At 40.7% G+C, this 72,089-nt stretch overlaps 1 protein-coding gene and 2 pseudogenes across 3 annotated transcripts; all 3 read left to right on the top strand.

The window, feature by feature from the left end:
* The first annotated feature begins 23,310 nt into the window (after positions 1–23,310).
* Positions 23,311–57,952, top strand: LOC105487833 (phosphatidylinositol 4-kinase type 2 beta). Of its 3 annotated transcripts, none has more exons than XM_071093782.1 (10): positions 23,311–23,746; positions 31,208–31,362; positions 33,974–34,174; positions 35,429–35,560; positions 38,254–38,392; positions 39,717–39,784; positions 43,196–43,295; positions 47,235–47,368; positions 47,936–47,995; positions 55,882–57,952. In XM_071093782.1, the coding sequence occupies exons 1-10, from the start codon at positions 23,479–23,481 to the stop codon at positions 56,053–56,055; spliced, it is 1,431 nt and encodes a 476-aa protein (XP_070949883.1). In that variant the 5' UTR covers positions 23,311–23,478; the 3' UTR covers positions 56,056–57,952. The 3 variants fall into 3 exon arrangements, with proteins under 3 accessions (XP_070949883.1, XP_070949882.1, XP_070949884.1); XM_071093781.1 differs by having other exon boundaries at positions 23,314–23,746; positions 38,239–38,392; XM_071093783.1 differs by lacking the exon at positions 23,311–23,746 and adding an exon at positions 23,877–24,001 and having other exon boundaries at positions 38,239–38,392.
* LOC112427762 (U2 spliceosomal RNA) lies at positions 29,447–29,541 on the top strand (annotated as a pseudogene).
* LOC105487832 (small ribosomal subunit protein eS19 pseudogene) lies at positions 57,415–71,091 on the top strand (annotated as a pseudogene).
* Positions 71,092–72,089: the final 998 nt, after the last annotated feature.

Here is a 72,089-nt window from a genome sequence, read left to right as displayed (position 1 = left end):
GACATAAGACCTCAATCACTACATGTAAGGTATACATTGGTTCAATTCAGAAAGGTGGGACAACTCCAGTGGGGGCTTACAGGTCACAAGTGGATTCAAAACTTTTCTGATTGACAATTAGTTGAAACAGTTAAGTTATTATCTAAAGACCTGTAATAAACAGAAGTGAGTGTCTGGGTTGTGGAGACCAAGGTTATTATGTAGCTGAAGTCTCATAAGTGGCTGCCCTTATTGCATCTTAGAGGCAATAGATGGCAAACATTTCCTACTCAGACCTTTGAAAGGTGCTACACTCCCAGCTAATCTCTTCAGGATCAGAAAAAGACCTGGAAAGGGAAGAGGATTCTCTACAGAATGTAAATTTCCCCCACAAGAGACAGCTTTGCAGGGCCCTTTCAAAATATGTCAAATAAATATATTTTGGAGGTTGTTGCAGTGACTCACACCTGTAATCCCAGCACTTTGGGAGGCTGAGCTCGGCAGATTGCTTGAGCCCAGGAGTTGGAGACCAGACTGGACAACATGGTGAGACCCTGTCTCTACAAAAAAATACAAAAAAATTAACCAGGCATGGTAGTGCGTATACCTACAGTCCCAGGTACTTGGGAAGCTGAGGTGGGAGGATCACATGAGCCCAGAAGTTAAGGCTGCTGTGAGCCATGATCTATGCCACTGCACTCCAGCCTGGGTGACAGAGTGAGACATTTCCTCAAAACAAAAAAAAAAAAAAAAAGAAAGAAAAGAAAAAGAGGCCAGGCGCGGTGGCTCATAATCCCAGCACTTTGGGAGGCTGAGGCAGGCAGTTTGCCTGAGGTCAGGAGTTCAAGACCAGCCTGGGCAACATGGTGAAACCCCATCTCTACTAAAAATACAAAAATTAGCTGGGCAGGGTGGTGGGTGCCTGTAATCCCAGCTACTTTGGAGGCTGAGGCAGGAGAATCACTTGAGCCTGGGAGGTGGAGGTTGCAGTAAGCTAAGATTGCGCCATTGCACTCTAGCCTGAGTGACAAGAGCGAAACTCCATCTCAAACCAAAAAGAAAGGAAAAAATATATATATATATTTTGAGGTAAAATACTTTAATTTCTTTCAAGGCCTGTCATCAATGATGTGATGCTATACTAGAGTCAGGTTGGAATTTGGTGCCTTATTGCTAAAAAGAGCCTGTTTTTTCAGTCTTAAGATCTCTGTTTTAATATTAATGCTGGTCAAATGGGCCTGAATTCCAAAGGGAGGAGAGTATAATAAGGCATATTCAACCCCTCTTCCCATCATGGCCTGAACTAGTTTTTCAGGTTTCTTTGGAATTCCCTTGACTAGGAGGAGGGGTCCATTCAGCTTGTTGGGGGTACTTAGAATTTTATTTTTGGTTTACAGGGCCAAAGTCCTTGGCCGCCTAAAGGTTAGCTGAAAAATCAACCGACCTGAGGCAGATTGATTAATAGCAGAAAAGGCATACAAATTTATTTAACACAAGAGGCTTCAGAATGAAGACTCAACCTCCCAATGAGGTACAGAAGCTTATGTACCATCTTGAGTTTACTGAAAGAATAGGGGCCTGGATCCTGGTGAAATGGATTATGGGATGGGGAGAAGGGGAATTTCATTGAGGGGCAATAAATGATTACTAGGGAGAATGACTGGATAGGAGAATAAAAATTAACTTGTAAATAGTTCTCCTTGGAATGTATATGACACCTTGAGACAGTCAATACCTTGAATAAGGTCTGCTCAGGTGTGGTTACATTCTTGGTCTTCTTTCCTGTAATGGATCATAAGATAACAAGGAGGGGAACAGGAGCAATTGTTTTTCTTGGCGGCCAGTCCTATCTTTATGTAAATAGGGGAAAGTTCCTTCCAGAGCTTGTTGATCTTTAAGGGTTTTTACCTTAAAATACTCATTATACCAGGGAGCTATATTTTCTGGTGAAATATTTTTATTTCCTTCATTAGTGTTATGTGTCAGTTTGTGTTTAGGATTGGACAAGCTTGCTCTACAGAAAACAAATTTGTGGCAAAGAATTAGTGACACCTTTAGTTGCTTGTCCAATATCTTTTCCTCCCTTAGCTCTTACAGGCAAAATTATAGTTTTGTTAAGGTGTCCATGTCTCCTCCAGGTAACTCAGGGAAATGGGATCATATTCCCAACTCTGGGGATAAATCCTGATTGATCCAAATCAATACAGATGGTCTTATTCATTCTCTTTGTTAGTAATTGATTGGTTTCATGGTGGGCATGTGAACCTGTTTTGGCCAGTGAGGTTTGAGGGGGATATCTTTTAAGGGGGATATCTTGCAAACCATTCTCATCCTCTACTCTTACACCAACACAACAACAATCAACTCAGAAGACTTCTGTGACCAAATGTGGGGAGTTTTACCCACACACCAAGCAGCAGACACCAGCTGGGAGTCCTCTAATTCAATTCCAGCACTATCCACCAAGAGACAGCATCAGATCCCAAGGGTGGGTGCTCAGTCCCCAAAACTGCCCCTTCCCCACCAGTAACAAGTCTGGGCCTGTGGAATGTCTGATGACTGGCTTCGACTTGAGATTACCACAACCCTCCTTTTGGGTTCAATTAGTTTGCTGGAAAAGCTCACAGAATTCAGGGAAACACATTTATCAGCTTATTATAAAGGATTTTTCAAAGGATACAGATGAAGAGACAAATAGGGTGAGGTATGGTCAAGGTGCATGGAGCTTCCGTGCCTTGGAACCCCCACCCTCCAGGAACCCTCATGTGTTTAGCTAACCAGAAGCTCTCCAAAACCAGTAACCAGTCCTCTTGGTTCATTATGGAAGCTACATGACGGCAGGATTCCTTCCTCCAGGTTACAGGGCCCAACAAAGTTGGGAGTATAGGCCAGAAGAAAGGAGGGGAATGATTAGAATCCTGCCTTGAGGCATGTGAAAGGAGGGCAGGAGAAGATCAGAGAGACAAATTCTGTTTTCTGAGGCCTAATCTGAGGCCTAACACACTAACACAACCAACATTATATCAAGGCTGTTACAATGGCTATGGGAGTTATAAACCAGGAACCATGGATAAAAACCTACATATATATACATTCTATACATATATATATATATAAAAAAAATAGTATCACACCTTGGTTAGTCTATAGTGTCCAGTCTAATCAAACACAAATCCAAGTGTTGCTGTGAAGGTATTTTGTAGATGTGGTTAGCATCTACAATTGGTTAATTTTAAGTAAAGGGTATTACCTTCCACAATGTAGGTGGGCCTCATCCAGTCTATTGAAAGGCCAAAAGAGCAAAAACAGGTTTCTCAGGGAAGGTATTCTGCCTCAAGACTGCAGCATCAACTCCTGCCTGAGTTTCCAGCTTGCCCTACAAATTTTGAACTTGCCCGCCCCCACAATCACATAAGCCAATTCCTTGAAATAAATCTTTTATAGGTTGGTATAAAAGTAATTGAGGCTTTTGCAATTACTTTTGCACCAATCTAATATATCCTATTGGTTCTGTTTCTGTACAGTCCAAGTTCAGGGATACACACAAGCCCTAAGATGGAGAGGAAGCCAGAAGGACTGGCTTATAATTAATGAGGAAAGCAGTGTGCAGAGTCCACAAGGCCTTGTAAACCCAAATAGGATATCAGGATTACATTCTATGTACCACAGGAAGCCATTGAAGCTTTTAGCAGAGGAAGAACATAATTGGAAATACAAGTTGAGAAAATTATTCTGGTTGCTCTGTAGCAGGGGTGTCCAATCTTTTGACTTCCCTGGGCCACATTGGAAGAATTGTCTTGGGCCACATATAAAACACATGAATGATAGCTAATGAGCTAAAAAAAAAATTTTTTAAAGTCACAAAAAAACCTCATAATGTTTTAAGAAAGTTTATGAATTTGTGTTGGGTTGCATTCAAAGCCATTCTCGGACATGTGCGGACTGCAGGTTGGACAAGCTTGCTCAACAGAAAAGAGATTTGTGGCAGAGGGTCTTGATGACACCTTTAGTTTCTTGTCCAATATCTTTTCCTCTCTTAGCTCTCACAGGCAAAATTATAGTTTTGTTAAGGTATCCATCTTTTCTCCAGATAACTCACAGAAATAGGATCATATTCCCAACACTGGGGATAAATCCTGATTGATCTAAGTTAGTAGAGATGGTCTCATTCTCTTTGTTAGTAATTGATTGGTTTAGTAGTAGGCATGTGAACCTGTTTTGACCAGTGAGCTTTGAGGGGAATATCTATTGTGGGAGACTTCTGGGAAAAGTATCCTCATTCATAGGAACGCACTAGGAGGCAGTCTCTTCCTGCATCTGAATGTGGCCATGTCTGGGTGTGAAGCTGCTGACAACAGCTGCAGCCATCTTTGACCCATGAGGGTAGCAGCCTGAGAGTAAAGATGACAAACTAAGCATAGATGAGTTAAAAGATAGAAAGAACCTGGGACTCTGGTGACAATGATGAATTGCTGAGTCGGCCAGCTCCCAAACTTGCCCTATTGCTGGCCTTCCTCCTATGTGAGATAATACATTTCCTTTAAACCAACTGGAATCAAGATATCTGCTTTTGCTGCCCATGGCTTCCTAACTATTTGCAGGACTAGAGTGGAAGTGAGATTCAGTTCAGAGACAGTTGTAGTGGTCAGGACAGATATGATGATGACTTGGACTATGGTGGTAGTGGTAGGGAGAAAGAAAAGCAGATGATTCAAAAGATATTTCAGAAGTTGAATCAACATGGTTAAGGGTTTAGGAATGTATGGATCCATATAGATGAAGTCATTAGGAAAGTTCTGTACATGTTGACAACTAATAGATTAAAATGCCATTTGAAAATTTCTTATCAAACAGGAATGATTATGACTGTACTTCTGATGTTCTTTTGCATCTAATCTAATCCATTGCCCAATAATACCAACTCTGAGATTAGAAGTTAAAAATAGTATCATCATGTAAGGTTAGTTTTTAACCTATGTCAGAGTCCAAAAGTCTAATTCAAGGAGCAGAAACTACTCTGCAGCCACTGTGGAGTGTTTCCTCAAAGCCAAGAGTGTCAGTTTGCATTGCCAGAGCTTCCCTGGACAAATTAAGTTTTCTTTTATCCTGAAGCCAGCTTGATAAGAAAGCTTAGCAGAAGAAAATTCTCACATTGTTAGCGTAGCTGGGGCATCTTCGTGGGTCTAGGATGTTTAGAAACGTGTACACCTTGTTCTCTCCCTATCCTGCCTTGGAGTAGGCCTGTCACACACCCAGTAGGGAAGGGACCCTGCTGATGAAGCTGAGCACATCCAAGATGTTCTGCAGAGTTCACGGAACTACATTCAGTATCCAGTAATTCATAGGCAGATTTTATGGAAGGTTTCTTTCAACAAAGAGCTTTTGTTCTCAGAATTTGGAATCATGATCTTTTCATCCATGAAACAGCATAAATCTGGTCACATTCAGGAAGTGTTTTTTCTTACGCTCACTGTCTTTGTTGTGACCACTTCTTAGGTTTGCTCAGTGGTTCTCTTTCTGTGATAGTCACAGATTCTAGGAAAGTTATACTAATGACACACTGAGGCTTTTGATGAGACTGTCTATCTGATAATAACAGGTAGTTACTGCAACACGTTTTTATAATGGGTTGAATAGCTTCCCCCTCACATTCATGTCCCCTGGAAACCCAAGAACTTGACTTTATTTGGAAATAGGGTCTGTGCAGATGTAATTACTTAAGATGAGGTCATACTGGACTAAGGTGGGAGCTAAATCCAATGACTGATTTCCTTATAAGAAGAGGAGAAGACACACAGAGATCCACAGAGAGGAGAAGACCATGTAACAACAGAGCAGAGATTAGAGGGATTATCTACAAGCCAGGGAACACCAAGGATTACTGGGAGCCACCAGAAGCTGGGAAGAGGCAATGTGTTAGGCCATTCTCATGCTGCTGTAAAGACACTACCTGAGAGTGGGTAATTATAAAGAAAGGAGGTTTAATTGACTCAGTTCTGCATGACTGGGAGGCCTCAGGAAACTTAGAATCATGATGTAAGGTGAAGGGGAATCAAGCACCTTCTTCACAGGGCAGCAGGAGGTAGGAGGGATCTGCCAAACACTTTCAAACCATCATATCTCATGAGAACTCATTCAGTATCATGAGAACAGCATGGGGGAAATGGTCCCCATAATCCAATCACCTTTTACCAGGTCTCTCCCTCAACATGTAGGGATAACAATTTGAGATGAGATTTGGGTGGGGACACGGAGGCAAACCATATCACTCTGCCCCTGGCTCCTCCCAAATCTCATGTCCTTCTCACATTTCAAAACATAATCATGCCTTCCCAACAGTCCCCCAAAGTCTTAACTCATTCCAGCATTAACCCAAAAGTCCAAGTCCACAGTCTAATTTGACACAAGGCAAGTCCCTTCCCCCAGCAGCCAGTAAAATCAAAAGCAAGTTGGCTACTTCCAAGATACAATGCAGGTACAGGCATTGGGTAAATGTTCCCATTCCAAATGGGAGAAATTGGCCAAAACAAAGGGGCCACAGGCTCCATACAAGTCCAAAACCTGGCCAGGCACTCATTAAATCTTAAAGCTCCAAAATAATCTGTTTTGACTCCATGTCTCACATCCAGAGCATGCTGATACAAGAGCTGGGCTCCCAAGGTCTTGGGCAGCTCTGCCCCTGTGGCTCTGCAGGGTACAGCTCCCAGGCTGGCATTGAGTGCCTGAAGCTTTTCCAGGTGCATGATATAAGCTGTCAGTGGATCTACCATTCCGGGGTCTGAAGGATGGTGGCCCTCTTCTCACAGGTCACTAGACAGTGCCCTAATGGGGACTCTGTGGGGGCTCCAACCTCACATTTTCCCTCTGCATTGCCCTAGGAGAGGCTCTCCATGAGAGTTCCATTTCTGCAGCAGACTTCTGCCTGGACATTCAGGCATTTCCATACATCCTCTGTAATCTAGGCAGAGGTTCTCAAACCTCAAATCTGGTCTTCTGTGCACCTGCAGGCCCAACATCATGTGGAAACTGCCAAAGCTTGAGACTTGGACCCTCTGAAGCCATGGCTTAAGCTGTACTTTGGCCCCTTTTAGCCACGGCTAGAGGTGAAATGGCTGGAACACAGGGCACCACGTCCTGAGGCTGCACAGAGCAGCAGGGCCCTGGGCTTGGCCTGTGAAACTATTTTTTCTTTCCTAGACCTCTGGGCCTGTGATGGGAGGGGCTGCTGCTAAGAGGTCTGAAATGCCCTGAAGACATTTTCCCCATTGTCTTGGAGATTAACATTTGCCTCCTCATTACTTATGCAAATTTATTCAGCCAGCTTGAATTCCTCCCCAGAAAATGAGTTTTTCTTTTCTTTTCTTTTTTTATTTTTTGAGACAGAGTTTCACTCTTGTTGCCCAGGCTGGAGTGCAATGGTGCAATCTTGGCTCACTGCAACCTCCAGCTCCCACGTTCAAGTGATTCTCCTGCCTCAGCCTCCCGAGTAGCTGGGATTACAGGCATCCGCCATCATGCCCAGCTAGTTTTGTATTTTTAATAGAGACGGGGTTTCTCCACGTTGGTCAGGCTGGTCTCGAACTCCCAACCTCAGGTGATCCATCCACACCCAGCCAAAAATGGGTTTTTCTTTCCTACCACAAGGTCAGGCTGCAAATTTTCCAAACCTTAATGCTCTGCTTCCCTTTTGAACTAAGTTCTAATTTCAAACCATCTCTTTGTGAACACATATGACTGTATGCTTTTAGAAAAAGCCAGGTTATCTCTTGAACGCTTTTGCTGTTTAGAAATTTCTTCCGCCAGATACCCTAAATAATCTCTCTCAAGTTTCAATTTCCACAGATCTCTAGTGAAGGGGGAAAATGCCACCAGTCTCTTTGCTAAAGTATAGCAAGAATGACCTTTACTTCAGTTCCCAAGAAGTTTCTCATCTCCATCTGAGACCACCTCAGCCTGGACTTCACTGTTCATATCACTGTCAGCATTTTGGTCAAAACCATTCAACAAATCTGTAGAAAGTTCCAAATATTCCCTCATCCTTCATCTTCCTGTCTTCTTCTGAGCCCTCCAAACTGTTCTAATCTCTGCTGGTTACCCAGTTCCAAAGCCACTTCCACATTTTTGGATTATCGTTATAGCAGCACCCCACTATCCTGGTGCCAATTTTCTGTATTAGTTTTGATCTCACACTGCTATAAAGATACACCCTGAGACTGGGTAATTTATAAAGAAAGGAGGCTTTTTTTTTTTTTTTTTTTTTGGAGATGGAGTCTTTTTCTATTGCCCAGGCTAGAGTGCAGTGGCGCAATCTCTGCTCACTGCAAACCTCGGTGTTCCAGGTTCAAGTGATTCTCCTGCCTCAGCCTCCCAAGTAGCTGGGGTTACAGGCACCCACCACCATGCCCAGCTAATTTGTTTTTGTATTTTTAGTAGTGACGATTTCACCATGTTGGCCTGACTGATCTTGAACTCCTGACCTCAAGTGATCTGCCCACCTTGGCCTCCCAAAGTGCTGGGATTATAGGCGTGAGCCACCATGCCTGGCCAAGAAAAGAGGTTTAATTGATTCACAATTCTGCATGGCTGGGGAGGCCTCAGGAAACTCATGATCATGGTGGAAGGGGAAGGGGAAGCAAGCACTTTCTTCACAGGTATCAGGAGAGAGAGAGTGAGGGAACTGTAAAACACTTTAAACCATCAGACCTCACTCACTGTCATGAGAACAGCGTAGAAGAAAACACCCCCACCGGGCGCGGTGGCTCAAGCCTGTAATCCCAGCACTTTGGGAGGCCGAGACGGGCGGATCATGAGGTCAGGAGATCGAGACCATACTGGCTAGCACGGTGAAACCCTGTCTCTACTAAAAATACAAAAAAAAAATAAAAAAGCTAGCTGGGCATGGTGGCGGGCGCCTGTAGTCCCAGCTACTTGGGAGGCTGGAGCAGGAAAATGGCGTGAACCCAGGAGGCGAAGCTTGCAGTGAGCTGAGATCCCGCCACTGCACTCCAGCCTGGGCGACAGAGCGAGACTCCATCTCAAAAAAAAAAAAAAAAAAAAAAATGAAGAAAATGCCCCCATGATCCAATCACCTCCCACCAGATCCCTCCCTCTACATGTGGGGATTACAATTCAGGATGAGATTTGGGTGGAGACACAGAGCAAACCACATCAAGCAAGGAAGGATTTTCCCCCAGAGCCTTCAGAGGGAGCATGGTCCTGCCAACACCTTGATTTCCAACTGTGAGGGCATAAATTTCTGATGCTTTAAGCCACTCAATTTGTGGTAATTTGTTATGGCAGCCCTAGGAAACTAACATAGGTTTCGAGGGTTGAGCCACAGGCCTCTCTGCAGGCCCAGATCTGTTCACTCCATTCTTTCTCTCTGCCACAGGTTTAGGGATTTGGCTTATTTTCCTTTTACTTCAGCAACTGCCATCACTCACTCTTTCCTCTCACCCAGTCCAGCAGCAGAGTGATACACGTTGTTTCTGAGAAAGGATCTCACTCTGTTGCCTAGGCTGGAGTGTGGTGGTACAATCACAGCTCACTGCAGCCTCAACCTCCCTAGGCTCAAGCCATCCTCCCACCTCAGCCCCTCGAGTAGCTAGGACTACAGGCATGCACCAGCACATCCAGCTAATTTTTTTTTTTTTTCTTTTTGTAGATACAGGGTTTCACCATGTTGCCCAGGCTGGTCTCAAACTCCTCAGCTCAAGTGATCCTCCCACCTCAGCCTCTGAAAGTGCTGGGATTATAGGCGTGAGCCACTGTGTCCAGCCTATATAACTTGTTAAACCTCAGTTCCTGCACTCTAGTTCCTGAATTTGTCCAGCATATGAAATTAAATTAGCCTTGGATATTTTAGTTTTCTGTTAAAATGAAAAACAAACAAAAATTGAATTATATACTTATATAGTTATAAAATTTAAAAACTTTCTTAAAAATAATATAAAACAGCACAAGCTGTATAATACCAATGCATTATAATTAAGTATATACATTTTTAATCACCACCATAGCCTCACATCCCATGAACCTGTTCTCATCACAGACCAGGATTTTGCCTGATAAAGTCCCTGATACACAATAGGTGGTAGATACATGTTTAGTTCAGTGGAAAGAAAATCCTCCGCTTTAGCATTTTGGTACCCTTTTTCACAGTGTGATTGATTAATAAGCCAATCAAACAGAGGACAGGTGAATTTTTTGTGCAGAGGTCAAATGGAAGGTGGAGAAAAGTCACATCGTTGAATATTGTCCAAGCAATGCAGCACCTGTGGGTATGTATGAAAATCAAAGTGCTCTGAGTTGATGGGATGTAACTATGTAAAAGCAAATTAATCATGAGCTCTGGAGGTATAAAGACACCTGGGTTCAAATCCCAATTCTTCTGTTTACTAGCTATGGGAAGATGAGTGAGTTATTTAGCTCCTCTGAATCTCAGCTTCCTCATCTGTAAAATAAAGATGATAATTACCTGTCGGGGTTGGGTAAAGATGGAGGCAATATAATAAAGTGTGTGTTTGTTGTGTTGTAGGGTCTCTGTAAATGCTTGGTGTTGTCGTTCATAATTTCTCTTCTTCCTGCAAATCATTTTTCATATCAGAAGAACACATTCACTTTGTTGTTGAAGGTCATTCCCAGATTGTAATGATGGTAGATTGGATATCAAATATCTGGAAGAAAACAGTCTAATTTCCCCATGACCATGGAGTACATTGAGTTGACTGGTATTACTGTTTCTTAGAAACTTCAGGTATAAATTAGCTAGGAGTGGTTGCAGGTTCCTGGAATCTCAGCTACTTGGGAGGCTGAGGCAGGAGAATCACTTGAACCTGGGGGGTGGAGGTTGCAGTGAGCCAAAATTGCACCATTGCACTCTAGCCTGGGCAACAAGACTGAAACTCTGTCTCAAAAAAAAAAAGAAACTTCAGGTATAAATTAACTTCAACTTTCACTAGCAAAGAATGTACAGTTGACCCTTGAACAAAGTGGGATTTAAGGGCGCCAGCCTTCCTCACAGTTGTAAATCTGAGTATAATTTTTGACTCTCCAAAAACTTAAATACTAACAGCCTACTGTTGACCAGAAGCCTTACTGATAACAGTCAATTAGCAAATATTTGGTATGTTATGTATCATATACTATATGTATATGTATTTTATATGTATTACTGTATTCAGTACATTCAATACTATATGTATTACTGTATTCTTACAATGCAGTAAACTAGAGAAAAGAAAGTGTTATTGAGAAGAATCATAAGGAAGAGAAAATATATTTACTACTCTTTTAAGTGTAAGTGGATCATCATAAAAACCTTCATCCTTCTTGTCTTCACACTGAGTTGGCTGAGAAGGAGGAGAAAGAGGAGGGGTTGATCTTGCTGTCTCAGGGGTGGCAGAGGTAGAAAAAAATCCACGTGTAAGTGAACCCATGCAGTTCAAACACATGTTGTTCAAAGGTCAACTGTACTTTCTGATTAAGATGTTTGATTTTTTTAAAAAATGTATATTTACTGAGAAAAGAACCTACCTACTTTCCCACATCTAACTGCATGAACTTTACTATTTCAGTGTCTTCACTGGTATAACTTTACTATTCTAGTAGACTCTTGTCTAGTCAAATCACTTAATGTTCATTATAGAAACTTTCTGAATGACCTACCAACTCTTCAATAAAAAGCATCAGAAGGCTAGGCACAGAGGCTCATACCTGCAAACTCAGCGCTTTGGGAGGCAAAGGCAGGAGGATTTATTGAGCCCAGGAGTTCAAGATCAGTCTGAGCAACATAGTGAGACTCTGTCTCTAAAAACAAACAAACAAACAAACAAAAAAACAAAACAAAAGAAAACAAACAAAAAAACAAAGATAGTTTGAGCCCTAAAATTCTTTGAATCCTTTGTCTCAAAAATCCTTGCCTTGCTGTTTCCATCAATCCTAATCTAGGCCTCACATTGAAAGACCTACCTGAACAAAACTCCCAATATCAATACAGAAGAAAGGACCTTGCCCTTTTTTCTCTGGGATGCTGCCAAGTTTTACCAAGATGGTGGTCTTCCTTACCATGGTAAGCAAAAACTCAGCTTGCCTTATTGATAGGTTGTGTTGCAAAGAAAAGTTAACACAGCAGACCTGAGACTGCTATCCTTAGAAAGGCCAGCTTGGAAGGGTTGTCCCTCGCTGCAGTTGTGAACTTGGATTTTAGGAGGGTTCCCACCATTCCTGATAAAAATGGCAACCTGTGCCTAAACTGTGCAGATCTTATGATTTATGCTAAACACTTGCTTTGCTTCTGGGGGTCTGGAATTTTGGTACCTGCTAGGTAAAGTGTGCCTACGTTACCATCCACAATAAAAACCCTGGGTACTGAGTCCCTGATGAACGTCCTTGGTAGACATCATTTCACATATGTCGCTACAAATTGTAGTTTGGGGAATTAAGAGTGTCCTGTGTGACTCAAATGAGAGAAGACAACTGGTTTCCTCTGGACTTAGCTTCATGTGCCTTTTCCCTTTGCTGCTTTTCTTTGTATTCTTTCATCATAGTAAGTCACAGATGTGAATATGACTATATCTGAGCCCTGTGAGTCCTTCTGGTGAACAACCTTGTGGTTGTCTTGGGCACCTCCAACATAGCTTGTCTTGGTGATATTTGGGCAGCAAATATCAACATTACCAAAGAAAAGTTGGAGGTGGATGCTTTCACAATAAAAGTTATTTACAGAACTCCTTTAAGTACAATTTTACTCATTATTCATTTGCTCATTCATTTAGTTATAAAACTTTTGTCAAACACACAATATGTTCTGGTTACTCCCCTAGGAACTGAAGGAAATGAGAGAGAAATACAGAGAGGAGAACATCAGATTCCTATTTACAAGGGGATCACAGTTTCAAGACACCTTCTGATAGGGAGATAATTAAACTTCAGTGGGAGAGTGTTTAATTAAAGGTCAGAACAAGAGTTTGCAGAGCACACAGGACAGAGACAAGATCTGCTTAGGAAACTGGAGACTGCATTCCAAAGACATTGACATTAAACTAGGATTTAAAGACTAGGTAGACGTTAGTCAAGTAGAGAAGAAGGTAAGGTATCCTGAGAGCAAGAACAAAGACACAGAGGCCTGAAATAACTCCTTCTGGAAATAGGGCATTTAGGGTGGCCTTAGTTGGAAATAAGTGAAACATAGGGTTATATTAGAGATTAGCATTTAGACTGTACATTTTTAGATTTTTGTTTTATTTGTTTGTTTTGTTTTGTTTTTTGGTGAGCAATGGAATAACATTAGAATAAGTTACTGACAGCGATCAGAGTTGTGATTGAAAAACAACCTTCCACTAGTTTCCTAAGTGAAGGGTATAGCTGCCTAATAGAATGGCTAAGAGAATGGAGCCAGACCACCTGTGTTTCAACGTTACCTTTGCCTCTTATATCAGGTTGATCAGGGACAAATTACTTAACTTTTACGTGCTTTAGTTTCTCTCTTTATATACCGGGGTGTATTAGTCCATTCTCACACTGTTTATAAAGATATACCCAAGACTGGGAAATTTATAAAGGAAAGAGGTTTAATTGACTCACAGCTCAGCATGGCTGGGGAGGCCTCAGGAAACTTACAATTATGGTGGAAGGGGAAGCAAACTTGTCCTTCTTCACAGGGTGGCAGCAAGGAGAAGTGCTGAGCAAAGGGGGAAAAGCCCCTTATAAAACCATCAGATCTCGTGAGAACTCACTCACGATCACAAGAACAGCATGAGGGTAACTGCCCCCTTGATTAAATTACCCCCCACCAGATCCCTCCACGTGGGGATTATGGGAACTACAATTCAAGATTAGATTTGGGTGGGGACACAAATAAATCATATCAAGGGGATAATAAGAACCCCTGTCTAAATGGGTTGTTGTCAGGGTGTACATGCTAGTAAACTTAAAGCACACAGAACAGAGTCTAGCTCTCAAGAAACTGTAGCCTTCATCATTACTACATGCAGCATTTGTTTCACAAGCATTTTGTTTGCACCTAAGGATACTGCTTAAAGCAAGATCCAGTATTAGTGCAAAATAAATTCTGGAAATGACAGAAAACCAGGTATTAAGTTTTTTCTAAATGTATGTATATTTAAATCACAACACATACATGTAAATATTAAAAATAGGGCAGATATAAAGGTTGGCAGGCTCATTCAGAGGACCTCTACAGTTTCTTCAAGGGCAAGGTAACAGTAGATTCCTATGATCAAAAGTCCACTGCAGCTAGCTGAACAAAGCCAATAAAGACATCATCCAAGGGGGTATTATCAGATTTACTCAAAGGCTAGTATTCTCTCTGCTCTCCCTGCTTACAAGTTGAATCACAGCCTTAAAAAATCAACCACATCTGTCCAGGTACAGTGGTGCATGCTTGTAATCCCAGCACTTTGGGAGGCTGAGGCAGGAAGATTGCTAGAGATCAGGAGTTTGAGACTGGCCTAGGCAACATAGCAACACCACCATCTCTTTAAAACAATTTTTTAAATTTTTTAAAAAAATTAGTCAGGTATGGTGATGCACACCAGTAGTCCCAGGTACTTGGGAGGCTGAGGTGGGAGGATAGCTTGAGCCCAGGAAAAATACCAACCACATTTAATTAACACTTTTGGCATAGTTAGGTAGTTCTTATTTCTTTTTATCCCTCCAATGCTATAAAAACCTTTTACTAATATTATTTTTAGGCTGGGCATGGTAGCTCACACCTGTAATCCCAGCACTTTAGGAGGCCAAGGCAGGAGGATTGCTTGAGCCCAAGAGTTTGAGACCAGCCTAGACAACATAGTGAGATCCCATACATAAAAAATAAAAAATTAGCCAGGCATGATGGTGCATGCCTGTAGTCCCAGCTACTCAGGAGGCTGAGGCAAGAAGCTCACTTGAGCCTGAGAAATTGAGATTGCAGTGAGCTGTGTCTGCTAGTGGACTCCAACCTAGGTGACAGAGTGAGACCCTGTCTCAAAAATAAATAAATAAATAATTTTGATGTGCTTTTTTTGTTTGTTTGTTAAAAAAATTAAGCACTGTGAAAATATATGCAGAAGTAGAACCTCCACCATTCCAATATAGAAGGGATTTAAAGGCAACAATGTGTGTGGAATGTTCTTCCCCCGTATAGCCTAATAGCCCACTTCTGTCCTTACGTCAAGACTCTCTTCAAGTGTTTGACTACAGTAATGAGTTTCCTGTGGCTGCAGGTGCTCTTTGGCTTCCCTGGCTTGTGGTCATATCACTCTAATCTGCACCGCATCTTCATATCCATCTCTGTGTGTGTCTTCTCCTCTTCTATGTGTCTCAAATCCCCCTCTACCTCTCTTTTATAAGGACACTTGTCATTGAATCTAGGGCATACCATGTTAACCCAAGATGATCTCGTCTCAAGATTCTAAACCTAATAACATCTGCAGAGATCCTTTTTCCAGATAACATTAATAGGCTCCAGGGATTTTACATGAACATATATGGATCTAAAATTAAGTTAAAATTGGCCAGGCATGGTGGCTTATGCCTATAATCCCACCACTTTGGCAGGCTGAAACAGAAGGATTGTTTGAGCTCAGGAGTTCAAGACCAGCCTGGGCAACATAGGGAGACATAGTCTCTACCAAAATAAATAAATAAATAAACAAACAAATTAATTAATTAATTTAAAAAAGCACGGCATGGTGGCACATGCCAGGAATCCCAGCTACTGTTGCAGGAATAAAGGAGGACTAGAGAGACCATGGGGTGAGATAGGAGGATTTATTGAGTGCATCCAGAACCAGCAGATTAACAGCCGAAAACTGGGCCCAGAACAAAGACAGCACTTGACTTTTACACACACTTCTAAAAGGTGGTGGGCTAGCTTGAAACAAGCTTACAGGGACACAAAGCAGCACAAAAGCAAGGATACAGAGGCAGAACAAAGGCAGTTAATCAAATTGTGACAGTTGACTGTTGCTATGCAGCCCAGATGGCTGTTATCTAGGCTTGCTCAAAAGAGCCTTGCAATGGCTTATCGCATAACCTTTGCTATGGCACCCAGACGGCTGCAGCCCAGGCCTGCTCAGGCATGTCTTATAACCTTCACTGTGCTGCTTAGATAAAACAGAATACTTAAAGTTACTAGCTACAGAAAACAGGAATCTATAAACTCATAACACTTGCAAAGCAAGGTACAATCACATGGAAGGGGGTGGGATTCAAGGGGGAACTTCACTTTTTCTTATCCTTATGTTGAGGGAGTGCTGCGAGAGTCTCCAGAGCACATCTCTTTGAGCCCTGGCTTCTTTGAGAATGTTACTGAGACTTCGTCTGGATTTAGGCTTTGCCTGTTACTGCCTTTGGGATGAGTCAGCCTAATATAGAAAGCTCGTTTTTCTCTTCTTAATTTTATGTTTGTTTAATTTCCTGCCTCACTACAAAGGTGGCTGAGGTGGGAGGATCCCTTGAGCCCAGGAATTTAAGGTAGCAAGAAACTATGATTGTGCCACTGCACTCCAGATTGAGCAACAAAGTGAGACCCTGTTTCAAACAAACAAACAACAACAACAAAAAGTCCCACTGAATTTCCAGTTAAATCCAAACGTTGTTGACTCATATGTTCCAGCTCTGTAAATCCCCAAGATCTCTAACATCATCATTTTGTGCTATTTTTCACCCTATAGGTTCTAGCTAGTGGGTAGAGGGGTGGTCAGGATCTTTAGCCAAAAGGCTGAAAATCTTGACACAAGAACTATATTAAAGATGTGAAAACAAGTAATAGAAAATTTAAACTGTTGGAGCCTTAATTTATTTTGAGCCTTAAAAGAATGTGATTATGGGAACTGGGTCACATTACAGGCACTTATAACCTAGGCAGCTGTAACTTTTGTTTCTCTGATTGTGGATTAGCCTTCTTCCTTACCTACATTGTGTTGTAAAATGTAAATTACTAAAGGGTGCCAGGGAAGACCCCTTCCATATTTACTGTTGTATTGGTCCATTTTCACACTGCTGATAAAGACATACCTGAGCCTGGGTAATTTAGAAAGGAAAGAGGTTTAATTGACTCACAGTTTCATATGGCTGGGGAGGCCTCACAATCATGGCAGAAGGCAAGGAGGAGCAAAGTCATGTCTTACATGGATGGTGGCAGGCAAAGAGAGGGAGAACTTGTGCAGGAGAACTCTTCTTTATAAAACTGTCAGATCTCATGAGACTTATTCACTATCACAGAACAGCATGGGAAAGACCTGCCCCCATGATTCAATTACCTCCCACTGGGTCCCTCCCAGGACATGTGGGAATTGTGGGAGCTACAGTTCAAGATGAAATTTGGGTGGGGATACAGCCAAACTATATCAACTGTTAATCTTCATTATAGATTAACTTCCCATTTTTTCCCTCACATAAAAACTTCATGACTATTAGGTTGTCTTAAGATAGAAGATTAAATATTCTCTTTTAAATTAGAAAGGAAATGAAAACAAGCCATAAGAAAAAGAAAACAAACTGTAACTAATTAAATTGTTGTAGCTCATAAACATGCCTTTTATAGAAAGTATTATAATCCTACTAAATGTCTTTGTTTCCTGCCTATATAAGTAAGACCTTAACTTTTAACTTGAAAGCACTGACCCCATTCTCTTGGAGTGTGTGTTACCTGAATGACTACTCTCAGGTTTGCATTTGAATAACCTCTTCAAAACTGGATTCTAGGCTGTGCGCAGTAGCTCACACCTATAATCCCAGCACTTTAGGAGGCCAAAGCAGACAGATCACTTGAGGCCAGGAGTTCAAGACAAGCCTGGCCAACATGGTGAAACCCCATCTCTACTAAATATACAAAAATTAGCCTGGCTTGGTGGCTCGTGCCTGTAATCCCAGCTGCTTGGGAGGCTGAGGCAAGAGAATCGCTTGAACCTGGGAGGTGGAGGTTGCAGTGAGCCTAGATTGTGCCACTGCACTCCAGCCTGGGCGACAGAGAGAGATTTTGTCTCAAAAAACAAAAACAAAAACAAAACTGGATTTTAATCCTCTGGATTATTTCAGGTTGAGAAAGAAAACACAGTGAGGCCCTGGACCACCTCTTGAAGCTTATGCTTCCCGCTCTGGTCACCAGAGAGCTCCAGGGAGCACTCTTCAGAGCCTTTGGTCGTCTCTGCCAGGAGCACTCTTCCTTCTTTTTTTTCTCTTTTCTTCTCCTTTTTTTTTTTTTTTTGTATAAACTGCTCTTTCTCATCCTTTCAGTCTCTACTTACATGTCATCTGCCCCTTGAAGCCTACCCTGACCATTTATTTGACCAGCAAAAAGAAACAACTGAATTTCTGAAAGAAATGACCAAAATCTCAGGTGGAGTTTGACTTCAGTCAAGTCCTTCCCCTACCTTTGTTTCATCTTTATTAACTCTCTTTCCTGATCCTCCCAAATATTGGTCCATCTTCTATGCCCTCTTGGCAGCCCGTACTTCCTCTACAGAGCATTTATCTTACTGTATTGGAATCATCTGTTCATTGGTCTGTAAATCCCATCTCATCGAAATCTTCATGAAGGCAAGAACCTTGAGATCTTTACTGCATTCTGTGAGTCATTCTACCAAATTGTCAAATCTGAGGGGGTCAGGCTTGACGCCTGAATTTGTATCTAGTTGTTCATAAGGGGAGGTGGCCAGGGGACCCCAGAAACATGGCTGGCATCTGAAATGAGGACAAACTTGTGGAGAACTAAATGCTTAACTTGTGGGTTCTGTACTAACTCTGGGTAGTTAGTGCCAGAATTGAATAGCAGGGCATGAGTTGGTGTCAGAACACCTGTTCTGAATCTTCCAATGGCTTTTTGCCCCAAGGTGTAAACAAACCCGAGGCTCCCAACAAAGGCTGGATTTGAAATACAGGTGTGTCGGCAAAGCCTCTTTAACAAAGGTTCCCTAAAGTAGCAGCAGTGTTTTCTTTCTTTTTTGTTAAATAAATATTCCTTTGTCTGTAATCCCAGCACTTCGGGAGGCCGAGGTGGGTCAAGAGATTGAGGAGGTCAAGAGATTGAGACCATCCTGGCCAACATGGTGAAACCCCATCTCTACTAAAAATACAAAAATTAGCTGGGCGTGGTGGCCTGTAGTCCCAGCTACTCAGGAGGCTGAGGCAGAAGAATCACTTGAACCCTGGAGATGGAGGTTGCTGTGAGCTGAGATCACGCCACTGCACTCCAGGTTGGTGACAGGGCAAGACTCTGTTTCCAAAAAAATTCCTTTAAAGGTGACAGTGGCATTGGACACGGTGCATTTAGGCCTATGTTAGGATGTTCTGAATACTAATATGTATTGTAGAGAGAGACTGAAACCACCTTTGCAAAATTATGACAGTGAGAGATATCTGATATAGCTAATTCCATCTTGCTTCTGACCTCCAAGCTGTCCTTGGTCATTCCTGGGGGTAGGCAAAACTAACTTTGGGAGGAAGTTGCTGTACAGTTTAACTTAAAAGCAAGGTAATAGTCCCTCCCTAAAACTAACTCCTTCCTTGCTCAGGGACCAAAACCATTTCAATAAGACTAATGAATGGCCACAAGAATAGGATTATGGGAGGGCCCTGAACTCTGCTAATATGAAGTTTCTACATTCCCTTACTGCTCAGGAGTCACGTAAAATCCCTTTCTGCTTAGGACATCACAAGATGTGTGACTTTCCCAATTGCGCCTCTAGATAACATTACTATTGAAGAAACTAATATTGTTTTCTTGAAATATCTTTCAGACTGACCCCACCAGGACTCATGACTCATGACTCAACTGATCCGGTGGCCCCACCCAGAGGTGGACTCAGTGCATGAGGACTGGTTTCCACGCCCCTGTGAGTTTATTTTCAACCAATCAGCAATACCAGTTTCCTAGGCCCACCAATTTGTCCATAAAAACCCTAAGTTCTGAGCTTTCAGGGAGACTGGTTTGAATGATAACTCCAGTTCTTCTACATGGGTCAACCTTGTGTCAATTAAATTCTTTCTCTACTGCAAGGCTGTGGTCTCAGTGGATTGATTTTGTCTGTGCAGTAGGCAGTAAGAAACCATCAGGTGATTACAAGGTTGTAGAAGTGATGACAAGTTTCATTTAAAGAGCTTGCCTCTTCTAAATCCTGACTATTATCAAAGATTGCACTCCTAGCAGAGTACCCCATGAGAACCAAGTGAAGAAAGTATCAGTAAGGCATACTGAAGGTGGTAGATCCTTAGAATTTAAAACCGAGATGTTGATACAATAATATATTTTAACATGTTTATGTGAATTGGAAAAAGTCTTCTTTGGCTGATGGATTTGATAATGAAACTTGGCTTTTCCAATTAACCTTTTTTTTTTCTTCTAGAGACAGGGTCTCACTCTTGCCCAGGCTGGAGTGCAGTGGCATGATCATAGTTAACTGTAACCTCTAACTCCTGGGCTCAAGCCTCCCACCTCAGTCTCTCCATAAGCTAGGACTACAGGTATGTGACACCATGCCCAGCTAATTTTTAAATTTTGGGTTTTTTTGTAGAGATGGGGTCTCACTATGTTGCCCAGGCTGGTCTTTAAAACTCTTGGCTTCCAGCAATCCTCTGGCCTTGGCCTCCCAAAGGGCTGGGATTATAGTGGGAATTGAAGATGAGATTTGGGTGGAGACATAGCCAAGCCATATTAACTAGCAAATCTGCATTACAAGAATTTGTTTTTAATTCTTCAGAGGAAAGGGAAATGATACTAGATAGAAACTCTGATCTACAAAAGGGAAGGAAGAATACCGGAAGTTGTAACTATGTGGGTAATTTCTCTAAAAAAGCAATTAAGGCAAAAATTATTCACTGTATTTAAATATATAGGCTTAGTATACATGACAGCAATAACATAAAGGATGGGGCATAAATGGGATGACACTTTTGCTAAGTTCTTACCGCTTATGTCAAATAGTACAATATCGGCTCTTAGTACATTGAGATATTTTAAGGATGCATATTGAAAACCCCAGTGTAAGCACTGAAAATTAATGTAAAGAAGTATAACAGAGGCTGGGCGTGGTGGCTCATGCTTGTAATCCTAGAACTTTGGGAGGCCAAGGCCAGTGGATCACAAGGTCAGGAGATCAAGAACATCTTGGCCAACATGGTGAAACCCTGTCTCTACTAAAAATACAAAAATCAGCCGGGCATGGTGGCACATGCCTGTAGTCCCAGTTACTCAGAAGGCTGAGGCAAGGAGAATAGCTTGCACCCAGGAGGCGGAGGTTGCAGTGAGTCAAGATCTCGCCACTGCACTCCAACCTGGGCTACAAGAGTGAAACTCCATCTCAAAAAACGAAAAAAAAAAAAAAAAAAAAAAAAAGAAGTATAACAGAAAGCCAATGATGGAATGAAAATGAAATAATCAGAATTTAATCCAAATGAAAGCAGGAAAGGAGGAACAGAGGAACCGAAAAGGTTAAAGCAAATAAGACACAAATTGCAAAATAATAGATCTAAATTCAACCACATCATTATTACATTAAATGTAAATGGACCCAAAACTGCAATTAAAAGGCAGCTACAGGCCGGGTGCAGTACCTCACACCTGTAATCCCAGCACTTTGGGAGGCCGAGGTGGGTGGATCACCTGAGGTCAGGAGTTCGAGACCAGCCTGGCCAATGTGGTGAAACCCTATCTCTACTAAAAAATACAAAAATTAGCCAGGTATGGTGGCAGGCACCTGTAATTCCAGCTATTCTTTCTTTAAAGTGGAGAAGGCATCAAGGAAGAGGGTTGTAGGTGGTGAGGCAAATGGTTACATTTTTGCTAGACTTTAAGTAGTGCCCAGTAACTCTATGCTATGCTTAAGGTGAACATTCAAAGAAAATGGAGTGAAGGAAGTTAATTATGCAGATATCTCAGGTGAAGGAATGATTGATCTTATCCTTGTTCTGCATCTGGGAAGATAAACTTGTAATTGAAATCATCCATGTGAAATTTAACAGACTTTAATTGTACCCGTTTGATTTAGGTTGCAGACTTAAAGTTATACAATTGACATGTCCTTGTTTTATGGAAGGATATACATCTTGAAAGGTTTAATGGCCGGTAAAGAATTCACTATTATTAATTTGTTGAGGACAGTCATCCTGAGACTGAGATACATAAGGCTTGTTTTGCATTTTGAGGAGGGTCTGGCTAACGTATAAAGTTTTAATACAATGATGGGAAGTAACTGCTATCCATTTGGGAAAAGGATTGTAGTGCTGGGTGACTTCAGTCTCCAGGCTTAAATCTCCCCCTGACATAACAAGTTGAGGGTGGGGGATGGTTCTGAGATTTTTATTTTCCTTTACAGGGTCAAAGAGGAAATCATAAAGGAAGTTAAAAACTATTTTCTGCTGAAGGAAAATGAAAGCACAGTAGCAGGCCAGGCAAGGTGGCTTATGCTTGTAATCCCAGAATTTTGGGATGCTGAAGCAGGACAACTACTTGAGACCAGGAGTTCAAGACCAACCTGGGCAACAGTGAGACCCCATCTCTACAAAAAATTTAAATTTAAAAATTAACAGGGTGTGATCATGCACGCCTGCAGTTCCAGCTACTGTGTCTTCTACAGTTTAAAGGTGGGAGGATCCCTTGAGTTCAGGAGGTTGAGGCTGCAGTGAGCTATGATTGTGTCACTGCACTCCAGCCTGGATAACACAGCGAGACCGTCTCAACAACAACAACAACAACAACAAAAAACGGAGAATGCAGCTAAAGCAGTGCTTAGAGGGCAATTTATAGCCTTAAATCCTTGCATTGGAAAAGCAGATAGATTTAGAATCAATAATCTTCTACTCTAAGTAACTAGAAAAAGAAGAGGAAATCAAACTTCAAGTGAGGAATAAAGAGCAAAATAAGGCAATGGACTAGAAAACAGAAAATCAATGGAACCAAAACATGATATTCTGAAAAGATTTAAAAATTGATAAATTTCTACCTAGATTAGTAAGAAAAAAAAAAGAACATACAAACCCTCCTGGACGTCCAGTGGAGGAAAGAAATGTCGCACAATTAAATCTATTGTTATAGATTATGGTAAACTCTAAGAGAGAATTCTGTCGCGGAGGGGCCGATTTTGGTTGCAAGAGGGAACCTCTTTGGAAACTACTCAGCTTCCCGCCCTCCACTGGGAGTAAAGCGAGCTGTGCCCAGCTTCTCTCCGCACTCACGGAGGCAGGTGTCGGCCCCGCCCCACCTGCCCCCTCAAAAGCCCCGCCCTCTGTTCACTCCCACGCGCGCCGCCGCCGCCCGCCACGGCCCTTCTGCGCAGGCGCGGGGGAGGCGCCCGGCGGAGGCGCGAAATGGGGCGAGGCCGGCGGCGGGGCGGGGCAACCGCTGGGCGGGCGCCAAGCGGGCGCCAAGCGGGCCCGTGCGCTGGTGAGGTGGCGTCCGTTCCACCCGGTTGCTCCCGTTCCCCGCCATGCAGAGCCCAGTCTCGGGCACCTGGCTGCTGTAATCTGGTCTCAGCGCGGAGGGAGCAGAGGGAGTCCATGGAGGATCCCTCCGAGCCCGACCGGCTGGCGTCCGCGGACAGCGGGAGCCCGGAGGAGGAGGAGGATGGGGAGCGGGAGCCGCTGCTATCGCGGATCGCCTGGGCCCACCCGCGGAGAGGCGCCCCAGGCAGCGCCGTGAGGCTGCTGGACGCCGCCGGGGAGGAAGGCGCGGCCGGCGACGAGGAGCTGCCGCTCCCGCCCGGGAACGTGGGGGTCTCCCGGAGTTCGCCCGCCGACCTGGACCGGAGCCGCCCCGCGGTTTCAGGTGCGACCCGGCCCTGCCCCACTCCCCGCGCCCCTCCAGGCGGCTGCGCTTGTCGCCCGGCTCTGTCCTGTCTCCCGCGCGCGCTAGCCGAGGTGGACGGGCTTTCCCCGATCGCTGGGCAGCGGCTCCCAAGTTCGGACCGGGGCCAGCCGCAGACGCACCGCGTGCGCTTCGCCTGCTCGCTCTGTCTCCGGGAACTTGCTCTCCTAAGGCCAGTGGCTGTCATTAAACCGATTCTTTAGACCTCCCCGCAAAGTGAGTCTAAACTTCTAGAATCAGACACTGGGGAGAGGTTAACGCTGTAAAATGACGTCAGTCCTTGCTCAAGTTTGGACTTGACTTTGAATTAAGAACCTTGAACTCTCAGGAAAGTTCCTGGAGTGGTGAATTTGCGAAGTGGATGACAGGAGAGAGATGGACAACCAGAATATCCAGTTGCCACTGGGGCACGTTTTAAAACCTTTTTCCATTAAATGTTGTTATTGTGACGTTAGCCACAGGGGGCAAAAAGCAGTTGAAAGTCTGTTCCTGCCCTCTTACAGTTTAGTTTCTCTTTCTTGATTTACTTCTAATACGTAAGAAAACGAAACGAAAAACCTCTTTTCGCTATTAAGTGGACTGATACCCTCAGGTGAAACAGGGCAATTGAAACGATGTTGAACGTTAGTTAAATTTAGGTATGCTGTGCAGGCCTGGATATTTGTTAATAAAGTGAGATTTTTCTGGCGTGTTGAGTGGAGTTAGACTAATGTAATGGAAATAGCAGACTTGTAAGACTCTCAGCTAGAGGTGAGACAGATTTGTTTGTAAAAAGGCGATGGTAACACCTCCCTGCTGGTTGTGAGGATGGATTAAATGAGATGTTGTGCACCCCGTTGGTTTATTGCTTCACACATGACAGCTTAAAAGCCACAGAAAATGGAAGTTTCTTTAACACTGCTTAGTTTTTTTGGAGTTGTTAGATTTTAAATGTACTGTTAGTGGTACACTAATGTGTCCTCTACAGTTTAAAGAATTTTGGATAGAATCGGTCATTCAAGTTCTAGCTGGAAGTTACATTCAGGCATATTCTAGAGTAAATAAATCAGAGAAGCCCAAGGGGAGCCGTTTGTCTGATGGTTTAAGCTTTAACCAAAGTCTGCTCCCGTTATAATGTTTGCTGATGGATGCATTATCGTTTAACCAGATAACGTGAAGCTCGAACCAGATCACAAACGGGCCTGCATTCGCCTAGCTACATTGGCAATTTGGGCATATATTACTTAGAATTTAATCTGTAAAATAGCTAGCTAGCCTTTTTCCGCCCCTTACCTTGTGTAAGCTACCTTGTGTACCTGGATTTTTAAAAGAGCCTAAAGCCTTCAAAATGCACTTATTCTGTGAAAGTGAGGTATTTTATAAACAAACAGTATTAAGGCTAGAAAAAAATCAAAGCGAGAGGCCAACGAGATGGCAGTCCTGTAATCCCATCCCAGCCTTTTGGGAGATCTAGGCAGGAGAATAGCTTGGGGCTGGAAGTTCAAGACCCACCTGGGCAGCATAGTGAGATCCCTATCTCTATTAAAAATAAATCAACAAAAACAAAAAGTCAAAGTGAGGATATAGTGTTAGAATGCAAATGGATTCTTAGAATTCCTACCTTTTTTAAAGGTAGTATCTTACTTATATCACAGCTTACAATTTGCTAAGATCTTTTTTAAAAAGTATTTTATTCTCCACTGCACTCCAGCCTGGCTCTGTCTTGAGACAGAGCAAGACTCTGTCTCAAAACATAAATAAATAAATAAGTAAATAAATAAATAAAAATTTTTTATTCTCTGCCGGGTGCCACGGCTCGCGCCTGTAATCCCAGCACTTTGGAAGGCCTAGGTGGGTGGATCATTTGAGGTCAGGAGTTTGAGACCAGCCTGGCCAACATGGTGAAACCCCACCTCTACTAAAAATACAAAAATTAGCCAGGCATAGTGGCGGGCGCTTGTAATTCCAGCTACTCGGGAGGCTGAGGCAGGAGAATCGCTGCTGAATCTGAGAGGTGGAGGTTGCAGTGAGCAGAGATGGCTCCACTGCACTATAGCCTAGGCGACAGAGTGAGACTTTGTCTCAAAAAAAAAAAAAAAAAAAATATTCTCACAACAGCACAGCAAGTTAGTTGTTATTCACCCTTATTCTCGTTATGAGGATTCAGAATTAATAAACTGGTAATGACTGGTAGCTCGTAGGACTTCAGAGGTAAATGGTTTGCCTGAAGTCAGATACCCAGGAAGTGATAAATCACCCAGGAAGTGATAAAACAGAAAAAAGCCTAGTTCTTTTTTCATGTTCTGCCCTTTTTCCATTTTGCCGTGGGTCCACAAGTGTTATAAAATAATTGTGTCTCTGGTTATTTTGGAGGTTTTTACCTTTATTGGGACTTTAAAATAGTTTCTGTGAAAACTTTAAAAAAATTTTAAAGACTAAAATGTTCATGATTGAGTAATTTAACTCGATTTTTAAGTTTAGTTATTTTTTAAGTGACTCCATTAACTTCATTTGTCCTTTACCATCTGATTTCCATGAAACTACCTCACTAGTTCCAAGAAATTCTTGCCTTTAGATTAATATGAACATCATTTATGATGCTTAACTCTTGTTCATATAAGCAAGAGGTTTATGTACTTTAACCAGTGGAAGAATGTCATGTCTGTTATCTTTAACAAGGCATTTAACAAAATCTACAAACAGCATAAACCATAGTGTTGTTGGATCAGTGTCAAAGTGGAAGGATTAGTGCGTTCCTTGTTCTAGTTATTTTAATCAGTGAATTGGGTAGTAATGATAGCTAATGCCTACATAGCAGTTAATATGTGCTAGGGATACTTCTATATGCTTCATATATATTAATTCATAACCAACCCTGTGATGTGAGTACTGTTTTTTTTGGGGGGGGGGGCAGTGGGTGGCAGTGGGGGGACAGAGCTTCACTCTTGTCGCCCAGGCTGGAGTGTAATGGCATGATCTTGGCTCACTGCAACCTCTACTTCCCGGGTTCAAGTGATTCTCCTGCCTCACCCTCCCAAGTAGCTGGGATTATAGGCACGCGCCACCATGCCTGGCTAATTTTGTATTTTTAGTAGAAACGGGGTTTCACCATGTTGGTCAGGCTGGTCTTGAACTCCTGACCTCAGGTGATCCACCTGCCTTGGCCTCACAGAGCACTGAGATTATAGGTGTGAGCCACCATGCCTGGCCTTGTTCTCATTTTAAGAAAGTACAGAGAGAGGCTGGACATGGTAGCTTATGCCTGTAATCCCAACACTTTGGGAGGCCTCTTTGATGCACACCTGTAGTCCAAGCTACTCAGGAGACCGAGGCAGGAGGACTGCTTGAGCCCATGAGTTTCAGGTTACACTGAGTACAGTGGGCTATAATTCCACCACTGTACTCCAGCCTGGGTTACAGAACAAGACCCTGTCTCAAAAACAAAAACAACAACAACAAAAAGCACAAAGAAGTGAAGTGACTTCTCCAAGGTCCCAGTTAATACAAATCAGACGCACGTAGCTTCTGTTAGAGAGCCTAACAGTTAGAAAACAGTGTTGGAATTCACAAGGAGCTGCCAAAGTAAAAGAAAATGAATTTGTAAGTCATTTAATGATTCATGGTGGCTTATAAATACGTGAATAGAATAAGAAAATCATTTAAAAGGAAGAAAGATGAGAAGAAGATGGATCCTGGAATAAGAGTACACAAGATGCACCTCAGATGCTTAATGCAGGCAACCCATCAATTTAATTTTTAAGATTACTGATCAGCTAACTTGAGAGAAACACAATCACGAGGTCTATAAAGTTAAAATAAACTGGTTATTTGAACCAAAACAGAATGGACAAAGGATAGCCTGTCACAGTCTCTTGGTGAATGCTGTATGCTAAACAATATCTGTGATAAAAGTGATTAATTTTATAGAGGTAGTTCTTAAAACTTCCCTGAAGCCCATTTCAGCAGAAATAGTTTTTAACTATTGGTGCTATTTATATTGCCTCATCTAGGTTCAATATACTGATAATCTGGTTTAATTTAGAGGAAGGTTTTAGCAGAGTAGATGTTCCATGTGTTTTGACCATTTTCCATAAGTGAGCTTTTGAAAGACAGTGAGTGGCAGTGTGTTGGAGAGTATTTCTCAACCAGTGCATAAAATACATTGTTTTCCATCCATTGCAGACGTGCATCATTCATCAAATATTCTGAGTGCCTACTGGGTGCAGTGGAAATCAAGGCTTTGGGGAAACAATAGTGACCTGTATTAGATGGATGCCTGTTAACCTGCCCTATCGTCTCACAGCTTTATAGCCTAATGGAGGAAACAGTCAAAACAAACAGCCCTAACAGACTGTGTATATGTGCTTGGATGGGGAAAGCTGTGCATTGAGGCATGGAGCCATGCCCTAGATGTAGGGGCCAGGGAAGACTTAGAGAAAGTGGCATCCAATTCCAGACCTGAAGGGTGAATAGCGCCAAAAGCCCTGAGGCTGGGTTCAGTGCACCAAATTTGTGAACACCTCAAGTTTCCTTTTTTTTTTTTTTGAGACAGGGCCTTATTCTGACACTCAGGCTGAGTGCAGTGGCATGATCATGGCTCACTGCTGCTTTGAACTCCTGGGCACAAGTGATCCTCCCACCTTAGCCTCCTAAGTAGCTGGGACTACAGGTAAATGCCACTGTACCCAGCTAATTTTTCATTTTTTTACAGAGATAGGGTCTCACTATGTTGCCCAGGCTGGTCTTGAACTCCTGGACACAAGTGACCCTCCTGCCTCAGTCTCCCAACATGCTGGGATTACAGACGTGAGCCACTGCACCCGGCCAGTGAACATCTATTTTGTTCTAGAAAATATTCTGGTTAGTGGGTAAGATATGGTAAAGATGGGCAGGTTTAGGTTTATAGTTCTAATCCTCAAGAGAGAGTTCATTTTGATTTATTTGTTTGAGATGGAAACTCGATAAGTTACTTACATACTTCATACATACTTACTTCATACATACTTCAACTGTGCTAAATAAAAAAGGTTATACAATGAGTTCTCTTATTTTTATTCTCCACTTTTAGTCTCTGCATTTTAAAGGACCAGTAATAACCCTTAGGTGTGGTCAGGGCAAGGTCATTCAGCAAGTGTTTATTAAGTGCTTATTATGTTCCAGGAACATAATAAGTTCTGTAAGTTCTGGGGATACAGCGGTGAAATAAATCCTTGTTTTGAAGTTTCTCTTGTCTTGGAGTTCCCTGGTTTCTTGGAGCACCCAAAATAAATACGTAGTAGATTAGATGGTAAGTGCTAAATAGAAAAGTAAAGTGGAGGTTAGAGATTAGATAAGGGTCTTGGGGGTCATAATGACTTGGAGTTATTGTGAGATGGGAAATAAATGGGCTGGTTGGTCCAAAAGAGTGACATGATGTATGTTTTAAGAGCCATAAAAAAGAACGAGATCATGTCCTTTGCAAGGACATGAATGGAGCAGGAGGCTATTATCCTCAGCGAACTAACACAGGAACAGAAAACCAAACACCACATGTTCTCACTAATAAATGAGAGCTAAATGATGAGAACACACGGACACATAGAGGGGAACAACATATACCAGGGCCTTTCGGAAGGTGGAGGGTAGGAGGAGGGAGAGAGTCAGGACCAGTAACTAATGGGTACTAAGCTTAATACCCGGGTGATCGCTTCTCAGTCTTTTGGCTAAGATCAAGTGTAGCATCTCTTCTTACCAGTTTAATATCTGGGTGATGAAATAATCTGTACAACAAACCCTCAAGATAGAAGTTTACTTATGTAACCTGCACTTGTACCCCTGAACTTAAAAGTTACAAAGAAAAAGGATTCCTAGCTCCTCTGTTAGGTATAGAGAGGGCATGGGTGAGAGAGGGAGACCAGTTAGGAGGCTCTTAGAATAATCGAGGTGAGAGCCAATGGTAACCTGAATCATGTGGAAGGAATGGAGATGGCAAGAGGTGGTTGGATTTTGGGTATTTATTTAAGGTAGAGTCAATACAACTTGCTGATTGGATGTAGAGGGTAAGAGTGTGAGATCATGGATGATTATAAGGTTTTTGGCCTAAGCAACTGGAAGATTTTGAGGTGCCAGCAACTGCAATATGGGAAACGTAGGGATGAAGCCTTTGGGAGGTGTGGCAAAGGTGAAGAATGAAGTTTTGGGTGGTAAAGTTTGAGATGTCTATTAAGCATCCAAGTGGAGATGTTGAATACAGTAGTCGAGTTTAGGGCAGAAGTCCAGACTTGAATTAGAAATTTGGGAGTCATCAGTGTTGGTAACGAAGAGAAGAGGACCATGAATGGAACCTGGGCCATTCCAAAGTTAAGTAGTGGGTAGATAAATGCTGGGGGCTGGTCGTGGTATTTTGTGATTGCTGCTTATTAATGAAATAGGAAGCTAGATCCTCTCCTGAGAGACAGGATGGAAGAGGAGGTGTTGGGAATTTGAGGAGAGGAATTGGCTTGTGTGCATTTCTTCAATTCCGCTGCCCTGGTGCAGGCATGGAGTTGGTAGACAGTTGGGTTTTACCAGGACTGGGAGTTTTGCAGGTGACCATGATGAGGGGAGGAAGAAAGAATGATTCTGTGAAGACCCAGCATAATTTAAGCTGGCCAAGGAGGCGGGAAGCAAGGACTTGAAGGGAGAGAATTCCAGTGACGTGGGGGAGCAGTCCTTCATAGGTTCTAGTAGGGCAGAAGAATATTTGGACTTGGAGTGCCAGAGGGACTGAACTGGGAAGACAGGAGGTGCTTGACATTGAAAGTGTGGTGAGGTTGCAGTTACTGGTATTGACAAGATCTGAGGTATGATTGGGGAACTAGAGGATGAAGTAGGATGGAGGATAAATCATTGCAGGACAGAAGTTCAAGTAAATAAGTATTAGTATTATTTTAACGAACAGTGAACTTCCTCCCATGTTATTATTTTTATTTATTTATTTATTTATTTTTTAGACAGCGTCTCACTCTTGTTGCCCAGGCTGGAGTGCAGTAGCTCAGTCTCTGCTCACTGCAACCTCCACCTCCCAGATTCAAGGGATTCTCCTGCCTCAGCCTTCCGAGTAGCTGGAATTACAGGCGCCCACCACCACACTGGCTAATTTTTTGTATTTTTAGTAGACACGGGGTTTTGCCACGTTGGCCAGTCTGGTCTTGAACTCCTGACCTCAAGTGATCCACTCGCCTCAGCCTCCCAAAGTGCTGGGATTACAGGCGTGAGCCACTGTGCCTGCCCCAGCCCCCATGTTATTTGGAAATTGAAGAGAAGTGGGTGTTGTTAGGCAGTGGAGAGGAAGGAGGATCGGAGCAGTCTATACAAATCTTGATTACATTTTTCTGTACCTTATGTCCTGATACCAGCAAGCCAATCCATATTGCAGGTCCATATCATGAGCATTCTCATAGCTGGTATTTCTTCTTAATGCAGTAACTACTGGTACTTCAGAGATGAATGCATTCTTGGATGACCCAGAATTTGCAGATATTATACTGAGAGCAGAGCAAGCAATAGAAGTTGGAATTTTTCCAGAAAGGATCTCTCAAGGTTCAAGTGGAAGTTACTTTGTGAAGGATCCTAAGAGGGTGAGAATTTCACAGACCTATTATATGTAATAGAAACTTTGGTAAATACTAATTTAAATATGAAATCATTGTGAGTTTCTAAAGATATTTTCCTGTTAAGTCTGATTGTAACCTCTTTTCCAAAATAAAGGTCAGTTTTTGTTTGTTTTTTGAGATGGGGTCCCCCTCTCTCACCCAGACTGGAGTGCAGTGGTGCAATCATAACCTCACTGTAACCTTGACCTCCTGGGCTCAGGCAATCCTCCCATCTCAGCCTCCCGAGTAGGTGGGACCACAGGAGTATGCCACCACACTGGGCTAATTTTTGTAATTATTTGTAGAGACAGGGGTCTCCCTATATTGTCCTGGCTGGTCTTGCACTTCTAGGCTTAAGCAAACCTCAGCTTTGGCTCCCGAAATGTTGAGATTACAGGTGTGAGCCACTGTGCCCGGCCTCAATTTTTTGCTTTTACTAAAGCACTCTGGTGTTTACAAACAGAGCTAATCATTTCAAGTCACAGTTTGCTATTTTGTTATTTTATACTTGGTTTCAAGCATTTATTGAATACCCACATTCCGCTGTAGCCTTATTGAGTATATATATTCACAAGTCCTTATCTTATGGAAGTCTGTAACCTTATTAGCCAAACACAGTGGAAGTTTAAACCTTCAAAACTTGTTTAATGTCATTTCCAAAGTACTTGATTTTTTTCAAAGGTAGTGAATACCTTTTCTGGCATTTACCAGGGGAAGGAGGCTCAGCAATCTGAAGTTTGAAAGTACTGGAATGTGAAAGTGAAATGAACCACAGGATGATTCTAGACCGGAAAAGAGAAGTTGATGTGGCACTTTGCTCCACTTAGTCTAGAATTTTTCAAAAATACATTTTTTTTTTTTCTAAAAGCTTTCTGAATGATGCATAATGAGCAGTTCTTTTCTCTGGGGGAATAACATTTATAATTTCACCCCCAACTTTTTTTGCAGATTGAAGTTATATTTTAAAAATGATTTTAAAGCATAAACCCTTTTTGAGATTAAAATGTATTTGTAGGTACTGTCAATCTCTCAATCTTTATTCTAAGCTTGATTTCTTAATTTGATCTTGCTGACTTTTTTACTAGTGACTCAGACTGTATTGCATTATATTTATTGTGTTATAAAGCAATTATATACTTATAATAAGACTTGTTCTTGTCTAAGGATAATTAAGCTTCTAAATTGAATATGAATATATTGTATCAAACGATAAGAGTATGGAGACTTTTAGACATTCGTGAGCAAAAAAAGATTTTTTAATAGGAGAGAGTTTATTTTATTTAATTAATCAATTTATTTATTAAGATGGATTCTCACTCTGTTGCCCAGGCTGGAGTGCAGTGGTGCAATCTCAGCTCACTGCAATCTCCACCTCCCTGGTTCAAGTGATTATCCTGCCTCAGCCTCCTGAGTAGCTGGGATTACAGGCGCACGCCACCATGCCCAGCTAATTTTTGTATTTTTAGTAGAGATGGGATTTCCCCATGTTGGCCGGCTTGTCTCCTGACCTCAAGTGATCTGCTCACCTCCCAAAGTGCTGGTATTACAGGTGTGAACCACCGGGCCTGGCCAAGAGTTTACTTTAAGTTGGTTCCTGAAAAAATAACTGGAAAAGAATTAAGGTAGGAGAATCTGACAGCATGGATGTGTACTGTATCTTATCATCTTTGTATTTTAGAGGTGGTTTTTGTCATTGGATTCGTTAATTTAACACATACTTGGATGTCTACTGTGCATCAGGTACTGTTCTGAGTACTGGAAATGCAGCCCTAACAAACCAAGTCCCTGCTTATTACAATGTACTTTAATGTGGGGAAAGTAAACAGCAAACATGTAATGTGGATATGTAATAGATATTGAATAATAACATTGTTTGACCTAGAATGGTGATTTTCAAACATTTAAAAATCAGTGAAACACTTTTTCTTTTTCTTTTTTCTTTTTTTTTTTTTTTGTGACAGAGTCTCGCTCTTTCACCCAGGTTGGAGTGCAGTGGCACAATCACAGCTCACTGCAAGCTCCGCCTCCCGGGTTCACGCCATTCTTCTGCCTCAGCTTCCTGAGTAGCTGGGACTACAGCTACAGGTGCCCGCCACCACGCCCGGCTAATTTCTTGTATTTTTAGTAGAGACGGGGTTACACAGTGTTAGCCAGGATGGTCTCGATCTCCTGACCTTGTGATCCGCCTGCCTTGGCCTCCCAAAGTGCTGGCATTACAGGTGTGCGCCACTACACCTGGCCCAGTGAAACTCTTTCTTAACTTGGAAATCCAGCAATATAAAACAGGTGAAATTAGAGTTAATCTGGTCAAGGGGCATGGGGTCTTAGAGCCTTGCTTTCACCTTCCCAGGGTTTGTCAGAACACAGTTTGAAAACTACTGGTCTTGATTTTAGATTGTTGAATGAGAATGAATACGAAAATGTGATTTGAACTAAATATATTAATATTTGAGGTTTATAAATCCTCTTAATAGTTTGAGGATTTGTGCCTGTATCTTTGGTGGGAAGCAGTAGAAAACAATTTATTAGAATGCATTTTATGGATGATTATCTATATATATAAAAAGTCTAATAAGATTTTTACTTTTTGCTATAGAAAATTATTGGTGTGTTTAAACCCAAATCAGAAGAGCCTTATGGTCAACTCAATCCAAAATGGACCAAATATGTCCATAAGGTCTGCTGCCCTTGCTGCTTTGGCCGAGGCTGCCTGATTCCTAATCAGGGGTACCTTTCCGAAGCGGGTGCCTATTTTGTGGACAACAAGCTTCATCTGGGCATCGTACCTAAAACAAAGGTAAGCCAGACTTTATTTTTAACCATGGACTTTTAATTTACAACCTGCTTATATCTGAATATTTCAGTATTTATTCCTAATGATAGAACCTAAAGTGGAGCCCCTTTTTTGGTAGTACTCCAAGAGTCATTAGTGACTGGTAACTAGTAAATTGATTCTAGTGTAGATCCACAAAGTATTTAAGGGAATGTGTCTTGTCCCTGTGAGATCCGACAATGCTAACAAAAAGAGGATAAAGACCTAGCATTCAGAAGGCAGGAAAATATCAGGGGATCCAGAGATCCTATTGAAGGCAGAGATAGCCAATGTGCTTGAAGACTACTATTGTTGTCCTTTCAGCCTTTATACAAAATTTTTTTCTTTTCTTTTCTTTTTTTTTTTTTAAGAGACAGAGTGTTGCTGTGTTGCCCAGACTAGCCTTAAATTTCTGTGCTCACGCAGTCCTCTTGCCTCAGCCTTCTGAGTAGCTGGGACTACTGGCACACTAGCATGTGCCTGGCATCTACATCTTTTCTCTTTATCATGGCTCACTGCAGCCTTGTCCTGCTGGGCTCAGGTGATCCTCCCACCTCAGCCTCCTGAGTAGCTGGGACTGCAGGCACATACCATCATGTGCCTGGCACCCGCATCCTTTCTTTTCTTTTCTTTTTTTGGAGATAGGGTCTCGTGCCAGGCTAGAGTGTAGTGATGCAATCATGGCTCACTGCAGCCTTGTCCTGCTGGGCTCAAGTGATCCTCCCACCTCCGCCTCCTGAGTAGCTGGTAATACAGGCATGCACCACCACACCCAGCCAGTTTTTGTATTTTTAGTAGAGATGAAATTTCTCCATGTTGCCCAGGCTGGTCTCAAACTCCTGAGCTCAAGCAGTCTACCTGCCACAGACCTCCAAAGTGCTGGGATTACAGGCGTGAGCCACTGCACCCAGCTAACCTGGCGTCCTTTCTAAATTTTTACTTGAAGCCTTCTTTCTTAAAATGTTTATTCCTAAGTCTACATTTTAATGCTGTTACTTTCACCACTGGCAAATTTTAGGCCTCTGAAAGGCTTTTATACCGCTCTCAGAAGGAAATATGTGCCATTCATTTAACAAGGCTTTGCAAAATTCCCTGGCTTTTCTGTTTTAGATTTTCTAGGGCCTTTATTACAGGGTTACACTTTGCTAATTTTCATCATTAGAGTGAATTTCATGGTGTATATGAATAGAGATACTGTAATACAAATTCTAACCATTTTTCTATATTGTATGTTTCTAGGTGGTTTGGCTTGTCAGTGAGACATTTAACTATAATGCGATTGACCGTGCAAAATCAAGAGGCAAAAAATATGCTTTAGAAAAAGTGCCAAAAGTGGGTAGAAAGTTTCATAGGATAGGACTCCCTCCTAAGGTAAGTTTCTCTGATAAGCTTTATTTAGAGGGCAATCGGGCACATACATCCGAGCTCTAGGAGCTAGAATGCGTATTGTGCTGTTAGCTGTGGATATTATTATAGCACAGATTTTTCATCTTCCAGGAGCTTATAGTAAACAGGTAATTTCAGTGTAATATAAAGCTGTTGAGATGATGGTAAGTTCAGGGAGCTCTTAGAGGATAGATGGACACCTAACCCAGTTTAGAGGGATGGGAGGTGTTTCCAGGAAGAGGTTGCATGAAAGGCTTATAAAATAATGGGTAAAAGCACAGGTCTGGAATCAGACCTAATCCCAGCCTCTCTGCTAGTTTGCTCTGAGACCTTGGGCAAGTTCCTTATTCGCTCTCTCTTTCTCTCTCTCTTTTTTTTTTTTTTTTTGATAGAGGGTCTCACTATGTTGCCCCATCTGGAGTACAGTGTTGTGAACAGGTACTTTCTGCAGCCTCAACCTCGTGGGCTCAAATAATCTTCCTGCCTCAGCCTTCTGAGTAGCTGGGACCACAGGTGCACACTACCAGCCTGGCTAATTTTTAAATTTTTTTTTTGTAGAGATAGAGTCTCACCATGTTGCCTAGGCTGGTCTTGAATTCCTGGGCTGAAGCAATCCTCTCGCCTTGGCCTCCCAAAGTGCTGGGATTTCAAGTGTTAGCCACTGTGCCTGGCCAAGTTCCTTACTCTCTAAGCCCCAGTTTCCATAAAATGAGAATGATAAAAACTACCTCTTAGGTTGTTGTGAGGATAAAACTAAGAAATTCATGTCAAGTACTTGGTACATAGTAAAGGTTAAGTAAATGGTAGCAGCTATATTTACTTACTACACATTAGATTTTCTTTTTTCTTATCACCTTTAAATAAACCTGAGGGATGGTAAGCAGCCAGCTGAACAAGGGTAGAGAGGGTTAATGGGAAAGGCATTCTAGAAAAAGCTTTAAGATTTATTTATTTATTTATTGAGACAGAGTCTCGCTCTGTCACCTAGGCTGGAGTGCAGTGGCGCTATCTCGGCTCACTGCAAGCTCCACCTCCCAGGTTCATGCCATTCTCCTGCCTCAGCCTTCCAAGTAGCTGGGACTACAGGCGCCTGCCACCACGCCCGGCTAATTTTTTGTATTTTTAGTAGAGACGGGGTTTCACCGTGTTAGCCAGGATGGTTTCGATCTCCTGACCTCGTGATCCTCCCACCTCGGCCTCCCAAAGTGCTGGGATTACAGGTGTGAGCCACTGTGCCCGACCAAGATTTATTTTTTAGAAATGTATTTGGCTTATGATTTTCTTGCTTCTGTACATTTATCTAGATAAAAAGAATTTCAGTAGGAATTCATCGTTAACCTAACTTTTAAGATAAATTTTACTCAAAGTGGGCAGGGAGTTTGAAAGTTTTTAAAAGGCCTAAAGGAGGATATTATTTCCATATTTGTGACTACTAGTTCTTAGTTATAAGTATTTTGAAGAACACCTTTAGGAAATCATTAAAATTTCATGCCAACAACAAAAACATAAAGCATTAGAATAAAAAGCAGATTTTCTTTGTGTTGATTTGTTTGTATTTTTGAAGGAAACTAGGGTTACCTATTACCTGTTTGTCACATACTACTTAAATTTGTATTTCCTTCTCCAACAAACTGTTTACTGTTAACTAGTAATCTTGTTAACAAAAATGCCTTTTTAAATGGTCATATCTTCAAGGAAAGGACTTTTTCAAAACTACTATCAATATTATGATTAATAGATTTGTTCTTTACAATTTTAGACAGGGTATTTAATCTGTGAATCTGTGTGGTTAAGGAATCTGTCCTTTTTTTTCTTTTTTTTTTTTTTTTTTGAGACAGAATCTCGCTCTGTCACCCAGGCTGGAGTGCAGTGGTGCCATCTTGGCTCACTGTAACCTCCGCCTCCCAAGTTCAAGCGATTCTCCTGCCTCAGCCTTCTGAGTAGCTGGGACTACAGGCGCGTGCCACCATACATGGGTAATTTTTTGTATTTTTAATAGAGATGGGGTTTTACCATGTTGGCCAGGCTGGTCTCAAACTCGTGGCCTCAAGTGATCCACCCGCCTCAGCCTCCCAAAGTGCTGGGATTACAGGTGTGAGCCGCCACACCTGGCCTCATCCTATTTTTAAAATAAAATGATTTATTTAGAATTCAAAGAAAGAGTCTAACAGCTAAAAAAAAAATGAAAAAATGAAAAAATAAAAAAATTATGTACTGTATTTTATGTCAGAAAAAGAATCTGGAAAAGTTTATTCAGTAAGATAAAATTGCACTGTTATTGAATAAGCAGAATAGGTTTAAAATTTGGCCTCCATAATTACATTCATCTTAATGAATATTTTTAGAAAACGGCATTCTTTTTCAGAGTGTCACATTGGAGATACATGTTTATTCTTTTTTAAAATTTTCCCAAAATAACTGCTATGCTCCTTGAAACTCTAGGGGTAAGCATTTTTTATCTGCTATGTATTCTTTATGCAATTATTTAAAATTAGTGTATAAAAATAGTTTTCTTGATAAATATGGCTTATCTAAATTAGTATTAAGTCTTCTTTCTTATTGTGTTTACATGACGTATTTTTTGACAGTACTGCTGAGAAATATAAATATTAATCCCCTTGTTCTTGTACTTTCTCTTCTAACTATAGTTCTTAAAATTATAGATTGGTTCCTTTCAGTTATTTGTTGAAGGTTACAAGGAGGCTGAATATTGGCTTAGGAAATTTGAAGCTGACCCTTTGCCTGAGAATATTAGAAAACAATTTCAGTCACAATTTGAAAGATTGGTTGTTTTGGATTACATCATCAGAAATACAGGTATTGAAGTTCTCTCATTTGTTTACTCAAATCTTGTTCATTTTCAAACTATATTCTTGTTATCTAAACCAAAGTGGTAAACTTTTGTTGCTGAAGTCTTGAAGCCACTTTCTCTGTCTACCTCTGTCTACCTAGTATTGACTCTCCTGGGCAGAAGTCATCCTGTGTGGGATAGATTCTGATTCAAAGCAGGCTCTTAGATCAGTTCCTGTCCCCTAGGGAGGAATTTCCTAGGGGCAAGGCAAAGTCAGATATTGGTTATCTGCACAGTGTGAGTAATTAAGGCTTCATTGTGTAAATTATGTTAGGTGCTTATTTTGACATTATGTAACTGTTAGTGTAGTCTATAAAGACACTAAACTCTTAATTTTTCCTGTGCTATAAAGGGGCAATGATGTAGACCAGGGGTGTCCAGTCTTTTGGCTTCCCTGGGCCACAATGAAAGAATTGTCTTGGGCCACATATAAAATACAGTAACACCAATGACAGCTGATGAACTTAAAAAAAAAAAAAAAAGTCTCAAAAAAAACTCATAATGTTTTAGGAAAGTTTACAAATTTTTGTTGGGCCACATTCAAGGCCATCCTGGGTAGCATGTGACCTGCAGGCCTCGGGTTGACCTTGATGTAGATTATCCAAAGCAGGAGCTCCCCACTGTGGGTCCCTGGACTCTCAGGGTCAGCATTACGTGACAATTTGTTAAACACGCATCTTCTCAGACACTATGCTAGACCTTTTGGAACAGAAATTGCAAGTGAGTGCTGGCAGGCTGGGTTTTAAGGTACCCTCCAGGTAATTCTGATGCATTCTGAAGTTTGAGAACCATTGGTTCAAAATGTTTTCTTATTTAGTTTTTGGCAAAGCATCAAATAATTTTCCAGATTTACTATCTTAATTTATATGTATATATATTTACAGTCTAGACCACTTCTATGCTGACATGAGGTAAGCCTGCTTAGAAATTTGCCTAGAAATAGGGGTTAATGCTTTTTCTTCCTAAAGTGAAGAAAAGCTCTTTGATTTTAATAACCTCGATTTAATAATTGTATCACCTCACAGGGTAGTAGTTTTGAGGATTACATGAATTATTACATACTAAGCACTTAAAACAATGTTGGCCCAGAGAAAATATTCAATAAATGTTAACTCACATTTATGGGTTTGTTTTTTTTTAAGTTTCTTTGTGTTAAATTGTGACCTTTAATATGCTGTGGATAACCAGTGAAAGTCTCAAAAATCAGGAGATCACTAGATTTTTCTCATTGATATTAAGCCATGATGTCCATAGAAATGAAGTAACAGATTTTCTTGTTTGTTTTGAAAGACAGGGGCAATGATAATTGGTTAGTCAGATATGAAAAGCAGAAATGTGAAAAGGAAATTGACCATAAGGTAAGGAAATTTACAATTTTATATGTTTATATATATATACACACATACACACATATATGTATATAATTGTGTATAACTTGTGAATATATATATTCAATTTCTGTAAAAGATTCCTTTAAGTTATTCTTCACCATTTCCTCCTTCTTTCATTTAATCTTTGGTTTTTACATCTACTTTTTCTGTTTTTCTCACACTTTTAATTTTTGTCACTTGTTTACATTGCATTCTTGATTCTTGATTTTTTTTGTTTGTTTGTTTTAAATAGGGACGGAGTTTTGCCATGTTGGCCAGGCTAGTCTCAAATTCCTGGCCTCAAGCAATCCACCCGCCTCAGCCTCCCAAAGTGCTGGGAACACAGTCGTGTGCCACCACGCCCAGCCAGTTCTGTTTTTTCTTTTGTCAATTGTTGGGCAGCTTTATTTTTTATTTCATATTAGAATAGAAGAATAATACCTGCTTAGTACTTTAGAGTTTCAGAAATTTATAGAATCCCCGTATTTTGCTTTTATGTAATAAAGGCTTCTGGGATTTTTGTTCACCATGTTTGTATTTTACTAATTCACTTTCTTCTGAGTCTTTTCATTCAGTGTTAAATAATACAATATTACCTAATAAATGGAACGTGTGTGCTTAACCTGTGAATCACGTCCACTGAACTTCAAAAAATTATTAAGTACTTTTACTATTTATAAGAAGCTGGTTTTAACATATATAATGGACGGCATAGAGCCTCAACACTGATATCAGAGTTACAGATTTTAGAGTCATTGCTATCGACTTTGAGTACCAAGTTCAAGTTTTAGATATTTACATAAGATTTTTTTTTTTCGGCCGGGCGCGGTGGCTCAAGCCTGTAATCCCAGCACTTTGGGAGGCCGAGACGGGCGGATCACGAGGTCAGGAGATCAAGACCATCCTGGCTAACATGGTGAAACCCCATCTCTACTAAAAAATACAAAAATCTAGCCGGGCGAGGTGGCGACTGTAGTCCCAGCTACTTGGGAGGCTGAGGCAGGAGAATGGCGTAAACCCGGGAGGCGGAGCTTGCAGTGAGCTGAGATCCCGCCATTGCACTCCAGCCTGGGAGACAGAGCGAGACTCCGTCTCAAAAAAAAAAAAAAAAACAAAAAAAAAGATTTTTTTTTTTTCAAAATACTTTTACAAGTTTAAAACAGTTTGTACATTTGGGAAAGTTTTAAGTGATTAAAAATATTTCTTCAATATTTATAATTTATGTTCTCAAGTAATGACTTAAAGCTGTTGCATCATTTTTAAAAGTTTGTACTTTTAAATGTTTATCAAGGATATTTAAATATATATATTTACAGCACTTAGCAATAAAAAGGAACAAACTTGATACACACAATAGCATGGATGAAATTTAAAATTATGCTGAGTGAAAGAAGCTACACATAAAGGGAACATATCGTATGATTATATTTATATTTAAAAATTAGAAAATGCAAACTCGTTTCTAGTGAAAACAGACCAGTAGTTGCCTGGTCTTGGGGTAGGGGGAAGGCTGGACTGCAAAGGGACACAAGGAAACTTTGGGGTGAAAGTTTCACATATGGCAAGGCTCATCACATTGTACTTGTTAATATAGGAAGTTAATTGTATGTAAATTATACCTTAATAAAGTTGTAAATAGGAAGATGGTAGAAATAAAAATAAATGCCAGTTGTAGCAGAAATGGGCTTAAAATACAAACATAAATGCACATATGTATAAGCTCCTGGGCCAGGCACAGTGGCTCATGCCTGCAATCACAGCACTTTGGGATGTCAAGGTGGGAGGATTGACTGAGTCCAGGAGTTTGAGACCCTGTGTCTACAAAGAATTAAAAAAAAATTTTTTTTAAAGCACCACTTAAGAATAAAAGACTTTAGGCCGGGCGCGGTGGCTCAAGCCTGTAATCCCAGCACTTTGGGAGGCCGAGGCGGGTGGATCACGAGGTCAGGAGATCGAGACTATCCTGGCTAACATGGTGAAACCCCGTCTCTACTAAAAATACAAAAAACTAGCCGGGCGTGGTGGCGGGCGCCTGTAGTCTCAGCTACTTGGGAGGCTGAGGCGGGAGAATGGCGTGAACCCGGGAGGCGGAGCTTGCAGTGAGCCGAGATCACGCCACTGCACTCCAGCCTGGGAGACACAGCGAGACTCCATCTCAAAAAAAAAAAAAAAAAAAAAAAAAAAAAAAAAAATTTCTGTTTTACTTTTTGTTATTTTATCTGGGCCACTTAGTAGTAATGGCCATCTGTGTTTAAGTAATCAGAATACTCTTTTTTTTCCTTTAAAAAATACACACGTTTCACTTTAGTCTGTTTTAATTTCTAAGTAAAGCAATTCCAAAAATATGAAGTTAACATCAGAGCCATGTGAACCACCATGATAAAATAAAACAGATATTCACAATAATTACATCTAAAGATAGTTCAGCTTGATAAATCACCTTCCACAGAAATACTCTTTATCATGAAAACCCTCTTTCTCCTGAGATCTTTATTTCTGTTATGGAAGAATACAGAAGTTAGGAACAGCCTACTGTATTAGTACATTCTCACACTGCTATGAAGAAATACCCAAGGCAGGGTAATTTATAAAGAAAAGAGATTTAATTGACTCACAATTCTGCATGGCTGGGGAGACCTCAGGAAACTTACAATCATGGCAGAAGGCACCTCTTCACAGGGCGGCAGGAGAATGAGTGCGAGTAGGAGAAATGCGAGACGCTTACAAAACCATCAAATTTCATGAGAACTCACTCACTATCACGAGAACAGCATGGGGGAGACCGCCCCCATGATCTGATTACCTCCACCTGGTCCTGCCCTTGACACATAAGGATTACAGGGATTACAATTCAAGATGAGATTTTGGGTGGGGACACGGCCAAACGATAACACCTACATTCAAGAATATCTTGAGGTTCCTTCTACTAGATCTTATTATATTTAATTATGGTCTTTGAAGGAATTTCATTTAGAAACATTTTGTATTTGACTTATTTCTTTGAGACCCTAAGAAATACTAGGTCTTAATAAGGTGATTTTTGTGTTTAAAAAAATCAGTAATATTTTACATCATACATTTAAGCAATGAATCTAGCAGTAAATTATCTAGAACATCACTTTAAAGTCACAATATTTTCAAGCCTTTTAAAGAGAAAACCATTACTGAGTAATGGTATAATATCAAATTTTAAAAAACAGTGGTTAGGAAATACATGTTTTTTCAGACAGTCTCTTCCATTCCTGTGTGAATTTGTATTTTTTCTGGTAGCATTGTTAATTTTTGTAGGCTTTTCAGAGAGAATATGTTCTTAAACATCAATAATTATTATAAATAATTTATCCTTTGGGAAGATTTATATAGGTTCTTTTATCAACATATCATTTTTCTCCTCTATAGGAATCAACATGGATTGATGATGAAGAATTCCTTATTAAAATAGCTGCAATTGATAATGGTCTAGCATTTCCTTTTAAACATCCTGATGAATGGAGAGCATGTGAGTATTTAGAACCTTCTGTGGATTCTATAATTATCTTTTTTCCAGAATGAGAAGGGAAAAAAATTTACAGATACCATAGAAGCGGAAAAAGTAGATGAAATATGATTATTCATTAAGGCTCGGTTTTAGGCATTAGGGATGCAAATGTATACTACAGGGCCTTGCTATGAATTGTTTGCTTAGTTTGGGATGACTGGTTTTGATTTTTAGGCTTTGTGTTATCCTTGGAAAATGAGTTTAGTAGTGTTCCAGTTTTAAATATATATATAACATTGAAATTATTTTAATATTTTGGTAGAAATATATTTTAAGTTTTTGGTTGTATTCACTTATAAAACAATTTAGGCCTGCCCTCCACCTGACCTCATTCTTAGGGAGTAGTGCTTTAATTGCCTTCCCAGTCTCTTTTGTGGTAAATGATTACATTTTCTACATCTTCTTGAACCAGTTTTAGACACTTTTATTTTGCTTAAAATTTTCCATGATTTCTTGAGTTTTAAATTTATGAGTATAGCATTTTATTAGAATTCTCTTATAATTAAAACAATTCCTTCTGTGCATATTGAGTGTTTAGGGAGTGAAATGAAATGATGTCTGAAATTTGCCTTAAAATACTTGTGGTGGTGTGGACAGGAGAGATAAATAAAGCCAATTTTGCAAAAAAAATTGGTAATAATTGAATTAACATGGGAGTTTATTATAGTCGTTTTCTGATATTTGTATGTGTTTAAGATATATGGGCCAGGCATGGTGGCTTACACCTGTAATCCCAGCACTTTGGGGGCTGAGGCTAGCAGATCGCTTGAGCTCAGGAATTCAAGACCAGCCTGGGCAACATGGCGAAACCCCATCTCTACAAAAAATACAAAAATGGGCCAGGTGTGATGGCCCATGCCTGCAGTCCTAGCTACTTGGGAGGCTGAGGTGAGGAGGATTACTTGAGCTTGGGAGGTGGAGGTTGCAGTGAGCCAAGATGGCACCACCGCACTCTAGCCTGGGTGACACAGTGTAAGGCCCTGTCTCAAAAATAAAATAAAAAATATATAGTATGTTTTAAAAATCTTCATGTCCATGATATGTCTCTTTTAAATTCCTTCAATTTATTAGTGAGCCTTTTACTCATTAGGCTTGCCAAAGATTTGTCTGTTGTTAAGCATTGGCTCTTCTATTTATTTAATTATTTATGCTTTTCCCCCCCAGATAATTGCCTATTTATTTTATAGATCAGGCTTTTAGTTTGTTTGCTTTTTCTTTTATAGATTTATGTTTTCCATCATTATTCTTTTTTCCTATTATGTTCATACTATACTGCTTTCCTATAAATGCATATTAGGCCTCATATTTTCCTCTGGGTATAATTTTGGCTAAACCACGGATTGCACAGGTGCTACGCTATGACTCTGCCTTACATACTCATTTTTTCTGATTTTCTTTTTGACAGGAATAATTTAGAAGTATTTTGTTTGATCTTAAAATTTCTATGTCAGCTTATTTTAATTGTACATTATTACTATTTTTAAGAAACTGTTCATTGTTGTTATTTTCCAGCATTATTGCATTGTGATCTGTGCATATGGCCTGTGTAAGTTCTGTTTTACAGTTTGTTAGTAATTTCTGTATGATCCTATATATGGCCTATTTAGAGGATAGTATTTGAAAAGAATGAGCACAAAATTCTGTCTACTAACCTAAAGGTTGTTAGTCATATCATATCCTTTACTTATTTTCTGACTATATAATCTGTTAATTTTCAGAGGAAATTAATGATCACTGTGATTGTGATTTTGCCAGTTTTTTCTTCAATTTCTATGCATTTTTTGCTTTGTATTTCACGTGTAGAGGTCCAGTGGTTTATCTTCCTGGTGGCTTCTTCTTTTTTTTTTTTTAATCAGTATGACATATATTTATTTATTTATTATTATTATTATTTTTTTGATTCCTGGGATATGAGAGAGAGGAAACAGCTTTTAAACTGTCATCTTGGCTGGGTACGGTGACTCACGCCTGTAATCCCAGCATTTTGGGAGGCTGAGGCGGGTGGATCATGAGGTCAGGAGATCAAGACCATCCTGGCTAACACAGTAAAACCCCATTTCTACCAAAAATACAAAAATTAGCCGGGCGTGGTGGCGGGTGCCTGTAGTCCTAGCTACTCGGGAAGCTGAGACAGGAGACTGGCGTGAATCAAGAAGGTGGAGCTTGCAATGAGCCGAGATCACACCACTGCACTCCAGCCTGGGTGACAGAGCAAGACTCCGTCTCAAAACAAAAAACAAAACAAAACAAAAAAAACGCCATCATCTTGTTGGTGGAAGCCATGGTGTGTTTGCTATTACCCAGGAAAATCACAGAGAACAAACACTATTGCTTAGCACAATGCCAGGTACATAAGTATTCAATAAATGTTTTATGAATGCTTAAACAAATAGAGAAGAGAAAGGACTAAGTGTGGAATCACGGCTAATGGTGACATTGAAAGAGGGGAGGAAAAACTAGCAAAAGAGAGAAGGAGTAGCTTGCAAGACAAGATAAACTTAGAGTGGTATCTCCAACGCCACAGAGGAGAGAATTTCATAAAGGAGATGATAGAAAACAGTGCTACATACAACAGAGAGATTAAGTAGCATGACAACAGCAAGTGAGCCTTTGGACAGACCCTTGGGTCTGGTGACTGGTGGCCTTAGGAGAGAGAGTTTAGATGGTAGTACTAGAAGTTAAGTGTTGGGATTAAAGGTAGAGGCAGATGAAAAATAAGGGCCTTTCTTCTATGAAATTATTCAGGGAAAACTAAAAAAAAAAAAATTGGACATATCTACAAGGAGATGTGAGCCAGGGGAAACACTTTCTTCAGAATGCAAAGTAACCTTCCTACTGTGTGCAATGAGATAGATCGAGAAGTGAGAGCCAGGCATTGAGGTGAGCTCCTGTAGTCCTAGCTACTTGGGAGGCTGAGGCGAGAGAATTGCTTGAGCCCAGGAGATGGAGGCTATAGCGAACTATGATTGTGTCACTGCACCCCACCTGGGTGACTGAGGAGAAATGACTCCAAAGGCAGATTTCTTCTTCAGGGCTTTCAAAGTGGTAGGATCCACCAAAAGCTGGGGATTCTCATTGGATATGCTCACGTTAGCTCTGTGGATGATCATGTCAGAAACCTTACACTCTTGCAGGAATCTGAATATGCACCCTCTCTAGAAGATTAAACCTGTACAAATCTCTCTAGTCTTGGCACGGTGTAGATTTAATGGTCTTCTTGAGGGAGAACTAGAATTAGCTCAGAGTCGTGGATCTTTTGTCTCTTAAAGTGACCCACCTGTTTACCTCCTAATGATTGCAAAGTTCAGAACATCTGTGTACAAGTCAGTGGTCAATTCCTGATGATTTGTAGCTGCCGAGGGCAGGCAGACCTCAGCCGTGGTATTCAGTCTGTGCCTGGGTGCGGTGATACGTACCTGTAGTCCCAGCTACTTTTGAAGCTGAGGTGGGAGAATCCCTTGAGCCCAGAAGTTCGAGGCTGCAGTGAGCTATAATCATGCCACTGCCCTTCAGCCTGGGTGACACAGTGAGACCCATTCTCTTAGAAATATATAATAATAAAAACAATCTGGGGCTGTGTACAAAGTATAGGTATTCATCAGTTTCTGAACTGAGGAACCAGATAGATTGAGATACATTTAGAACTGTTTGAGATAGATTCATTATCCAAATTCTTACTCTTTACTGTCTAAAACTCAGAGACATTACGAGTTTACTATCTGAATTGACTGTCCAAATCTGAGTAATTTGGATTGCAGTGCATAGTTTTACTCTGATTAAGTTCTTATCCTGTCCTTTTTTGGGGAGAACCTAGGAGTTGTAGGAAAGAACCAGGAAAAATGTGAGTCTAAATAAACCATTTCCTACCACTGATGAGGAGAATGCTTTTTTCCCTATTAGATCCATTTCACTGGGCTTGGCTTCCTCAAGCAAAAGTTCCTTTTTCTGAAGAAATAAGAAGCTTGATTCTACCATATATTTCTGACATGAACTTTGTGCAAGATTTATGTGAAGATCTCTATGAACTTTTTAAGGTAAGTTAATGCTTAGTTTGATTATTGCAGAAAATGAAATCTTAAAATAGAAGAGACTGCTTAATAGAGCTAATTTGCAATGCACTATTTCTTGTATTGCTGCTTGCCATAAAACCTGACAGGAGAGAGAGGAATTAGCAGTTTTATTTACAGGAGCATACATTCATAAAGCTATACTTACTATGAGCATTCTTTGAAGTGAGACTACATTAAAATTTAATTTGCTGTTTTCTTCAAAAGTTGAATTTTTACAAGAAAACTCTATAAATTATAATACATATTTGGTGACCTGCTATGATTTAGTTCTCTTAAAAAGCCTAAATTCATTGGCTGGAAAGTCATCTTAAATCCTTTCTGGAACAAGTTGGGGTACAAATAAATAAGTCTATTCATGTCATTCTGGGAGTATACAAAAATACCTCAGGTAAAAATATTATTTTTGTTTTATTTTATCGATTAGGAAAGCTTTTTAATGGCCTTATTTGCTGAGTTGAAGAGTTCATCTGTTTTCAGATATTTATATCAAAGTCTTTATTTTGGGAATTGTTTTTTTCTTTTCTGTAATAGACTGACAAAGGATTTGACAAAGCCACTTTTGAAAGTCAGATGTCTGTGATGAGGGGTCAGGTAAGTTACCTTTTTATTTGTTCATAAGGAAAAAATCTCTTTGAAACAGTAGTCAACTGTTTTCTCCACTGTGATCTGGAGATGGAATTTTTAATACTACCTCTTATGCTGAACCAAAATAGCCCAGATGATTAGAAATGAAGTTGATTCGGCCTAGTGCAGTGGCTCACGCCTGTATTCCCAGCACTTTGGGAGGCCAAGGCGGGTGGATCACCTGAGGTCAGGAGTTCAAGACCAGCCTGGCCAACATGGTGAAACCCCATCTCTACTAAAAATACACAAAAAAATTAGCTGGGTGTGGTGGCGGGCACCTGTAATCCCAGCTACTTGGAAGGCTGCGGCAGGAGAATCACTTGAACTTGGGAGGCGGAGGTTGCAGTAGCTGAGATCACACCACTGCACTCCAGCCTGAACAACAAGAGCGAAACTGCATCTCAGAAAAAAAAAAAAAAAAAAGAAATGAAGTTGACTCCAATAGTTTCTTCCCTCTATTATCTTATAAATTAGGTAGTTCTGACCTTGCTGTGTACTGTTTATTTAGCTCAGTGGTTTCTTCCCTCTATTATCTTATAAATCAGGTAGTTCTGGCCGGGCACGGTGGCTCACGCTTGTAATCCCAGCACTTTGGGAGGCCGAGGCGGGCGGATCACAAGGTCAGGAGATCGAGACCATGGTGAAACCCCGTCTCTACTAAAAATAGAAAAAATTAGCCGGGCGCAGTGGCGGGCGCCTGTAGTCCCAGCTACTCGGGAGGCTGAGGCAGGAGAATGGCGTGAACCCGGGAGGCGCAGCTTGCAGTGAGCCGAGATTGCGCCACTGCACTCCAGCCTGGGCGACAGAGCGAGACTCCGTCTCAAAAAAAAAAAAAAAAATCAGGTAGTTCTGACCTTGTTGTGTACTGTTTATTTAGCTCAATGTTTCCCTTGCTGTGAATTGTTGGTCCCCATTTTGGTAGCTATTTTGGGCATCACTACCTTTTCCCCCTCAGATCCATTCACTTAGACATTTCAGTACCAAGTTCTGTTGCCAATAGATTACTATTATTATTATTATTTATTATTATTGTTTTGCGGAATATGTTTGGCTTTTGCTAGAGCAGTCGCTGAATAACCATGTCACCAAGATTGAGCGTCGATTGTAACATGAAAAAACTAATTGTAACTCAGTCCTCTCCCTGATCCCCCCCTCACATTTTTGTTGTTGTTGTTGGGAGACCTAGTCTTGCCCTGTCACTCAGGCTGGAGTGCAATGGTGTGATCTTGGCTCACTTCAACCTCTGCCTCCCAGATTCCAGCGGTTCTCCTGCCTCAGCCTCCCAAGTAGTTGGGATTACAGGCGTGCACCACCGCGCCCGGCTAATGTTTTTGTAGAGATGGGATTTCACCGTGTTGGTCAGGCTGGTCTCGAACTCCTGACCTCATGATCCAGCCGCCTCAGCCTCCCAAAGTGCTGGGATTACAGGCGTGAGCCACCATGCCCAGCCCCTCCTCACCTTTAGTTAAAGGTTAGAAGTACAAGGCATTAAGTCTGCTGATGTGGGCCTGCAGGCCGGGCTCACTCTCAGATGACTGCTGCTTCTTGGACTCTATGAATGGTATTTCTATTCCAAAAGGAAAGCTTGAAACAAAAATAAATTGTACTGTAAACATTGTCTTTTAGTGTCTTATAAATTAACATTCTCTTCCTAAAATATACATTTAATTTAAGGTAGCTGTTTGCCACAATACCTGTAGCAAACAAAGTGGGTCAAGTTTTTGCACTGATTATTATATTATACAACTTTAACAAGTACATATAATTACATCAGAGAATCATTCATTCATTCACCAAGTATTTATTGACAGAACTAGTGCTGGCAACTAGTTACTGGAGATAAGGCAGTAAGCAAAACCAAGTTTCTGCTGTCATGGAGTTTTGCTCTGCAGAGAAGGCCAGGGCTCGGTGAAAAGGGACAGGTGATTATCAGCTCATGCATCTCTCTGCTCTGTCACATTTATGCAGTGCTTAATGCAGTCGTGAGTTTCCAGTAGTTAAGTGAAGGCTCGAGAAATAGGATGGAGCCAGAGTATAGAGGGCCTTAAACACCAGAATGTAGATAGATTCCACAAAGAAGGCATTGGAGCAGTTAGAAATTCCGCATTAAAGAAGGGCTGTGGTGAGACAGAAGTTTTTGAAAAGGAGATCTTAATTCTGAGATTCTTCTATGAACTCCTTGAAACTATGTATAAAATGTTAATATGTGCATTTTGGGTTGGGTGTGAGAGAAGATAGGATTTATATCTCAGCAAAAATATTTATATCCCTCAAAAAAGTTAAGGACTGCTGCAGAAGGCTGGGCTGGACAGTGGGGTACAGATTTGCTTAGTAGATGAGGAGACGACAGCCAAGCAGCCTCACTAAGAGGCTTTTTCTGGTAATTCAGGCATCAGTGAAAGGATTTGGTGATCAATGATCATAATTATGTTGCAGAGTTTTGCCATCCCAAAACTTATTTGAGCTAAATTTTTTAGGCATAGATAAGTATGCCTTGATTTGACCTTTTTGCTTGAAACAAATTGACTTGACATATCAATATGCCTCATCTTCTGGAACTTTCTTATCCCTAAAGCTTTATTTTCATTTTAGGAATCTGATTTAAAATAAAGAAGTAAATAAAAGCTGTAAATAATTTTGTAAGCTTTAATTGTGGTTTAAAGTTAACACCTGAGGAATTTAAATTAAAAAAAAAAAAAGTGCCTGTCTGGGTGTAGTGACTCATGCTTGTAATCCCAGCATTTTGAGAGGCAGAGGAGGGCAGATTGCTTGAGCTCAGGAGTTCAAGATCAGCCTGGGCACCGTGGCGAAACCCCATCTCTACAAAAAAATACAAAAATTAGCTGGGCGTGGTGGCATGTGTTTGTAGTTCCAGCTGCCAGGAGCCTGAGGCAGGAGGATAACTTGAGCCCCGGAGGTAGAGGAGATTGCAGTGAGCTGAGATTGCGCCACTGCACTCCAACCTGGGCAGCAGAGCAAGACCTTGTCTCAAAAAAAAAGCCTGTCTAAGAAGGTGTGGGAGTGTTCCAGTTCTGAGATCTGTTACAAAGATGTGTCCGTGGCTGTCTCCTATTTCAGGTTTATTTACTCATATCCTATCTCATGCACAAAAGAAAAAGGCATTATAAAAATGAATGTAATAAAATATGAAGATGACAGGGTCAATAACTTAGGAGAGAAAGAAATAAAATGATGATACTTTGGTTATTACACGTTGTCATTTGATTTTGTTTTGTTTTTTAATTTTAATTTGATTTTGAACTTTCTGATAGCCAAAAAAGATAATATGTCCTGACTATGTACATGATTGTGTAGCTCTCTGGTTTTGGCTGTTTTTTACTTATTTAAAAATAAGTTAGTCTAAGGCCAGGTGTGGTGGCTCACGGCTGTAGTCCCAGCTACTTGGGAGGCTGAGGCAGGAGTATTGTTTAAGCCCAAGAGTTTGAGGCTGTAGTACACTGTGATGACACCTGTGCATAGCCACTGCACTGTAGCCTGGGCAACAGACCAAGACCTCATCTCTTAAGAAAAAAAAAAGATCTAAAAAAAATCAGGTATTGGGCCAGGTGTGTTGGCTTATGCCTGTAATCTGAGTTTGGGAGGCCAAGGTGGGTGGATTGCTTGAGCCCAGGAGTTCAAGGTTGTAATGAGCTGTGATCACACCACTACACTCCAGCCTGGCCAACAGAGCAAGACCTTGTCTCAAAAAAAAAAAAAAAAAAAATTAACCTGTATTCCAAACAACAGAATAATTACTTCAGTGAATTCCTGGAGTCGAAATACTTGTGTTATTTCTGTCATTTATAAATATAATTTAAATCCCTCTCCCTTCCAGTTTTACCTATTAACTTAATGATTTGTGCTTTCTACAGCCAAGTCTTTTGCCCTAGTTTGTAGTAAGCTGTGAGTTTTACACATATAATCAATGGCATGCTCTAATTCTTCACATAAAGATGTGGACTGAAACAATATGAAAGTTTTTTTTTTTTTTAAATTCAGAGCTGGTAGCAATGTTTATGAACGTTAAAGATAAACCATGTTTTGAATTTTATATTAAATAGCAATAGGTCATAATCAGGGTAGGTAAAATTCATCTAATATTCTAATTTGGAACACTGAAACTGAGAATATATTTTCTTACAAGCAATGTGAAATATATTTTCCATGTGACCTGAAAAAATGCAGAAATAATAAAACTTTTTCTGAAAACACAAGGAACTTATATTCAGAGATTTATATACCAGAAACTCATTTACAGATTCAATAATAATTGGTGTTAAAGAGAGTGAAACTAACCCTTTAGTACCTCCTGGTGCTTGACCCCTTACTGGACACTTTAATGATGCTTATTATTGTTTATCCTCACAACACCTCCACAGAGTAATCTACATTTTAGGTGGAACGACTGTGGCTCAAAGGGCTTGAATAACATGTATCTGTGAAATGAGGGGGCTCCCAGCCTGGCCAGTTGGCAGCATGCAGGCATTGCCTCTGCCCGGGGCCCTTATCCTCTATTCTCCGGATTTACTGACATTCTAAGTTGACCTTACCTCTTCTCCCATTCCTCTTCCACACTGAAACAAGAACAATCTCTAAAAACAAATCTGAGCATGTCTTCTGTTGTTTAAAACTCCTCTAATTTGTCCATGTATACAGGCTCAAGTCCAGGCTTTCAGCACAGTCAACAACACCCTTCACAGTCAGGCTCCAAACAGTGTGTCTACCTTTATCTCTTGCCGTTTTGCCCCTCTCCCTGGGCTGGGCAAATCTGAACTGCTCTTCCTTCCCCTTTCCCAGTGGTGCCCTTGTGCATGCCATTCTCTCCCCCTTGATGCCTTTCCCTCTTTATCTAGGAAAGAGTTTTTCTTTCAGCCCCCATGTCAGTCTTCCTAAACTCCTCCTGCCAACAGGGAGTTGTTCTGATTTTTGCAGCACTCCCTGGGAATATGCTGGTGTCACATTTTACTCAGAAATTTGATTTTAAATCATCATAGGGGGTACATTGCTATAGAGAGATAGCTTAAAATCTACGATAACGTAGGATATATGTGGTTTGATGTATATAGTGCAGTAATTCTCAGGCCCCCTGAAATTTAGAGACCAGTGAACTAATCTAAAGGAAAGCAAAGTCAATATGTAGAAGCCCACGAGTTTATACCACCTGCCTGGACCACAACTGTCAAATCCCTATCAAGCTGTCATTATGGCATGGGTGGAGAAGTCTAGTGTCTCCCCTGGCCTGCAGAATTTGCTCCATTCTATTTTTTTAAATAATCCTCTCTGATTTAAACAGAGTAATAGATTGGTTATTCTTTGAGAAATGAAAAAATAGGTGGTATGGGGGGGAGGGGATCAGATTTTAAAGTCAGGGCAGAGGTCCTTTCCATCACACTATACTGCAATTACTTGTTCATGTGGCTGCTTCTAGAACTTGAGTTCTTTAAGGGCTTACATAGCTTTTCCCTCATTTGGTCACCTCTTCTCCCCAACACAGTGAGTGCTCAGTAAGTGTGTCCTTAGTAAATAAATGCAGAATTATTAAGTGTCTTCTGAATTCTCAGAGAAATATTAATAGATTAATTTCAGGATTTAATAATTTATGCAATTTCTGTAACTATTTGAAAATTGATAATTTGTAGGGCAATTTTCGTTTTCCTATACTTTTTTTTTTTTTGGAGACAGAGTCTCCCTTTAACCCAGGCTGGAATGCAGTGGCACAATCTCAGCTCACTGCAACCTCTGCCACCCGGGTTCAAGCGATCCTCATGCCCCAGCCTTCCTGATAGCTGGGATTACAGGCATGTGCCACCACACCTGGCTAATTTTTGTTTTTTGTATTTTTGTGTAGAGTTGGGGTTTCATCATGTTGGTCAGGCTGGTCTCAAACTCCTGGCCTCAAGTGATCCACCCACCTTGGCCACCCAAAGTGCTGGGATTACAGGCGTGAGCCACCACACCTGGCCAACGTTTCTGTTTTCCATATTCTCTGCAAGAGTCACATATTGTTCTTAGAGTCAGAAAAATATTAGCTGTTACTTAAATTGGTATATTTAGACTAACATTTTTAGAATAGAATTTTTAAAACCCAAAGAGGAAACTAACCAAAACATTTCCTTCCTTAACTGTGCTAGTGCACACTTTTATATTCATGGTAGGAACAATGCTTATAATAAACTCAAATTTCATAAATTACTTTTTTCTTGTTATCCAAATGTAGTCAATTTAGAAAATTTTAAGGGAAGGCTGGGTGTGGTGGCTCATGCCTATAATCCTAGCACTTTGGGAGGCTGAGGCGGGTGGATCTCTCGAGCCTAGGAGTTCAAGACCAGTCTGGGCAACAAAGCGGAACCCTGTCTCTACAAACAGTATAAAAATTAGCTGAGGTGGCGTGTGCCTGTAGTCCCAGCTATTCTGGAGTCTGGGGTGGGAGGATCGCTTGAGCCTGGGAGGCAGACACTGCAGTGAACTGTGATTGCACACTGCACTCCAGCCTGGGTGACAAAGCAAGACCCTGTCTCAAAAAAAAGAAAAAGAAAATTTTAAGGGAAGAACTTAAAAGTGATCCTAAAACATAAATATAACCTATAACCCTGTAACACCTTACCAGTAAAGATCTATTTTCCTGATGTGTTAAATACTCCAAATATTCTACAAACTGAAACCATCTAGTTTGGCCAGCTGTGGTGGCTCACACCTGTAATCTCAGCACTTTAAGAGGCAAAGGTGGGAGGATTACATGAGCCCAGAATTCAAGATCAGCCCTGGCAACATGGCAGGATCCCATCTCTACAATCATCAGTCAAATCAATCAATCAATCAATAAACCATCTAGTTTATACTTAAAGTATTGTGAAGTTTATTTATTAGTATGGCTTTATGTGAAAACATTTGTGCTTATCACTATTGACTAGTCTTTACAAGAACCAGTGAAATGCATAGGATGTATATATTAGATATTTTCAAATACCTGAAGGAGAAATCTGTATTTCTAAAATATACAATAAAGAACATTTCTCCTAATATGCAGCAAAAAAAGAAAATGAATTGCTATAATTTTATTTTACCTGAACAGAGAACAGAATAAGCTATAATCTATGTATTGTGTTTCATAACTTTATTTGCATGCTGAAGTATAAATTCTCAGAGTATCTTTGAACATGATATATAATATATTTTAGTTTCCCTAATTTTATTTTTCTTATTAAGAGTAAACTCTTAAATGTACCTTTATTTGAAATGGCTCCCTTCCCAAATTGTCTAACCTATTTGCCCTGCTTCATGCTTTCCCATAGCAATTTCACCTTCTAATACATGGCATAATTTACATATTCATGTTTATTGACTCCTCTCCCTGCTAAAGTGTAAGCTCTACGAAGGCAGCAATTTTGCTTGTTTTTTTTTTAACTATTGTATGCCCAGCACTTAGAGCAGAACCTCGCACATAGTAGGCATGCAGTAAATTTGTTGAATGAATGGATAAGGCAAGTATTTAGTTAAAACGAGACTGTTTAAACCAGTATTTGTTGAGATTTTATGTTAAATTGAATATGTATGTAGACCTCTTCACTTGCTGTTCTTTGATTCCATTGCTTCTGGACGTAGGGAGGATATTCTAGAATATTTTTAAACTTACCATCTGGCAAAAGTTAATGCTGTGTGTGTGTGTGTGTGTGTGTGTGTGTGTAAACATACACACATTCTTATATATTTATAACAGGTACTCATCATCACAGTCTCTGTTGCTCATAAATGGATGAAATAAAAATTACAATAAATAAATGGTTTAAAAAATGTCAGTGAAGTGAAGCTTTTTATCTTCTTTAAATTGGTAAAAATCTCTCTTCTTCCCACAGATCTTAAATCTTACTCAGGCATTGAGAGACGGGAAGAGTCCTTTCCAGCTAGTACAGATGCCTTGCGTGATTGTGGAACGCAGTCAAGGTGGAAGTCAGGGTCGGATTGTCCACCTGAGCAATTCCTTTACCCAGACTGTCAATTGCAGGAAGCCATTTTTTTCCTCCTGGTAGTAAATATAAGAGTAAGATAAACAAACTGTTTAGAATTATTGTGGTGTAAAAACATTGTAGTAATGTAAATCTGCTGTTAGGAGCTCCAGTTGCTAAAACCTCAAATAATTTAAGTCTTTAAAAGGTTATATTTTGAATGTAACCAAAAGTTTACAGTTTTTTCTCCAAATATTAAATTTCTATTTCAGGGAAGAAGTGCTGTATCTCCAATATTGTATTTTTGTAGAAAATTTGTATTTTATGTTGTTGTTAGTTTAAAAGGTAATTTTACACATGCTGGAATGACTGTAATTACTCTAGAATTCCAAGTAGAATACAGTAACTTTTAATATTAGAAGAATGTTCATGTTAACTCTTCTTACATTACAAAAGGCCTTTGAGGATGCCTATGTCTGAAATTGCTCTTATAAACTTTAATAGTTAGCTAATAGAAAAACAGGTAAGAATAAAGCAATGTTGCCTTAATTTTAAAAGCTGCTATTTTAGAATTTGAATAAGTACTCCTAAAGTGACCATTATTAGGGACCAGAAAATTTTATCTTGGCTAAGTAATAGAGGACCATTTTGGTTTTTGTACTTGAGAATATTTTTGGTGAATTACTTTGTTGTAGTGAGGAAAAAAATCTAAAGAAATTTTTTTAAAAATTTTTAAAAAAAGTGGAAACACTCAATTGAGACTTGAGGGGAATAATAGAAAGTTAAGGTAGATCCTCAATATTTTGGAATACCAAAATTGCCTTAAAAATTCCCTTCTGTTTCTTACATGGGATCAAGTACTTGAAATTAGTACTTCAGAGTACTGGCCTTGTTCAATTTAGTACTTCAATTAGTATTAAACTTCACTAAAAAGGAAACCATACTCCAGATTGTATATTGGATTGCATTTTGGGGTCCTAGGTCATACGTTCTTCAAAATTATTATTATTGTACTATTGTACTTGAAATTACAGATGTTATTATAATTACAGTCAAATATAGACTATCAGGTCAAATTAAAGGGGAGCATGGCAGATAACCATAAAGTCATTTATATTTGATTTTGAAATGTATTTTTGTACTTTATTTTGAATATCATCCATATGTCTGACATATTGGAATTTGTAACATTGTTACTGCACTAAGTGATTTAAATTGAACAGATGAAGATGTGATTTTACAGAAGCAGAAGTTTCATTTTCTTGAGGCTTAAAACCAATATCACCACTCGGGCTTAACCGGGCAATTTGTGGTCTAGGCCTTTTGTTTTCTAAGCTTACTGTCTTGTGTTTGTTTATTTGCTTTTAATGAAGTATTTTGTGTAGAAGGTTAAATTAGGATGCAAAACAGATCTGCCATTCCCACTTCCCTTACATCTTCCTTTTGGTCTTCGTGGATGAGATGAATGAGGATTCTGCTGCCCTGAGGGAGTTCATTGGAAACCTGCGTTTTCCTACCTCTTCCAACCCTCCATTAGCTCGATTCTGAGGTAATGGAAAATTGACTGGAAATTCAAAACTCAAACTACTATCTTTAGATAAACACTAGTAATTAAAATGTGCCTTTTGAAGATGTTTTCTAAGAGAAAGGAAATACTTTGCAGTGATGTGGGTACTCCTTTCATCAAACAGTTTTTTCAGTATTTTGAGAATTGCCATATTAATTTTTATAATGGAAAGCTTAATAAATTGCTACTGTTTTATATCATAAAATTACAATACTATGGAAATATTTGCAAAAGATCTGACCATACCAGAAAAGTGAAGTTGAGATAGTTAAGCTATAACCACAAGTCAGAGTACATTGGTTGTATTTTGTAAACTTTCATGAACTGAGTTCTTAAATAGTATGGTTTTTTTTCAATGAGTATATTTATAGTGTCAAATGTGATAGACTAAAGGTAATAAAAGTCATAAGATTATGTTCTTCTGTATGTATGTGTTTGGAATATTTAGAATGTTTGTGAACACATTTACTATAAATGAGGCCAAACTGCCGTTTTCTTCATATATTAAAGATATAATTTAATTTTTGTTTTGTTTTGTTTTTTGAGATGGAGTCTCACTCTGTTGCCCAGACTGGAGTTGCAGTGGCGCAATCTCAGCTCACCACAACCTTCACCTCCCAGGTTCAAGCAATTCTCCTGCCTCAGCTTCCTGAGTAGCTGGGACTACAGGTGTGCTCCACTATGCCTGGCTAATTTTTGTATTTTTAGTAGAGATGGGGTTTCACTATGTTAGCCAGGCTGGTCTTGAAGTCCTGACCTCAAATGATCTGCCCACCTCAGTCTCCCAAAGTGGTGGGATTACAGGCGTGAGCCACCACGCCTAGCCTAATTCTTTATAATTCCAAAAGATATTTAACTGAAACCTTTATAATTAAAGACATTTTAATTGTACCTAATTAAATATGCCAACACCTTATCACCGCAAAATTGGTCAGCAATTGAAGACTTTGTGGAGACATGGTTTTTGCATACTTGAAGATAATTTGATTCACAAAACTTTTCCAAAATTTGAAATACTTTGGGCAGCCGAAGTGGGCGGATCACCTGAGGTCAGAAGTTCGAGACCAGCCTCGCCAAGATGGTGAAACCCCATCTCTACTAAAAATACAAAAATGACCCAGGCGTGGTGACACACACCTGTGATCCCAGCTACTTGACAGGCTGAGGCACGAGAATTACTTGAACCCGGGAGGGAGGGCCAAGGTTGCAGTGAGCCGAGATCGCACCACTGCTTCCAGCCTAGGTGACAGAGTAGATTCTGTCTCAAACAAACAAACAACAACAACAGAAGTACTGTATTATATGGAATTAAAACCTTTTTTAAAAACGATGGCGCCACGTTCTTTGATCAAATTACATCTGAAATCCTTGTACAGCTGTTTGAAGAGACAGGCAGCATCCTAGGTTTTATAGCCTGCCTTCTTTCACCAACTTGCTTGGGCAACTGTACAGAGTCGTAGCAGAGATTCTTAGTGCTGTACTGTGTTTCCAAGTCTCTCATGCAATTAGTTTGGGACCTCGTGACTGAGTTCTGGCCAGTGAGATGTGGAGACAAGTGATATATGCAACTTCCAGGCCTGGCAGTAAGACTGTCAGGATTGACCACTCTCTTGTCTTTCCATTCAGCTATGAACAAAGAATTTGCAAAATGGAAGCAGCCAGGGCACAGGAGGCACTGCTGGGGAAAGCTACCAGGAGAGCCTCCTGACTACACTGGACGGTGACATGAGCAAGAAAGAAGTGCTGTGTTGAGTCACTACAGTTTTGAATGTAATTGTTACTCTAGCTTAGTCTATCCTATCCCAGACATTAGGATGTAAATAGAAAAGTACCAATCACTGTTAAATATAGGAGGCATACCGTAACATTTCTTCACTAAAGCTAGGTGAAAGATTGTCTTTTTGAATTCCAGAATATGAATAGTTTGGGTTAAAACCATCAATACATGGCCAGGTATGGCAGCTCATGCCTGTAATCCCAGCACTTTTGGAGGCCAAGGCGGAGAATCCCTTGAGCTCAGGCAGTTCGAGACTAGCCTGGGCAACATAGTGAGACCGCATCTCTTAAAATAAATAAAATCAATACCAACAAGATCATGTGGCAATAGCAGCTTCGGAGGATCAAGCAGAGAGAAGGGAAGGGGAATTTAGGACTCTTGATGGTCCTAAGAGCTAAAGAACCCAGAATTTGCCACCATGTACCAAGCCCCCACAAGAAGGATCCCCACTAGTGGTGGAAATTTCAATTGGTAAAACCAAAAACCGTAATCAAAATTAGTAGAAGGCTGTCCAGCATTCACCTGGTAGCTAGTAAAAGGGCCTGCAGAAAGGTATGAAGGTACTAAGGCAATCTGGTCTTTGTAGTTTTCAAAAACAACCAGTGAGAGGACATAGAGCTATACTGAGAAAAACTACTGGGAATAGAACATGCACAGATGAGGGAAGGACCCCAGGGGTAAAGGAGAGTGGCTCAGATAATGAGAGAAGAGGGGACCAAATGAATGAGACAACTCAAAGTACTGAAGAGGGAGGAACACACAAAACCGTCTTATCTAATACTCTGTAGTAACGACAGAAGAGAGAGCCCTAAGAGCCAGGAAGCTCAGAAACTGTCCTGGCCCACCCTCATCTCTACACAGGAATCTTTTAAAAATACAGGAAGAAGCCGGGCACGGTGGCTCAAGCCTGTAATCCCAGCACTTTGGGAGGCCGAGACGGGCGGATCACGAGGTCAGGAGATCGAGACCATCCTGGCTAACCCAGTGAAACCCCGTCTCTACTGAAAAATACAAAAAACTAGCCGGGCGAGGTGGCGGCGCCTGTAGTCCCAGCTACTTGGGAGGCTGAGGCAGGAGAATGGCATAAACCCGGGAGGCAGAGCTTGCAGTGAGATGAGATCCGGCTACTGCACTCCAGCCTGGGTGACAGAGCGAGTCTCCGTCTCAAAAAAAAAAAAAAAAAAAAAATACAGGAAGAAACATATAGGAAAATCCATCTGATTTAAACATCTTACAAATTGTAAGACTACATCTTACAATATGCTCGAAGAAAAAAAAGTTTAAAATTTGCATAACATACCCACAGAAAATGAAGGTATCCCAGAAACATCTTTAAAGCAGAGGAAAACAGTAACCTAATGTTTTAAAACATGCTGAAGGAATTTAAGAAGCCATGGAAGCTAAGAAAGAACAACAAAAATTGGAAAAACTCTGATCAGGCATGGTAGTTCATGCCTGTAATCTTAGCACTTGGGGAGGCCGAGGTGGGAGGATCCCTAAGGCCAGGAGTTGGAGAGCAGCCTGGGCAACATGGCAAGCCCCCGATCTCTACAAAAAAATGTAAAAATTTAGGTGTGGTTGTGCATGCCCATAGTCCCAGCTACTAAGGAGGCTGAGGCAGGAGGATCACTTGAGCTCAGGAGTTTGAGGCTGCAGTGAGCTATGATCACACCACTGCACTCCAACCCAGGCGACAGAGTGAGATCTGTCTCAATAAAAATAAGGCCAGGCCTGGTGGGTCACACCTGTAATCCCAGCACTTTCGGAGACCAAGACAGGAGGATCCCTTGATCCCAGGAGTTCAAGACCAGCCGTGGCAACATAGGAAGACCCCCATCTCTACAAAATAAGTAAACTAGAAGGGACACAAGTGCAAATAGACAACATATCTGCAACCAACCAACAGCAAACTTCGTACTTAGTGTTGAAAAATCGAAAGCTTTGGGTGTTCGTTCTCTATTGCTGCTCTAATAAGTTATAATAAACTTACTGGCTCAGAACAACATAGATTTATTATCTTACAGTCCATAGGTAGATGTCTTGATGCAGGTTTCACTGGGCTAAGATCAAGGTGCCAGTAGGGCTGCATTCCTTTCTGGAGGCCTTCAGGGAGAATCCATTTTCTCGCCCTTTCCAGCTTTTTAAGGCCACTCACATTACTCAGCTCTGTTTCTCCTCCTCCATCTTCGAAGTCAGAGGCAGTGGGTTAAATCCTTTTCTTATTGCATTGCTCTTAAACGGACTCTTCTGCCTTCCTCTTCCACTTTTAAGGGCCTTTGTGATTACATTGGGCCCTCCCAGATAATCTAGAATAATCTCCTCATTTTAAGGTCGCCCAATATACAACCTTAATTCCATTTGCAACTTTTTAATTCCCCAGATAGAGACATCTTTGGGAACTATTATTCTGGCTTTGCACTTTCCTCCTGAGATCAGTAATGTGACGAGGACACCTGCTCTTGCTATTTTTACTCAAGTGTTATACTCTAGAGCCTAACCAGTGCAGTAAGACAACAAGGAGAAGTCAAAGGAAGAAAGAAAATTGTTATTATTTACAGATGGCATAATTATGCATGTAGAACATTCAAAAATATCTACAGAAACCTATTAGCCTTAATAAGTGAATTTTGCAAGGTTTACATGTGAGCAACATTAGTCTGAAATTTAAAAAGATATCATTTACAGCAGCATCAAAACACATTAGATTCCTTGAAATAAGTCCATGAAGATGTGTAAGATCTCTACACTAAGCCATAAGAGAGCATTGGAAAAACTGAAAGATTCTGATAAGTGGAAGGCTATACAATGCTTAGGTATTGATAATATTAAGACCTTGATTTTCCCAAATTTATAGATTCAACTCAAAATCCTATCTGAATTTATTTGTAAAAATTGATAGCTAATTCTATAACGTATATGGAAATGTTTTGCCCAAAACAGCTGGACAAGAAGAATGAAGTTGGAGGATTTATACTACCTGATCTCAAAACTTAAAAAGCTACAATAATCAGACATTGTAGTATTGGTGTATAAACACATAGATCAATGAAACAGAATAGAAAATCCAGAAATAAACCCAATACATGTGGTAAACTGATTTTTTAACAAAGGTGCCAAGGCAATTCAATGGGAAAGGATAGTCATTTCAACAAATGGTGCTGTAGGGGGAGATAGGCAAAAAAATCAAAGATGAATCATCACCTTCACCTCATAGACTTAAAAGAGTTAATAAAAGCTAAACTTCCAGAAGCAAAGAGCAGAAAATCTAATGGCTTTGGGTTTGCAAAGATTTCTTAGACTACAAATGGCATAAACCATTAAAAAAAAAAAAGGAAGTTGGGCTTCATGAAAATTAAAAACTTCTCTTCAAAAGACACTTTTAAGAAACTGACATTTCTAGCTACAAACTGAGAGAATCAGTTTGCAGCTACAAACTGAGAGAAAATGTTTGCCAAACATATCTGTTAAAGTACCTGTATCCAGAATTCTAGAATGCATGAAGTCATCTTGCAACTCAAGAATATTCCCAGGCCGGGCGCAGTGGCTCACGCCTGTAATCCCAACACTTTGGGAGGTCAAGGCAAATGAATCACCTGAGGCCAGGAGCTCAAGACCAGACTGGCCAACATCGCAAAACTCTACTAAAAATACAGTTAGCCAGGCTGGTGGCACATGCATGTAATCCCAGCTACTTGGGAGGCTGAGGCATGAGAATTCCTTGAATCTGGGAGGCGGAGGTTGCAGTGAGCTAAGGTCATATCACTGTACTCCAGCCTGGATGACCAAGCAAGACTTTGTCTCAAAAAAATTAATTAACAATAATAAAAGAATATTCCTAATTAAGAAACAAAATATTTAAATAGACACTTCACAAAAGAAGACGTAGGAATGAATGTCCAATAAGCACATGAAAAGATACTCAACATTGTTAGTCATTAGGAAAATGCAAATAAAAACCATGAGTAAAATTAAACATACACTTATCATACCACCCAGTCATTCCACTTCTTCATACTTGCCCAAGATAAATAAGAGCAAACATCCACATGAAAATGTTCATAGCAGCCTTGACCCCGAACTGAAAATAACCCAAGTGTCCACCGATAGGTGAATGGATAAGCAAAATGCTGCATATCCATACAGTAAAGAGATATGAACTACTAATACACAGTGACATGGATGAATTTCAAAATCATTACGGTAACTGGAAAAGCCAGACACAGAACATACTGTATGAATTCCATTTATATGAAATTCTCTAAAATGAAAACTATTGTTAAAACAGTCCAGTGGTTGCTTCGGCATGGACATTGAAGGAGGGCTGGATTGCACGGAGGCATAAGGAAACTTTGGGAGATGATGGAAATATTTTTACTTTTCTTTTCTTTTAATTTATTTTAATTTTATTTTATGTTCCAGGATATATGTGCAAGACGTGCAGGTTTATTACATAGGTAAATGTGTGACATGGTGGTTTGCTGCATCTATCAACCCCTCACCATCACCTAGGTATTAAGCCTCATATGCATTAGCTATTTATCCGGGTGCTGTCTCTTGTCCCATGCCATCCCTGCAACAGGCCCCAGTGTGTGTTGTTCCCCTCTCTGTGTCCCTGCGTTCTCACTGTTCAGCTTCCACTTGTAAGCGAAAACATGTGGTATTTGTTTTTCTGTTCCTGCACAGTTTGCTGAGAATAATGGCTTCAAGCTCCATCCATGTCCCTGCAAAGGACATGATTTCATTCCTTTTTAAGGCTGCATAGAATTCCGTGGTATACATGTACCACATTTTCTTTATCCAATCTATCATTGATGGACATTTGGGTTGACAATAATAATAAGAATTCCATGTCTTTGTTATTGTGAATAGTGCTGCAATGAACATACACGTGCATGTATCTTTATAATAGAATGATTTGTATTCCTTGGGTATATACCCAGTAATGGGATTGCTGGATCAAATGGTATTTCTGGTTCTAGATCTTTGAGGAATCCCCACACTGTTTTCCATATGGTTGAACTAATTTACATTCCCACCAACAGTGTAAAAGTGTTCCTATTTCTCCATACCCTCGCCAGTATCTGTTGTTTCTTGACTTTTTAATAATCACCATTCTGACTGGCGTGAAATGTTATCTCATTGTAGTTTTTTGTGTGTGCGAGTGAAGGAGTCTTGCTCTGTTGCCCAAGCTGGGGTGTGATCTCAGCTCACTGAAACATCTGCCTCCTGGGTGCAAGCGATTCTGCTGCCTTAGCTTCCCAAGTAGCTGGGACTACGGGCACACACCACCATGCCTGGCTAATTTTTGTATTTTTAGTAGAAACAGGGTTTCACCATGTTGGCCAGGCTGATCTTGAACTCCTGACCTCAAGTGATCCACCTGCCTTGGCCTCTCAAATGCTGGGATTACAGGCATGAGCCACTGTGCCCAGCCTCACTGTAGTTTTGATTTGCATTTATCTAATGATCAATGATGTTGAGCTTTTTTTCATATGTTTGTTGGCCACATAAATGTCTTCTTTTGAGAAGTGTCTGTTCATGTCCTTTGTCCACTTTTTAACAGGGTTGTTTGTTTTTTTCTTGTATATTTGCTTAAGTTCCTTGTAGATTCTGGATGTTAGACCTTTGTCTAGCTTCAAAATTTTCTCCCATTCTGTAGGTTGTCTTTCTCACTGATAATAGTTTCTTTTGCTGTGCAGAAGTTCTTTAGTTTAATTAGATCCCATTTGTCAATTTTTGCTTTTGTTGCAATTGCTTTTGACCTTTTTGTGATGAAATCTTTGCCCATGCGAATGTCCTGAATGGGTATTGCCTAGATTTTCTTCTAGGGTTTTTACAGTTTGGGATTTTACCTTTAAGTTTTTAATCCATCTTTCATTTTTATAGAAGGTGTGAAAAAGGGGTCCAGTTTCAATTTTCTGCATATGGCTAGCCAGTTCTCCCAGAACCATTTATTAAATAGGGAATTCTTTCCTCATTGCTTGTTTTTGTCAGATTTGTTGAAGATCAGATGGTTGTAGATGTGTGGTCTTATTTCTGAGATCTCTATTCTGTTTCATTGGCCTATGTGTCTGTTTTTGTACCAGTACCATGCTGTGTTGGTTACTGTAGCCTTGCAGTAGAGTTTGAAGTGGAGTAATATGCCTCCAGTATTGTTCTTTTTGCTTAAGATTGTCTTGGCTACACGGGCTTGTTGTTGTTGTTGTTGTTCTATATGAAGTTCAAAGTAGTTTTTTCTAATTCTGTGAAGAAGGTCTGAGGTGGTTGAATGGGAATAGCATTGAATCTATGAATTAATTTGGGCAGTATGGCCATTTTCACAATATTGATTCTTCTTATCCATGAACTTGGAATGCTTTTCCATTTGTTTGTGTCCTCTCTGACTTCCTTGAGCAGTGGTTTGTTGTTCTCCTTGAAGAGGTCCTTCACTTCCTTGGTTAGCTGTATTCCTAGGTATCTTATTCTCCTTGTAGCAATTGTGAATGGGAGTTCATTCATGATTTGGCTCTCTGCTTGTCTATGGTTTTTGGACAGGAATGCTTGTGACTTTTGTATATTGATTTTGTTTTCTGAGACTTCACTGAAGTTGCTTATCAGCTTAAGAAGCTTTTGGGCCAAGACGATGGGGTTTTCTAGGTATAGGATCATGTCATCTGCAAACAGAGACAGTTTAACTTTCTCTCTTCCTATTTGAATACTCTATTTTTTCTCTTGCCTGATTGCCCTGACCAGAAATTCCAATACTATGTTGAATAGGAGTGGTGAGAGAGGGCATCCTTGTCTTGTGCTGGTTTTCAAGGGGAATGCTTCCAGCTTTTGCCTGTTCAGTATGATATTGTTGTGGGTTTGTCATAAATGCCTTTTATTATTTTGAGGTATGTTCCATCAATACCTAGTTTATTGAGAGTTTTTAACATGAAGGGATGCTGAATTTTACTGAAGGCCTTTTCTGCATCTATTGAGATAATCATGTGATTTTTGTCTGTAGTTCTGTTTACGTGATGAATTATGTTTATTGATTTGCATACACTGAACCAGCCTTGCATCCTGGGGATGAAGCAAACTTGATCATGGTAGGTAAGCTTTTTGATTTGCTGCTGGATTTAGTTTGCTAGTATTTTATTGAGGATTTTTGCATCAATGTTCATCAGGGATATTGACCTGAAGTTTTCTTTTTTTGTTGTATCTCTGCCAGGTACTGGTATCAGAATGATGCTGGCCTCATAAAATGAGTTAGGGAGGATATTCTCCTTTTCAGTTGTTTGGAATAATTTCAGAAGAAATGGTACCAGCTTCTCTTTATACTTCTGGTAGAATTCAACTGTAAATCCGTCTGGTCCTGGGCTTTTTTTGGTTGGTTGGCTATTTCTTACTGCCGCAATTTCAGAACTTGTTATTGTTCTATTCAGGAATTCAACTTCTTCCTGGTTCAGTCATGGGAGGGTGTATATATGCAGGAATTTATCCATCTCTTCTAAATTTTCTAGTTTATTCACATAGAGGTGTTTATAGTATTCTCTAATGGTTGCTTGCATTTCTGTGGGGTCAGTGGTGATATCTCCTTTATAATTTTTTATTGTGTCTATTTGATTCTCCTCTCTTTTCTTGTTTGCTACTCTAGCTAGTAGTCTATTTTATTAATTTTTTCAAAAAACCGGCTCCCGGGTTAGTTGATTTTTTTTAAGGATTTTTCGTGTCTCCATCTCCTTCAGTTCCAGTCTGATTTTGGTTATTTCTTGTCTTCTTCTAGCTTTAGGGTTTGTTTACTCTCAGTTCTCTAGTTCTTTTAGTTGTGATGTCAATTTGAGATCTTTCTAGCTTTTTGTTGTGGACATTTACTGCTATACGTTTCCCTCTTAACACTGCTTTAGCTGCATCCCAGAGATTCTGGAACATTGTCTTTTTGTTCTCCTTGGTTTCAAAGAACTTCTTGATTTCTGCCTTAATTTCATTAATCACCAAGGAGACATTCAGGACAAGTTGTTTAGTTTCCATGTAGTTGTGTGGTTTTGGGTGAGTTTTTAAATCTTGAGTTCTAATTTGATTGTGCTTGGTCTGCGAGACTGTTTGTTATGATTTCAGTTCTTACGCATTTGCTGAGGAGTGTTTTACTTCCAATTATGTGATTAATTTTAGAGTTAGTGCCACTTGGCACTGAGAAGAATGTATATTCTGTTGTTTTTAGTGGAAAGTTCTGTAGGTATCTATCAAGTCCACTTGATGTACAGCTGAGTCTAAGTCCTGAGTCTCTTTGTTAATTTTCTGTCTCAATGATCTGTTTAATATTGACAGTGGGGTGTTAAATTCTCCCAGTATTATTGTGTGAGAGTCTAAGTCTCTTTGTACGTCTCTATGAACTAGTTTTATGAATCTGGGTGCTCCTGTGTTGGGTGAATATATATTTAGGATAGTTAGCTCTTCTTGTTGAATTAAACCCTTTACCATTATGTAATGCCCTTCTTAATCTTTTTTGATCTTTGTTAGTTTAAAATCTGTTGTGTCAGAAACCAGGATTGCAATTCCTGCTTTTTTCTGCTTTTCATTTGCTTGGTAAATTTCCTTTCATCTCTTTATTTTGAGCCTATGTGTGTCTTTGCATGTGAGATGGGTCTCTTGAATACAGCACCTGATGGGTCTTGACTCTTTATCCAGCTTGCCATTTTGTGTCTTTTAATTGGGGCATTTAGCCCATTTACATTTAAGGTCAATATTGTTATGTGTGAATTTTATCCTGTCATCATGATGCTAGCTGGCTATTTTGCATATTTATTGATGTATATGCTTCATAGTGTCATTGGTTTTTGTACTTCAGTGTGTTTTTGTAGTGGCCGTTAATGGTTTTTCCTTTCCATATTTAGTGCTTCCTTCAAGAGCTCTTGCAAGGCAGGCCTGGAGGTGATGAATTGCCTCAGGATTTGGTTGTCTGAAAAGGATTTTATTTCTCTTTCACTTATGAAGCTTAATTTAGGCAGATATGAAATTCTGGGTTGGAAATTCTTTTCCTTAAGAATGTGGAATATTGGGCCCCAATCTCTTCTGGCTTCTAGGGTTTCTGCTGAGAGGTCCACGATTAGACTGATGGCCTTCTTTTTGTAGGTGACCTGGTCTTTCTATCTGGCTGTGCTTAACATTTTTTCCTTCATTTTGACCTTGGAGGTAAATAAATATGTGTCTTGGGGTTGATCTTCTCATGGAGTATATTACAGGAATTCTCTGGATTTTCTGAATTGGAATGTTAGCCTGTCTTGCTAGGTTGGGGAAGTTCTCCTGGATGATATCCTGAAGTATGTTTTCCAACTTGGTTCCATTCTTCCTGTCTCTTTCAGGTACTCCAGTCAGTTGTAGGTTTGGCCTTTTTCCATGATCCCATAGTTCTTGGAGATTTTGTTTGTTCCTTTTCATTCTTTTTTTTTTTTTTCTAATTTTGTCTGCCTGTCTTATTTCAACAAGATAGTCTTCAAGCTCTGAAATTCTTTCCTCCACTTGCTCTATTTGGCTATTGATATTTGTGGCTGCATTGTGAAGTTCCCGTGTTGTTTTTCAGCTCCATCAGGTCATTTATGTTCCTCTCTAAACTGCTTATTCTGGTAACAACTCCTGTATTGTTTTAGCATGGTCCTTAGCTTCTTTGCGTTGGGTTAGAACACGCTCTTTTAGCTCAGTGAAGTTTGTTATTACCCACCTTCTGAAGCCTGCTTCTGTCAAATTTATGCATCTCAGCCTCTGCCCAAATTTGTGCCCTTGGTGGAGAGGCGTTGCAATCATTTGAAGGAGAAGAGGCACTCTGGATTTTTTAGTTTTCAGCAATTTTTCATTGATTCTCATCTTTGTGAGTTAATCTAGCTTCTATCTTTGAGGCTGCTGAACTTGGGATGGGGTTTTTGTGGGGACTTTTTTGTTGATGCCATTGTTGTTGTTGTTTTCTGTTTGCTTGTTTCTCTTTTAACAGTCAGGCCCTTCTTCCATAGGGCTGCTGCAATTTGCTGGGGGTCCACTCCAGACCCTATTTTCCTGGGTCCCTCCTGGACCTGAAGGTGTCAACAGTGGAGGCTGCAGAAGAGCAAAGATGGCTGCCTGCTCCTTTCTCTGGGAGCTCTGTCCCAGAGGGGCACCAACTTAATACTAGCAGGAATGCTCTTGCATAAGGTGTCTGGCAACCTCTGTTGAGAAGTCTCACCCAGTCAGGAGGTACAGGATCAGAGACCTGTTTAACAAAGCACTCTGGCTGCCCCCTTAGCGGAGATGGTGCACTGTGCTGTGGGGAAGCCCACTCATCTGGACTGCCTGGATTTCTCAGAGCCAGCTGGCAGAAAGACTGAGTCAGCTGATCCAGAGACCGTGACCATCCCTCTCCACATGAGGCTTCGTCCCAGGAAGATTAGAGTTTTGTCCATAAACACCTGGCTGGAGTTGCTGAAATTCCCACAGGGAGGCCCCACCTAGTGAGGAGGGATAGGTCAGGGGTCCGGCCTAAAGAGGCAGTCTGGCCACAATCGACCACAACCACTGTGCTGCACTGTGGAAAATTCCTCATGGATCCAAATTGCAGACTAGAGCTGCAGTGGTGACTGCTGCCCCTCCCCCAAGCAGCTCAGTCATCTTAGGCCAAAGGCAGCCGTAGGGATGATGGCTCCCCGCCTCCCCCAACCCGGAACTCAGTAGCTCAGTAGTCTTCAGCAGTCTCCAGCTGAGTGGTCACTGAGAATCTGTACAGCTCTGTGCTTGGGACCCAAGGCCCTGGTGGCATGGGCTCACAAGGGGGACCTTCTGATCTGCAGCTTGCACAGATCCATGGAAAAAGTGTGGTTTTCTGTGATAAAATATTTTAAATGGTCCATTTTCAAGGCATGATAAATCTAAGTATGGCAGCCAGTCTGCAAATGTGACAAACCGCATGGCTCATGCACCTAGAAGGTCACAATAAGCGAACAGAATGTAGAGGAGGGTCAACCCATAAGAGAGAAGAAAGTTCCCTTTCCCCTGACTGGCAGCGCGAGGCCGCATGATGCCTGGAGTTACTGTAAAAGACATGAACCAGCAGGAGTTCGTCAGAGCTCTGGCAACCTTCCTCAAAAAGTCCAGGAAGCTGAAAGTCCCCGAATGGGTGGACACCGTCAAGCTAGCCAAGCACAAAGAGCTTGCTCCCCATGATGAGAACTGGTTCTACACACGAGCTGCTTCCACAGCGCGGCACCTCTACCTCCGGGGTGGCGCTGGGGTTGGCTCCATGACCAAGATCTATGGGGGACGTCAGAGAAACGGCGTCACGCCCAGCCACGTCAGCCAAGGCTCCAAGAGTGTGGCTCGCCGAGTCCTCCAAGCCCTGGAGGGGCTGAAAATGGTGGAAAAGGACCAAGATGGGGGCCGCAAACTGACACCTCAGGGACAGAGAGATCTGGACAGAATTGCCGGGCAGGTGGCAGCTGCCAACAAGAAGCATTAGAACAAACCATGCTGGGTTAATAAATTGCCTCATTCGTTAAAAAAAAAAAAAAAAAAAGAAAAGAAAGAAAAAAGAGAGAGAGAGAAGACAGTTTCGTTATTGGGAAATCAAAACTGAAGCGGAGAAGGGGACGGGGTATAACCTTATAAGAGGGATAATGAAACTTGGGTGACATCTGGGAAGATTGTAACCCCATAGTACTCAACAAACGAGGAACTGGGGGAGGGACTTGCTGCTAGGAGATAAATTACCTGTTGCGACTGCCCTGGATGTGCCTGCTCACCAGACACCCACTCTTGCAAGACTGTTATTAAAAGTCTCACTTGCGCTGTTCTTCATGCCTCTAAGTCCATTCTTTGGGTTTAGACGGGTGGGAGCTCCCCTTACCCCATGTGGCTCCCAGGTGGACTGTCGCACCACCCTGCTTTTACCCGCCTCCATGGGTCCCACCAACCTCCTAGCCAGTCCCAAGGAGAGAACCTGGATACCTCAGTTGCCGTTTTTCTTCTTCTCAGTGGGAGCTTCCGACTGCAGCTGTTTCTAGTCAGCCATCTTGGCCCCTGGAAATGTTTTTATCTTGATCATGGTTCTGGTTTCACAAGTGAAGACATTTGTGAAAGACCATTAAATTGTACAGCTCATTGTATGTGGATTATCCTTCACACAGTAATAAAAAATGATTTACCATTTCACATGGATCAGATTTGGGGAAATTTTAAACCCTGACAATTGGTACAGTCCTTTTTTTTTTTTTTTTTTTTTTTTTTTTTTTTGAGGTAGGGTCTCACTTTGTCACCCAAGCTAGAGTGCAGTGGTGCAATCTTGGCTCACTGAAGCCTCCACCTCACAGGTTCAAGTGATCCTCCTGCCTCAGCCCCCAAAGTAGCTAGGACTAAAGGCACCCACCATCACACCTGGCTAAGTTTTTTTGTATTTTTAGTAGAAACAGGGTTTCACCGTGTTGTGCAGGCTGTTCTCAAGCTCCTGAACTCAAGTGATCTACCTACCTCAGCCTCATTCTGGAGAGCAATATCTGGTACAACTGAAGGTGCAAATACCCTGTGGTACTAATGCATGCAAGCAGACATATGCAAGGTTGTTCCATGCCGTGGTGTTTATAACACTGAAACACTGAGAACAACCTGAAGATCTGTCAGCGGAAAATGGATAAGTAAATTGTGTGCTCATACAATGGAAGACTATAGAACAGTGAAAATAAATCAACTATAGCTACATGTATCAAATTGTGTACGTAAACCTCAAAACAATGTTGAAGGAAAAAACTTGCACAAATATTTAACCATATCACTCATGTAAATACAAAGCAATAC

The sequence above is a fragment of the Macaca nemestrina genome, chromosome 3, assembly GCF_043159975.1.
Source record: "Macaca nemestrina isolate mMacNem1 chromosome 3, mMacNem.hap1, whole genome shotgun sequence".
NCBI lineage: Eukaryota > Metazoa > Chordata > Mammalia > Primates > Cercopithecidae > Macaca > Macaca nemestrina.
The sequence above is the reverse complement of the archived record's forward strand: the minus strand, read 5'-3'. Positions and strand labels throughout refer to the sequence as shown.

What these genes read in the sequence shown, in the direction of transcription:
- LOC105487833 (XM_071093781.1), top strand. Translation starts at nt 23,479, where the DNA reads ATGGAGGATCCCTCCGAGCCCGACCGGCTGGCGTCCGCGGACAGCGGG. An exon ending in GAGCCGCCCCGCGGTTTCAG is followed by an intron (nt 23,747 to 31,207) that starts GTGCGACCCGGC and finishes TTCTTAATGCAG; the next exon opens with TAACTACTGGTACTTCAGAG. An exon ending in TGTCTGTGATGAGGGGTCAG is followed by an intron (nt 47,996 to 55,881) that starts GTAAGTTACCTT and finishes TTCTTCCCACAG; the next exon opens with ATCTTAAATCTTACTCAGGC.